General features: G+C 49.3%; 2 protein-coding genes and 1 long non-coding RNA gene across 4 annotated transcripts; 1 reads left to right on the top strand and 2 right to left on the bottom strand.

Annotated features, from left to right (window-relative positions):
* Window positions 1-30,517: 30,517 nt before the first annotated feature.
* On the top strand, window positions 30,518-56,789 carry LOC120997100. The gene is made up of 3 exons (XR_005778085.1): window positions 30,518-30,598; window positions 56,361-56,520; window positions 56,721-56,789. It is a non-coding gene; the product is annotated as an uncharacterized LOC120997100 (long non-coding RNA).
* Window positions 30,693-59,475, bottom strand: LOC120997096 (C-type lectin domain family 2 member B-like). Its single transcript, XM_040427038.1, has 6 exons — window positions 59,400-59,475; window positions 33,197-33,389; window positions 32,877-33,034; window positions 32,242-32,351; window positions 30,962-31,103; window positions 30,693-30,887 (listed from the first exon to the last, which is right to left on the bottom strand). The coding sequence occupies exons 2-6, from the start codon at window positions 33,387-33,389 to the stop codon at window positions 30,864-30,866; spliced, it is 627 nt and encodes a 208-aa protein (XP_040282972.1). The 5' UTR covers window positions 59,400-59,475; the 3' UTR covers window positions 30,693-30,863.
* Window positions 56,626-68,970, bottom strand: LOC120997095 (C-type lectin domain family 2 member B-like). Of its 2 annotated transcripts, none has more exons than XM_040427036.1 (5): window positions 68,925-68,970; window positions 59,201-59,472; window positions 58,661-58,818; window positions 58,025-58,134; window positions 56,626-56,914 (listed from the first exon to the last, which is right to left on the bottom strand). In XM_040427036.1, the coding sequence occupies exons 2-5, from the start codon at window positions 59,397-59,399 to the stop codon at window positions 56,746-56,748; spliced, it is 636 nt and encodes a 211-aa protein (XP_040282970.1). In that variant the 5' UTR covers window positions 59,400-59,472; window positions 68,925-68,970; the 3' UTR covers window positions 56,626-56,745. The 2 variants fall into 2 exon arrangements, with proteins under 2 accessions (XP_040282970.1, XP_040282971.1); XM_040427037.1 differs by having other exon boundaries at window positions 59,201-59,475; window positions 68,928-68,969.
* Between the last annotated feature and the right edge of the window lie 3,119 nt (window positions 68,971-72,089).

The following is a 72,089-nucleotide window of genomic DNA, read 5'->3' as shown; positions in this document are numbered from 1 at the left end:
CACCCAGGATTCAGGCGGCTGGGTCAATTGGTTGGTGTCCCAGAACCTTTCAAAGGCGGGCAGCTGAATAGTAGTGACCTGAGACCCAGTATCCAATAGGGCTTCAAAGGGGACCCCGTTGATCTCTATATTGATTTTAGGATGGGATCCTACATAACGTGGCATCCAATTTGGATCCTCTGGACCTAGTGTTCTACCTCCCGAGGGGTGGTCCTCAGCCTCAGGGGTTGCCCGTTTAACTGCCAGCACGTGGATTCTGTGTGTCCCAGCTTTTTGCAGTATATACACACGGGCCGCTTGCGATCTCTATTACGCCTCCCAGGATCCCTGGGGTGAGTCTCTTGGTAAGGAGGTGGGAACGGCCTAGGAGGTGACAGGAATTCTTCTTCTGTCATTATGGGTTTTTCCCATTCCTCTATTTTTCTGCACACCTTCTCTAGACTTTTAGTGAGGTGATTTACTTGCTCTGTCAGCATGGCAATAGTATCGGTAGCTGACACTTGAACAGCTTGGCCGGCCTCAGCTCGGTTAGTGATAAGCGGTTTTGGCCTGCAGGCTGATGCCTCAGGTGGGGTGCTCAACTCCGGAGATACTGCGGACCCCAGAATTTTTATAGCCAGTTCTTTAAAGTCCAGAAAGGCACTGTTAGGGTGCTGGGCGGACAGCATCTTTAATTGGGTCCTTATTTGTTCACTAGACACCCCGTTGATAAATTGTTCCCTCAAGGTCTGGTCCTGGTTATCAGCCTCTTTGGGATCTATCTGAATTACAGCCCCTAAAGCCTCCTGAAGTGATAGGGCATAGTCACGGAGGGACTCACCGGACTTCTGTTTCTTGCCAAAGAAGTGCATCTTTATCTCTGAGGCAGTCCTAGTTTCAAAAGTGGCCCTGAGGCGGGTGAATATCTGTTTTAGAGTACTCCGCTCAGTAGCAGGCCAGGATAATACCTCCCTGCGGGCAGCTCCCTCCAGCTGCGCTAGCAGGATTTCCATTTGCTGGTCGGCATTTATGGGGTACAGTTTGAATAATGCCAGCAACTTTTCTTTAAAGTCCCTTAGGGTATGGGTCTCTCCTCTGTAGCGGGGGGACCATGGGGCCCCGAAATAGTAAGGCATGGTAAAGGGCATCATGCTGGGGGCTGTAGGATGATTAGGAGCCGCAAGCTCTCCCGGGGCCGGCTGCTCAGGCACTCCCGGTTCTGACATGGTAGTCTATTGAGATATGGCCGCTGGCGACTAAAGGGGCCGGAACAATCCCCTTCCCTCCGGTTACAAGTTCTTACCGGTATCGCCGGGCTTGCGCAGTCCAAGTCTCGAGAGATTCCGGACGTCCTGAGTACGCGGTGACGTAGAAGAAGCAGGGCCGCGGCGGTGCGATGATGACGAGGGGCGGGATTCTCTGTGTCTTTGCAGGGATCCGCCCACGAAGGTCCTCAGCAGCGCGGGAAACTTTACTCCAGGCGGCCGGTGGCCATCTTTAGCAAAACGCTGTCCATTCACTGACAGCAAGCAGGATTGTAAAAAGTCCACAAAACCACACTCCGATGTGGCGATTTCCTTCCTCTTGATAGTGCAACACTGCACAGCGCTTTTTAGAGGTTTTAGGAACACTTTTGGTATGATTTTCAGTCCACAAAGTCCACTTTAAATAAACAGGCAATTTGTCACTTTGGTCACAGGGCAACTGTATAAGGCACAAAGTTCACGCTTCTTGCACTAGAAAGCATGGGTATCCTGTTCGTGACGCCAAAAGAGAGGTGCAGCGTACTCAAGTTGTGTTTAATAGAGTTTCTGGGTGTAGTAGTGCAATAGACACTAACCTGAGACGGCTGACTCTCTGCAAGGGCAGGTGATGGTAGAAAATGTTCGTGACGCCAGTGCCAATTAAACGGTGGCACGCCGTTTGCTGATAGCAGGAATAACTGAGGAACCACGTGATGTTAAAACAAAACTCCAACTTTAGTAGTTTCCATATAGAGACATTAATGGAAGCACAGTTCCTTTGCATACAGTTGATTTTTCAATACGGTCGATGCAGGCAATACAGATTAAGCAAGGTGACTTCAGAGTGTGAAACACAGGACTTGCAGTACAGGAGCTTGCACTCTATTCCTGACTGATCCTGGGACATAGAAAATCTTCTCCAAGGCCCAATACCTTAACTCTGGCGTATATCCTTGGTTCTCTCTTTATAAAGTACCTCCTCTGTTATCTTGAGTACCTCTTGCTTCTCTGCGCTTTGCCTCGGTCTCCCTCTCAGCTTCCTCAGGCTCTAGAAACTTCTGAGCTCTAGACTAGACTGACTTTTGCTTCCCTGACTGGGCCTTATATAAACTAGGGCTCTCTAGCTCCCTCTAGTGACTAGAAGCTGGAATGACACCCCTAGCAGGCCTGTACATGCAAGTGTCATAGTAACAGGGAAATACATAACATTACATTACATGACAATTTATAAAGATGACATATACCAACTTCCCCATAAATAAGGGGGGACGACAGCACACCAAGTGACACTTTTGTAGTGACGGGCATTACAGTCCCCGTACACTACACAGTCTCTCTCTCTCTCTCTCTCTCTCTGTACAGGGGCAGTCTCTCTCTCTCTGTACAGGGGCAGTCTCTTTCTCTCTGTACAGGGGCAGTCTCTCTCTCTCTGTACAGGGGCAGTCTCTCTCTCTCTCTGTACAGGGGCAGTCTTTCTCTCTCTGTACAGGGGCAGTCTCTCTCTCTCTCTCTTTCTGTACAGGGGCAGTCTCTCTGTACAGGGGCATTCTCTCTCTCTCTCTCTCTCTGTACAGGGGCAGTCTCTCTCTCTCTCTGTACAGGGGCAGTCTCTCTCTCTCTCTGTACAGGGGCAGTCTCTCTCTCTCTGTACAGGGGCAGTCTCTCTCTCTCTCTGTACAGGGGCAGTCTCTCTCTCTCTCTCTCTCTCTCTCTCTCTGTACAGGGGCAGTCTTTCTCTCTCTGTACAGGGGCAGTTTTTCTCTCTCTGTACAGGGGCAGTCTCTGTCTCTCTGTACAGGGGCAGTCTCTCTCTCTGTACAGGGGCAGTCTCTCTCTCTCTCTGTACAGGGGCAGTCTCTCTCTCTCTGTACAGGGGCAGTCTCTCTCTCTCTGTACAGGGGCAGTCTCTCTCTCTCTGTACAGGGGCAGTCTCTCTCTCTCTCTGTACAGGGGCAGTCTCTCTCTGTACAGGGGCAGTCTCTCTCTCTGTACAGGGGCAGTCTCTCTCTCTCTCTGTACAGGGGCAGTCTCTCTCTCTCTCTCTCTCTCTCTGTACAGGGGCAGTCTCTCTCTCTGTACAGGGGCAGTCTCTCTCTCTCTGTACAGGGGCAGTCTCTCTCTCTCTCTCTGTGTACAGGGGCAGTCTCTCTCTCTCTCTCTCTCTGTACAGGGGCAGTCTCTCTCTCTCTGTACAGGGGCAGTCTCTCTCTCTGTACAGGGGCAGTCTCTCTCTCTCTCTCTGTACAGGGGCAGTCTCTCTCTCTCTCTCCCTCTGTACAGGGGCAGTCTCTCTCTCTCTCTGTACAGGGGCAGTCTCTCTGTACAGGGGCAGTCTCTCTCTCTCTCTCTGTATAGGGGCAGTCTCTCTCTCTCTCTGTACAGGGGCAGTCTCTCTCTCTCTCTCTCTCTCTCTCTCTCTCTGTACAGGGGCAGTCTCTCTCTCTCTCTGTACAGGGGCAGTCTCTCTCTCTCTCTCTCTCTCTGTACAGGGGCAGTCTCTCTCTCTCTGTACAGGGGCAGTCTCTCTCTCTCTCTCTGTACAGGGGCAGTCTCTCTCTCTCTCTCTCTCTGTACAGGGGCAGTCTCTCTCTCTCTGTGTACAGGGGCAGGCTCTCTCTCTCTCTGTACAGGGGCAGTCTCTCTCTCTCTGTACAGGGGCAGTCTCTCTCTCTCTCTGTGTACAGGGGCAGTCTCTCTCTCTCTCTCTGTACAGGGGCAGTCTCTCTCTCTGTGTACAGGGGCAGTCTCTCTCTCTCTCTCTCTCTGTACAGGGGCAGTCTCTCTCTCTCTCTCTCTCTCTCTCTCTCGTCCTGTGAGGTGAGGGGGCGGAACCATCTGGTGTGACTGTTTGAGCCGCGCTGTCAGAGTCCCGCAAGCAGCACATCTATAAGGCGCGGTCTGCAGAGTCCACAGTCATTCAGCAATAGACAGGCATCCCGCTCACGTCTCCTCCAGCCACTGCCCGAGCTGTCACATACCGGAGCCGGTGAGTACTGCCAGAGACACCGGGGCCCGGACCAGGGGGAGAGAGGAGACTGCAGAATACAGGCTGCTGGGCAGAGATGACACTTACCTCTACTCACATACAGCTTCTAGAACAGGTAAGTGAACCCTTGGGAATGGCCCTGATTCCTGCTCTGGTGCAATGTGCTCTGATCATTATGTGAGGGACAAGTATAGACAAAATAACTGAACTAATAGCAGGATCGGCTCTGCTCTCTCTGCACTTGCAGTGACAGGACCAGGCAGTGGAAATGTCATCACACTGTTAAATATCGTCCAGCATTTCTTAATTTTGTAAGAAATGCTTCAGAAGGAGCCAACAAAATATGGAGAGTTCTTGATGAAAGATAAAAGTTAAAAGGATTTAATTCGCATAAAAAGAAACGGTTACAAAGTTTAGGAAGAGAAAAAGAAAGCACAGCAGATGAATCTCAAAAGGTAACAAGCAAGCAATAAACCAATTTAAAATGAGTGAAAAAGTAATTCCCTTAAAGTAACGTGTATGTGTGAATCTGTGTGTGTAGAGAGCAACAGGTGTCTTGTCAAAGAATGCTCTGCCAATGTCATGAGACAAAGCCTTTTTATAGGTTGACTCTCCATAGAGTTACATTGTATCCTAAATTTACCATTCTAACAGACATATATGGTTAACAAGTAAAACCCCTTACATTATGATTTTCTAAGTATTCCTTATTTGTAAAGCCAATAATAATATGCTGAGAAGGAGGATTCCTAGCCTTTTCAAATACTATTGTCGTCTCAAGAACTATCAAAATTGACACTTTACACAAGTGCTGACCTTTCATGGTCCTTAAAATACCCTATCCTACTAAAAAGTGTTAGTATGTTATTTTACACACACCTGGACCTGTCAGAGAGCAGAGCCTCTAGGTGTAATGGTGACGCCCCCGTTGCTCCTAGAGGCTCATTTGCATATAATTAAACATGATCTTTCTCAGCACTGCGAGCACATATGGACATGGGACCAACACAGACGTCTTCAGCTGCCAAGTGCACATGTAACAGGTCAGCCAGGGTCATAGGGACAGAACTGCTGACAGATGCTCTTTAATACCTGACTGCTGTTAAAAGCTTAGAAGTCAGGACCTCTTCTCTCTTCCGACTTATTTGAGGGACCAGCGATGATACCAAGCACTATTCAGAAGTCTCCAGATTGTCCCCCCTTCTAGGAATGATGTAGAAAACACGCCGCGTGTTAAAGAAAAAGGAGCTAAGAACAAAGGAAACTTCAAGAAAGAAGAAATATCTTGGTCTCGTGTGAACTTGAGAGTGGACATAGTGGGCATCAGTTGCTTCCTTCGTGGTCCTTCCATGGCCACCATCATGTTCAGTGTTCTGCTAACAGTGGACAGAGGGTTTTGCAGAGTCCTCTGTGGCTTCTCTGTTATCTTCAGGTTCTTTCTCAGCTCCTTCTGGATTGTCCACTGTGTTCTTGGACGGATCTGATCAGGACATCCTCTCCTGAGTAGCAGCAGTCCTGGATTGTCTCCATTTGTAGAGAGGGTCAGTATCTCCCAAGAAGGAGAACCATCTCCTCATCACCCCCTATGGGTAGTGTCTCCCTATGAGTCAATATCAGACTTTATAACAAGCCTTGGGATCTCAGAAGAGGATATAGCCGGGCCGGACATCAGACACAGAGATACATGTCTGGAACCGCAGAGATCCCAACATTACAGACTGAAACTGGCAGCACCATGTGCAGAACTCTGCAGAATAAGAGCAGATACAGAGGATTACACCCAGTATACAGGACAGGAGAAGTGGTACTGTGCAGTGTCCTTATATACAGTCGTGGCCAAAAGTTTTGAGAATGACACAAATATTGGAAATTGGAAAAGTTGCTGCTTAAGTTTTTATAATAGCAATTTGCATATACTCCAGAATGTTATGAAGAGTGATCAGCTGAATTGCATAGGCCTTCTTTGCCATGAAAATTAACTTAATCCCAAAAAAAACTTTCCATTGCATTTCATTGCTGTCATTAAAGGACCTGCTGAGATCATTTCAGTAATCGTCTTGTTAACTCAGGTGAGAAGGTTGACGAGCACAAGGCTGGAGATCATTATGTCAGGCTGATTGGGTTAAAATGGCAGACTTGACATGTTAAAAGGAGGGTGATGCTTGAAATCATTGTTCTTCCATTGTTAACCATGGTGACCTGCAAAGAAACGCGTGCAGCCATCATTGCGTTGCATAAAAATGACTTCACAGGCAAGGATATTGTGGCTACTAAGATTGCTCCTCAATCAACAATTTATAGGATCATCAAGAACTTCAAGGAAAGAGGTTCAATTCTTGTTAAGAAGGCTTCAGGGCGTCCAAGAAAGTCCAGCAAGCGCCAGGATCGTCTCCTAAAGAGGATTCAACTGCGGGGTCGGAGTGCCACCAGTGCAGCAGGCAGGTGTGAGCGCATCTGCACGCACAGTGAGGCGAAGACTTTTGGAAGATGGCCTGGTGTCAAGAAGGGCAGCAAAGAAGCCACTTCTCTCAAAAAAAAACATCAGGGACAGATTGATCTTCTGCAGAAAGTTTGGTGAATGGACTGCTGAGGACTGGGGCAAAGTCATAGCCTCTTTCCGATTGTTTGGGGCATCTGGAAAAAGGCTTGTCCGGAGAAGAAAAGGTGAGCGCTACCAACAGTCCTGTGTCATGCCAACAGTAAAGCATCCTGAGACCATTCATGTGTGGGGTTGCTTCTCATCCAAGGGAGTGGGCTCACTCAAAATTTTGCCCAAAAACACAGCCATGAATAAAGAATGGTAGCAAAACACCCTCCAACAGCAACTTCTTCCAACAATCCAACAACAGTTTGGTGAAGAACAATGCATTTTCCAGCACGATGGAGCACTGTGCCATAAGGCAAAAGTGATAACTAAGTGGCTCGGGGACCAAAACGTTGACATTTTGGGTCCATGGCCTGGAAACTCCCCAGATCTTAATCCCATTGAGAACTTGTGGTCAATCCTCAAGAGGCGGGTGGACAAACAAAAACCCACTAATTCTGACAAACTCCAAGAAGTGATTATGAAAGAATGGGTTGCTATCAGTCAGGAATTGGCCCAGAAGTTGATTGAGAGCATGCCCAGTCGAATTACAGAGGTCCTGAAAAAGAAGGGCCAACACTGCAAATACTGACTCTTTGCATAAATGTCATGTAATTGTCGATAAAAGTGTTTGAAACGTATGAAGTGCGTGTAATTATATTTCACTACATCACAGAAACAACTGAAACAAAGATCTAAAAGCAGTTTAGCAGCAAACTTTGTAAAAACTAATATTTGTGTCATTCTCAAAACTTTTGGCCATGACTGTATACAGAATAAGTGCAGATACTGAGGAACTCTTTTAATTTTATACAAAAATACAAAAACTTTGCCATAAAATTTCCAAACAAGATATAAAACAAGGTATAAAGTATATACACTTACCCTACTGGCCCAGCTACATGCATACTATCTCATTCATACCTACTAAATAGAGAAAATGAAAAGAGAAAAAGAAACCTAGCCTAACCTAAACATCCGATCCGGCTGAACCCTGACTATATACAAATTTATACAAATAGTTTATAACCGAAAATGAATGACAACTTATCACAATAAATAATCAACACAAATTAAATAATCATAATAGAAATCATAATAGAAATATCAAATAACAATAATTTTTTTTTTTTTATATTATTATTTTATATATATATATATATATATTTTTATACACACACACATTTATGAGAAAACACAAACCTATACTATCCCTACCAATCTATCTATCCCATCACCTTCACCCAGGGCCGACCTCCGCCTCTTGTCCCTCCATGAGACCAGCCCTTCCACCACCACCCACACTCAGCCCCTCGCCTCATGTCCTCCTATGTCCGCATAAACCAGGGCTGGATGCAGGCCTCCCCACACAAAAATATGAACCCCCCCTACCCAACCTAACTACACCCCACTTACCCCATCATACAATATATACATCTTATAACAACCATATCAATCTATACAAACCAATATTAAAATCCACCCGAAGGCCCAAGTTCAGTCATTTGCAAACCTTTCTTCAAAAACTCATCTTAAATACAAAACAAAAACCTAATGTGAAAGCCTCAGCCCAACACCAGGAAAAGTGCTACTGAGGCTAAGGCACATCAAAGGTGAAGCCTCTCCAGAGGTAATAGACCCCATCCGTACCCACCTTCTCGCACTCAAGAGAGCGAACCTTCGCCAGGTCACCTAGAATGTTCCTACACACCTCTTCCACAGGGAGGACTTTCTGCTGGGTTGAAACTAGACACCGTGCGTTCCATGTGAAGTACCTGATCACTATGCTAACTATAAAAGCTGTGCATGGGTCCCTTCTTCCCAAACCTTTGAATGCTCCATAAGCCCATTCCGCATAGGAGAGGTTGGCTAGCCTAGGCCAGCCAATGGATGCACCCACCCGTTTGTATACCTCTGTATTAAAGGGACACTGAAGCAGGAAGTGCTCCATACTTTCCAGTATGTCGCCACACTCCTCCCGGGGACAACCCCTTTCATCAGAGTTCCTGTACTTCAAGTTGTCCCTTACATACAGCTTCCCGTGAAAGCAGCGCCAAGCCAAGTCCCAAAACTTCAAGGGGATCCTTGCCGAATTTAACAACTGTAACCCCTTGTCTAGATCCCGGCTTGGGCAATCCTTAAGGGCCAGGGGCTTCCAGAAGTGGGTCAACAAGACCCTCTCGTCAAGGGATCTCCTTGACTGGGTCTTGATTTCCCTCACTCCCAAACCCTACTGGCGGATCACCTTCAGAATCGGGGTGACATAAGCCGGAAGATATCCGTGAGGTGTACGCAAATCCTTCACTTGCCCTCCTGTCTCCCACTCCTGGAAGAAAGGCCGAAACCAACCCCTGCAAGAGACTACCCACGGAGGAGCCCTCTCTTTCCAGAGGTTTGCCAGGTTGATCTTAACAAAGGTGTTCACAAGGAACACCACTGGGTTGACCATACCCAACCCCCCTAATCTCCTCGTACGGTATGTCACCTCTCTCTTGACTAGGTTCAGCCTATTCCCCCATAACAGTTGAAAGAACAGACTGTAAACCCGAGTCCAGAGAGGTTCTGGCAAGACACATACACTGGCCAAATAGATAAGCAAAGGGAGAAGGTAAGTCTTGATCAGGTTCACCCTTTCCCTGAGGGTCAAAGACCAACCCTTCCACTGGTCAACCTTCTGAGCGGCGATCGTGAGCCTGCTGTCCCAATTTTGGGTGGGATAATCCCCATGGCCGAATTGAACGCCTAGGACTTTGGCTGACGACTGGGGCTCTGGGAGGGTGTCCGGGAGACCGAAAGATGGATCACCCCCTCCCAGCCAGAGACTCTCACACTTATCCCGGTTAATCATGGACCCGGAGACTTCCGAGTAGCGTTCTACCTCCGACATCACGTATTCCGCCTCCCCTCCCGAGGACACGAAAACAGTGACGTCATCAGCATACGCCACCACCCTCAGAGTGGCTTCTGGCTCCTCCAGACTCATCCTGACTCCCGCTAACGGTCCCCGATGAATCCTCCTAATAAAAGGATCAATCGCAAACACGTATAAGAGCGGGCTCAATGGACAACCCTGGCAAACTCCAGACCCGACCTCAAAAGGGCTGCCAGACCAACCGTTCACCAGCGGGAAACTCTCTGCCCCTGCATACAAGATCTTTAACCAATCGACAAACCCTCCCGGCAGGCCATATTTCAGAAGGACTGCCCAGAGGTACTCGTGGTTAACCCGATCAAAAGTCTTTGCCTGATCTAAAGCCAGCATGTACCCCTTCCAGTTACCCGCCCTACTCTGCTCCACTGCCTCTCGGACACCGAGCACAGCACTAAACGTGCTTCGGCCTGGAACTGAGCAATGTTTGGTCTCCGAAAGGAGCCGGGGCGCAAACTGCACCAACCGTTTAAACAGTATCTTGGCCAGGATCTTTCTGTCCGTATTGAGAAGCGCTATGGGACGCCAATTCTCAATACGGCTCGGATCTTTACCCTTTGATATAAGGATCAGAGCTGACCTCCTCATTGACTTCGGCAGAGTACCTGAGGAAAGGCACTCATTGAATACCTTAGTCAAGAGGGGAACCAAGGAGTCCTTAAAGGTCTTATAAAACTCGGATGTTAAGCCATCCGGGCCTGGCGACTTCTTTAGGGCAAGCCCTTCGATCGCCAGGCTGACTTCCTCTTCTCTGATTTCTTCTATCAAAACGCCAAGAGAGAGGTCTACTCTTGACTCAGGGATGGTTTCAGCCAGGAAAGCCGAAATCCTGTCCCGATTCAGATCCTTCTTCCTCAAGAGGCACGAGTAGAAAGACTTGACGATTTCCAAGATCCCTGATCTGGACCTATCCAGAGATCCCGTACCATCGACCAGTCCCGTCACCAACTTACTTTTCACTGACATCTTACAGTTTCTGTAAGGGTCGGGCGAGCGGTACTTCCCGAAATCCCTCTCAAAAACCAAAGATGTGTGCCTATCGTACTGGCACCTCTTAAGCAAAGATTTCACTCTGGAGATATCCTCTCGGCTACCTCCAGTCGAGACCAGTTGTTCGAGTTTCCTCCTCAGACCCTGATACAAGCGGTACCTGTCCAGGGACCTGAGGCTCGAGAGCTGGTGGAAGAATTTTGCCACCCGATCTTTGAATATCTCCCACCACTCAGACTTAGTGTCGCAAAGATCCAGCAACTCTACCTGACTCTGAAGGAAGTCCTTAAAGGATTGTCTCACCTCTGCTTCCTCCAGGAGGGCCGAATTTAGCTTCCAATAGCCTCTTCCCATTTGGGGGGATTCTGCAACATTCAAAGAGAACATAATTAGACAGTGATCAGAGAATTCCACCTCTACCACCTCTAAAGGTGAAAAAGTAGTCTCCTCCTTTAAATAAAACCTGTCTATTCTAGACCTAATCTGACTACCTCTATAATAAGTGAAACCACCGTGGCCTGGGGTGTGCCTAATGTGGACATCCACCAGGCGAGCCTCGCTAGCTATGCTATTCAGGGATACACTATCATAAGCCAGCCGGTTTCTGGCGCCTCCCCGGTCTTGGGACCTTGTGACTGTATTAAAGTCCCCGCCAAAGACCACCTGCCGACTCGTAAAAAGGAAAGGTTTGATCCTCATAAAGAGACGCTTCCGATCCCACCTGGTTTGGGGACCATAGATGTTTATCAGGCGAAGCTCTTGACCCTTCATGAGGACATCTAAAATCAAACACCTCCCCATTTCTAACTCAATCACTCGTCGGCTTTCTACTGGTGCGGTAAAAAGAACCGCCACTCCGCTATACGGCTCAGCCGCAAGAGACCAATATGATGGACCACACCTCCACTCCTTTTTTGCTTTATACACAGCCGCCAAATCTGGCAGCCTGGTCTCTTGCAAAAAAAAAATGTCAGCTTCAACCCGGCTGAGAAAATCAAAGGCTGCAAACCTAGCCGCATCCGATTTAATACTGGCGACATTAATGGTCGCCAGCGTCAACGGAGTGAGTGCCGCCATACAGAGTGATTAAGTTAGACGGCCGTCTTCCTTCCCTTCCCCTTCTTGTTCTTCTTCTTACCAGTCTTGGGACTACCCCCTAAGGTGACACGATCTCTTTTGAGAGAGACAGTGGTGTCCATCTCATTAGTCACCACCGCCTCCCCCTTCGCACCACCCTTGTCATTCCCATTCCCAGTGTCTGGACCTGCCCCACCTCCCAAGGCCCTTGCATCCTCACCGGAGGGAGGCGCGGGCCCTTCTAGAGGCTCCGTCTCTTGCGCCTCAGGCTCACCACCTTGAACCTCCTCCCCGGAAGAAGAGGAGGCGGAGATCTCATCCAAGGTGAGGTACCGGTTGGAAAGATCCAGGGGAAGAGAGTCAGGATTAGAGAGGTCCAGGGGGGAGCTGGCTTGGCCTTCCACAGGCACTCTAGTCGGGCTAGATCTTTTTTTGGTCAGACGTTTCCTTCTTATTCTTTTAGACTCTGTCTCACTCCCCTCTGTTGCACTCTCGTAGCAAGAGGACAGAGTCACCTCGGAACGGTCTAGTCTCCTGAGTTCCTCATTCCCCTCGATATCCCCCAGGGTCTCAGCTCTAGGAGAGGCATTCTCTTGGGAGGGCCCAGGCATCACCCCAGGACGGGGTTCCACCTGCTTCCTCTCCATTTGACGCCTCTCCCTCCGTCTCTGCTGGGACGGGCCGTCTTTTCTCTTCATCGACCCCACTGCCCTGTCGCCTTCGCCAGCACTTGCCTCGGCGGTGGGGGCCTCCCGGCTCGCCTCCGCGCGTGCACGAGCCACGTTGGCGACAGAGCGAGGGCAACGACTGAACGGGTGCCCTAGCTCACCACACAGGTTGCATCTAATCTGCCTACAAGATGCAGCTAGATGGCCTTCACCCCCGCACAACGCGCACCTCTGCACTTGGCAGCTGGCGCTGAAGTGCGAAGGGCTGCCGCACTTGTAACACAGCTTAGGCTGCCCCCTGTAGAACACCATGATCCTATCCCGACCAAGGAAAGCAGATGATGGTATGTGGGAAACCGACCCCCCTGAATGTTTCAACTTAATCTGAAACGTCCATGCACCCGACCAGATGCCAAACTCATCCAGGTTCTTGCTAGGAAGACCCTGGACGTCCCAGTACCTGCTCAACCAGGTCAAGATGTCAACACAAGAAAGTGACTCGTTACGGGTGAGAACGGTCACCTTCTTGACCTCATTCTGGCGGGTTATCGCTTGCACAAAAAACCCCTGCCAGTCCGGCTGGTCTTTTGCCAGTTCATACCCAGACCAGAAAAGTTCAAGACCCTCTGGCCGGGCAAAACTGACATCAAACTCCCGGGTGCCATACGGATGTATCAGGGCAAAGATGTCACATGCCCTGATGCCCATCCGAAAGAGAAGCTCTGCCACCCTCTTTCTGGTAGGGCACGCTTCATTGCCTCTCCACTTCAGACAGACAACATTCCGCCTGGTTGACCCGGGGCCGGTTGTGGGTGAGGACCAGGTGGTCTCGCCCCCGCCTTGCTCTCGGAAGGCACGCAGGCCATGCCTGTCTATCCAGAAGGATAGATCCACCTGCTGCCCCCCTACTGTAATGGAATTCTCCCCTCTCCTAAGAGCCTCTAGAAGTTGCCGCTGCAAGTTACCGTCACCAGACATTGGTAATGGGGAGGACAATGGGGACCGCCCCTCCCCCCCTGCGCCGGCAACCACACCAGCATAACTTCTGCCAGGCATAACCGACGCAGGAGGGGAAGCCGGACCGGGCCCACCCCCATCCCCCCCAGACCTATCTACAGCAGGTGCCACTCCAGACCCCTCTGAAGGGGCTACATGAGGCGCAACGGCCACTTGTACAGTGGGCGGCCGACCTCCAACATTCACCCCTCCATCAGGGCCCAGGGCAACACCAACACCACTAACAAAAACTGTATTTACACAAGTGACCACTTCTTCAGTGGCCACTACCACACTCTCCCCTCCCCCCACACACACTGCTGGGCCAGAGGGGCCCGAGGTCACATTATTTGTCCAGCATCTCCTTGCTGGACACATTTTTAACAGTCTTTCCTGATTTTTCAGTCTTTCCTGATTTTTCGGGCCGGCAGGCTGTAGAACCACTAGTCCCAGCCACGCCGGCCTTATCCACTTGACGGACAGTGCAGGAGGGAGGGGCGGTGCGCACCACACTCGCATCAGGACCGCCCCCTCCCTCTCTGCCTACACACACACTGCTCTGAGCTCTTTTCTGGACATCCGAAGCCCCACCCCCTCCACCCCTGACCACTCCCACTGCGCCTCCACTCCCCGCCGCCACGACAATACCAGCGGAAGGGACTGAAGCGGAGCAGACCGGGGCAGAGGAGACTGGAACCCCGGCAAGGACTTGGGCATACAAATTGGGAGGGGCGGAGAAAGCCACCTTGCACCCTCCCCTTGCAACTCCGGATCGGGACACCGCTGTACCCGCGGTCCCACCCCCTCCACCCACAGCCGTCCCCACCACCCCCGCCCCCCTGTCCCCCACCGCCATGCCAAAACCGGCAGTGGGGGCTGCAGGGCGCACGGGAGCGGCGAAGCAGACCGGGGCAGAGGAGGCAGACCCCAGGACAGGGATCCCGACAACGACCTCTGCAAGGGGGGCAGTGGCAGCCACACCGCCCCGCCGCACCTCCACCCGGCACTTGTCCAGTGCCCCAGCAGAGGCGGGCGGAGCCATCCGACCACCAACCATGTCCCCCTCGCCGCCCGCCCCGGGAGCCTTCCTGTCTGGCCCCTCCAGCTTTTCCTCACCGCCCCTGTTACCGCAAACAGGGACGGCGTCCTGCGCCATCTTTGCCACATCTGTCTCCCCACTCCTACGCACCGTTCCCACAGCAGAGACCGGGCCAGGGAGGATGGTGGGGTTCGTGCCCTGAGCTGGCTTTTCAGCTGGCCCAGGGCACGCAGGGTGGGTCACATAGACATACCTCACCTCTGGCTTTAATGTCTTTGCCTTTCTCTTCTTTCCCATCGGCTCATCTTCAGGCAATTCGTCACCAAAGCAAATGTCTTCACGAATTTTGGGGGACTCCAGGTGGCGTATTTCGGCCATAAGCTGCCCCCCAACTCCGCTGTTCTCACTGAACTCGCCTTCCTCGTCAGAACTAGTGGGGGGCAGGCATACCTGCTCTGCGGTGATACCTGTGGTGATGCCAGTTTCCGCAGGCTGCCCCCCCATGTCCGACTCTTCCTCCTCACTAGAGGAGTCATCTTCTTGCTGCTTTTGGTTTCCAGCCATTTCATTGAACCTTTCATCGTTCATGAGTTTTTCCTTAAAGGGACCACTGTTATCCAGAATGGCCCCCATTCTTTCCTGCAGCTCTTTAATCACTTCTTTTAAGACTTTTATTTTTCTCGATATTTCTGGCCTGTTTTTTCTGGCTGCTTTGTCCACCTTCCCCCTCTCAAGCTTCAGGTTCTCCCTCACCTTCTTGAGGGTCCTATTCGCTTCCTCGTACTCCCGGAGGTAGGCTGTTATCCGGGAGCTGTAAACGGCGATTAGTTCCCGGGGCTTCATGTTGCCCCAGTCAGCCTCAACCGGAACCGTCCCATCCCCAGGAGCACTCCGCGTACCTCTTGGAGGGCTACTGTCCGCCATCCTGGAACTGCCGGCGATGGACACGACTTCACCTCCGGGGGCTGCAGGGGCCGCTGCACCACGACTCCTGCTGGATCTTCTGACCCCCGAGGCGGAAGATGGAACTGAGGCCGGTAGCTCACCTCCCCTACCTCCCGCCGGCCTACCCCGGGAAGCAGGATCCTGGGTCTTCAGTCGCTTCATGGCCCAGGACCCTACCAGCTCCCTGGGGAGAGAGAGGCAGGGCCTGGGCTGGGAAAGGTGGAAAAATCCCTGGAAGCGGCTGGACAATCAGCAGGAGCTCCTCCAAACACGACCACACCCGTCCACTGGCTCCTGCACACTGAGGATTACACCCAGTATACAGGACAGGAGAAGTGGTACTGTGCAGTGTCCATATATACAGAATAAGAGCAGATACTGAGGATTACACCCAGTATACAGGACAGGAGAAGTGGTACTGTGCAGTGTCCATATATACAGAATAAGAGCAGATACTGAGGATTACACCCAGTATACAGGACAGAGAAGTGGTACTGTGCAGTGTATATACAGTACAGGAGCAGTAGGTGGCGCTTTTCCGTGGATATTTCTAGATACAGATGCAATCATTGTCCTGGAAGAAGAACTCTGCCCTCAGTCCTGATTGGTACAACTCTTTGTGTGTCATTAATTAGACACCTTGCGATTCCCTAATAATTGTGCCTTAGAGAAGAGTCAAACCACATGTTATTAGTAATCATTGCAGAAATCCAGGTAATGTAGAGACTGAAGGGATGGGAGACTCCGGCCGCTGGACGGGGAGGAGATGATGCTCAGTTACAGTAGATTTTCTGAACTCAGAAAAAAGTAGAAATCGGCCATTTTCTTGTCTACAGCTCCTATGTAAGGTTTTGTGTCTCCATGGCAGCAGACTACAAACAAACGGTGTAGTCTGATCCTACCGGCATCCTCCCATCATCCGTCTTCTACATACATAGAATTGATTAGGAAGACGCATAGAATAGATGGCAGAGAGCATTATCTGACTGCACAGGGTTTGTAGTCTGTTACCATGGCGATGCATAGCAGCTGTGTGCACGACATGATGGGTTTTACATCAAGTCTATTTGTGAAGTTGCTTCATTTTTCCCTTTTTCTGTTTATTGGGGAAATGAAAATAGTTTGATAGTTCTGTTTCTTGCATTGTCTTCTGCCCATACTGAATGTGGCCGTCCTCTGTTCTCCCGGCCCGAGCAGTGGGCTCAGCACCTCCTACTCTAGTAGGATGGGTACAGGGGGTACAGAGCGGGCACAGGGACCCTCTGCAGTCCGGTCCGCCACTGCCGTGCAGCCCAGAGGTGACCGCTCCTGGAGCTGGCGGTGCTCTGTACGCGGTCAGCCATTGGTTTTCTCTGTTTCCTTCTAGATGGCAGAACTCGCTGAGACCCGACCAGAACACGTGTTCCTTCCTATGGAGGCTACCAGGCAGCCTAGGAAAGCGGTGAGTAAATCTGGAGCCGGGGGTCATCAGCTGGTAAGGGGCAGTTGGACGGGGAACCAACGGACGCTTTCTTTGCTGAAGGTTTTTACTATAACTCGCACACTTGTTCACAGCCGCTAGAAGACTCGGAGCAGTCTCTTCTGCAGTCCAGCACAATGCGTCTAGGATTTTGGTCTCTCTCCCTCCCCTTGTGCTCAGTATCGGTGTACTCCGGGAGCTCTTCAGTCGGGGGGTCTCTCTGGGTGGTCGCCGTACCCATTGGGTCTGGATGGTTGTGGCAGTAGCTCTGTGACCACCAGGACGTCTCAGCAGTGGTCCTGCTCTCTGGCTTCTCCAGTGAATCCCCTCTGCTGACCCCGTCACCTGCATTCCTCTGACACATGCACTGCTACACTGCGCCGACAACTCCGCTCTGCACGTCCGGTCCAGGCTGAATCTCCTTCCCTGGAAAACCTCTCTCCAGTCCTGGTCAAGGTGTACAGTATACAGGGACACAGATGACTCCTCCTGGGGAGGTAATATCTGGGCTGTATTTTACGGTCTCCATGCACTGACTTACTCCAACAGCAACCTACCTGACCAAACACAGCCGCAGTGTAAATCATGGGGGCTGGACAAAGCAGTTAAACCTTTAAAGGGCCAGAAGGCCAGTTCCAGATTAGCTTAGACTCCAGGATGGGACCTCAACTGTCTCACGTCTGGCCACTGATGTCTGCGAGCCCAGACCTGTCATGTCTGACCCACCCTTTCCACACAAATGATGGTGTCCATAAAATGACCCGTCCAGTGGGGTACAAAATACCGCCCCTCACATAGTAAAGTGTGAACCTGCAGATCCGGAGGCATCACTGCATCCAAGAGGTGTCGGGGGCATCGCCCTCCACACAGCAGGGGGCACAGGGTCGTCTTCAAATTTGGGGTTGATAAGGGTGGTGTTGGCACTGCTGAGTGCTGCCGTCAGTAGATTCAAAGCTGTACCTCGGTCACACCCCTAAACTGGTGACATCATCAGTCTACGCTTGTCTTTCAGATTTACCAAAGAAAACGTATCCCGATGGGAGTAGTAGTTGCTGGAATTCTCTTACTGGTTGTTGCTGGAATTCCCTTCCTGGTATTTGTTTGTAGACGGCTGCTCCATAATCCAGGTAATATATACGTTCCATGTTATGTCAGGGGTCGGGGGCATCTTATGGGGTCAGTACGGGGCGGAGGTTATACCGCCAGATCGGTGCAGCTTCTAGTGGCTATTATCCCTCAATGAGAGTTTATCCACCAGTGCCGGTCCTGGTAGAAGGCCCCGCCCACCATTACTGTATTCAATATGGCCGCACCTGCTGTCTGTATACAATAGGCGTCAAAATACCGCCATAGATGTTATGTGAAGGAAAGCGAGCGGCTCCGGTCGTAGTGATGGAGGTCAGAGGTAATAACCGCTCCTGTGTCTGTTTCTTCATCAGGTACCAGGAATGGACTCAACCAGGTGAGTGTGTCCTGAGTAAAGTCTGGGGTACAACGAGGGTTAATTACATGAACAGCGCCCCCAGTGGCCAGACACGGTGGGGGAGATTTATCGAAACTGGTGTAAAGGAAGTCTGGTTTAGTTGCCCCTAGCAACCAATCAGATTCCACCTTTCATTTTTCAGACCTCCTTTGGATAATGAAAGCTGGAATCTGATTGGTTGCTATGGGCCAGTTCTACTTTACACCAGATTGATAGTTCAGAATATAATAGGGTGCGGGGGTGTCCTATGTTCCTCCGCACCCACACTGACATCTCTCCTGTATAGGTTCAACCGTCCACGGCCTCCTGGAACGACCAGTCATCCACCCCCAGTCAGACCAGTAAGTTCAACTTTACTTATTAGTTTCGTCCAGTTTCTATAACCCGATAAACTGGTTTGCTATGAATGGCGCACTTCATGGAACTGGGCAGAGAACGGCCCCTATGGACACCAGTTTCCTTGGTCGGCCATTGTACCTCATGTCTTTCTGACTGCTGTATATGGCCCCGATCCTTATCCCTTTAAGAGTGACTTCACACATTGTTTTTTTTACAATTTTTTGCTGTGATTTTTAAGTGTATTTTATGCAGTCAGACGTTATTTACAGTCTATAGTGCACTATAAAGCATACAGTGTAACTTAAAGGGGTTATCCAATCTCTATAATGACCCCCAGAATGCCCGGGCCCCTCCTCTAGAGCATACTTACCCGCGTTCCTCTGCATGGCTGCCGCTGCATCTCCCCGTCGCGAGGATCCAAACATCTAGCAACGGGGGGAGCAGCCAATAGCAGGCCGCGGCGGTGACAGCCTCCCTAGCTCCTTATGGAGAGCGCCTTAAGTGGCGTGAAGTCTTATAGACCATACATGCTCCTCTGGGAAGAAGGGATGTAAATAGGCTTTTAGCAAGCTCCTCCTCTGATGCCACCAGATGTAAGGCAGCTATCCTACAAGTCAATGTCCAACCTTTTAAACAGGCCTTGAGACATGACTTGGATAAAAACTAAGCCAGCATCTCATCTGTAGACAACTGTTTCGAGGTGATTTCCCCTCATCAGTGCAGAGCAGAGAGTACTGGTTTAACTGGGTGAGAGGCCTTGGGAGCTGCTGCCAGCGGAGTATGACGACGGCTTGAGAGAGGAGTGCTTTCATTGTGGGGGGGGGGGGTTCAGTTTAAGCCTCAGGAAGCAGAAGGGCTAGGTGCACCCCTGGTGGAGAGGGACAGCTCTCGGCCGGTATGGAAGGTGTGTGAGCAGCTTTAGACGGTAGTTGACATTAGTGTGTGATTGTGATGTGTCACCCTCCACAGCGGCCGAGACTACAGAGACCTCCGAGGACTGAGCAGAGGACGGCTAACTGGCAACTGACCACTTTGTAGGCTGCTGTCAGACGACCCCCTGGACAGTATAATCGCCTCCTACTTCTGTATTGCAGGTAGATGTGTCGTACACGAGAAGATGGCGACGTTCTCTGGCAGCGAGGAGTACTGCAGGAGCCGCAACTCCAGACTCCTTACTGAGCAGGACACGAAGGTGATCACAGCCTGACCTCCTGTAATGTGAGGGGGTCCGTCACTGTGATGGTGCACGGTCGGCTGTACACAGCGCAGTCGCTGTCCTGCTGCACGGTCGGCTGTACACAGCGCAGTCGCTGTCCTGCTGCACGGTCGGCTGTACACAGCGCAGTCGCTGTCCTGCTGCACGGTCGGCTGTACACAGCGCAGTCGCTGTCATGGTGCACGGTCGGCTGTACACAGCGCAGTCGCTGTCCTGCTGCACGGTCGGCTTTCCACAGCACAGTCGCTGTGATGGTGCACGGTCGGCTGTACACAGCGCAGTCGCTGTCATGGTGCACGGTCGGCTGTACACAGCGCAGTCGCTGTCCTGCTGCACGGTCGGCTATACACAGCGCAGTCGCTGTCCTGCTGCACGGTCGGCTGTACACAGCGCAGTTGCTGTCATGGTGCACGGTCGGCTGTACACAGCGCAGTCGCTGTCATGGTGCACGGTGGGCTGTACACAGCGCAGTCGCTGTCATGGTGCACGGTCGGCTGTACACAGCGCAGTCGCTGTGATGGTGCACGGTCGGCTGTACACAGCGCAGTCGCTGTCATGGTGCACAGTCGGCTGTACACAGCGCAGTCGCTGTCATGGTGCACGGTCGGCTGTACACAGCGCAGTCGCTGTCATGGTGCACGGTCGGCTGTACACAGCGCAGTCGCTGTCATGGTGGTGCACGGTCTGCTGTACACAGCGCAGTCGCTGTCATGGTGCACGGTCGGCTGTACACAGCGCAGTCGCTGTCCTGCTGCACGGTCGGCTGTACACAGCGCAGTTGCTGTCATGGTGCACGGTCGGCTGTACACAGCGCAGTCGCTGTCCTGCTGCACGGTCTGCTGTACACAGCGCAGTGGCAGGTGGCAGCGATGATTACTCTCATCATCCACAGTGTATGGCCTCATGCACACGACCGTTGTGTGTTTTGCGGTCCGCAAATCGCGAATCCGCAAAACATGGATGGCGTCCGTGTGCACGGACAGCCTTTAATATAACTGCCTATTCTTGTCTGCAAAGTGCTGACAAGAATAGGACATGTTATATTTTATTGCGGGGCCACGGAACGGAGCAACAGATGTGGACAGCGCACGAAGTGCTGTCCGCATCTTTTACAGCCCCAATGAAGTGAATGGGTCCGCACCCGAGCCGCCAAATCTGCGGCTCTGATGTGAACCAAAACAACGGCCGTGTGCTTGAGGCCTATAACAGAGATGAAGCAGTAGGGGGCATCATATTATCAGACATTACATATCTTCCTGGCAATTCATAGCGGTGTCCTGTGTTTACAGACAGCGGCTGATTGTATCACAAAAGGTGAAGACTTCTGGGCGGCTCCTGTGAGGAGGTAATGTCCCCCTGTCCTTGTACAGTGGTAGAGGCCCGCTCCTCATCACCCCACCTCCTTGTACAGTGGTAGAGGCCCGCTCCTCATCAACCCATGTCCTTGTACAGTGGTACAGTCCTGCTCCTCATCACCCCATGTCCTTGTACAGTGGTAGAGGCCTGCTCCTCATCACCCCATGTCCTTGTACAGTGGTAGAGGCCTGCTCCTTATCACCCCACCTCCCTGTACAGTGGTACAGTCCTGCTCCTCATCACCCCACCTCCCTGTACAGTGGTACAGTCCTGCTCCTCATCACCCCATGTCCTTGTACAGTGGTAGAGGCCTGCTCCTCATCACCCCATGTCCTTGTACAGTGGTACAGTCCTGCTCCTCATCACCCCACCTCCTTGTACAGTGGTACAGTCCTGCTCCTCATCACCCCATGTCCTTGTACAGTGGTAGAGGCCTGCTCCTCATCACCCCATGTCCTTGTACAGTGGTACAGTCCTGCTCCTCATCACCCCATGTCCTTGTACAGTGGTACAGTCCTGCTCCTCATCACCCCACCTCCTTGTACAGTGGTACAGTCCTGCTCCTCATCACCCCATGTCCTTGTACAGTGGTAGAGGCCTGCTCCTCATCACCCCATGTCCTTGTACAGTGGTACAGTCCTGCTCCTCATCACCCCACCTCCTTGTACAGTGGTACAGTCCTGCTCCTCATCACCCCACCTCCTTGTACAGTGGTACAGTCCTGCTCCTCATCACCCCACCTCCCTGTACAGTGGTACAGTCCTGCTCCTCATCACCCCATGTCCTTGTACAGTGGTAGAGGCCTGCTCCTCATCACCCCATGTCCTTGTACAGTGGTACAGTCCTGCTCCTCATCACCCCACCTCCTTGTACAGTGGTACAGTCCTGCTCCTCATCACCCCACCTCCTTGTACAGTGAACACCAATAAGTAAGCATGGCACAACTGATAATGAATATACTTTATTTCAACAATATAATAGATAAAAATATAAATACATACAATGCAGCAGTAGATGAAAAACACACAGGATATATAGAAAATCACAATCTGGATAACATAATAAAATATATAATAAATAGGTCATAAAAGGTACAAAAATCCATAAGTAACAAATGCTCAAATGGGTATAGAGGGAAAGGTTCTGACCTAAGACCCATAGAACGCTAAACGCTACAAATACCGGACATATCTATGTATAAAGTGCAATGTGTAAAATACAGAAGGATGGCAGTGTAGATAGACAAAGCAGTAAATACATAAATACCAGAGTGATGATCAGCAGCCCCAGCCCCATTCATTATCAGTTGTGCCATGCTTACTTATTGGTGTTTGCTAGTTTAGTATGTTGTCATCACACACATATTTACTTGAGCTGGTTACTATAGGTGTGTACTCCTTGTACAGTGGTAGAGACCTGCTCCTCATCACCCTACCTCCCTGTACAGTGGTACAGTCCTGCTCCTCATCACCCCACCTCCCTGTACAGTGGTAGAGGCCCGCTCCTCATCACCCTACCTCCTTGTACAGTGGTACAGTCCTGCTCCTTATCCCCCTATGTCCTTCTACAGTGGTAGAGGCCTGCTCCTCATAACACCCCCCCCCCTCCTTGTACAGTGGTAGAGGCCTGCTCCTTATCACCCCATGGCCTTCTACAGTGGTAGAGGCCTGCTCCTCATCACCCTGCCTCCTTGTACAGTGGTACAGTCCTGCTCCTCATCACCCCACCTCCTTGTACAGTGGTAGAGGCCTGCTCCTCATCACCCCACCTCCTTGTACAGTGGTAGAGGCCTGCTCCTCATCACCCTGCCTCCTTGTACAGTGGTAGAGGCCTGCTCCTCATCACCCTGCCTCCTTGTACAGTGGTACAGTCCTGCTCCTCATCACCCCACCTCCTTCTACAGTGGTAGATGCCTGCTCCTCATCACCCTGCCTCCTTGTACAGTGGTACAGTCCTGCTCCTCATCACCCCACCTCCCTGTACAGTGGTAGAGGCCCGCTCCTCATCACCCCACCTCCCTGTACAGTGGTACAGTCCTGCTCCTTATTAATGACTTCTATATAAAAATCAGTTTCTATTGTCTTCTAGGAACGCTGGTGATTGTTTTATCTATAACACAGACCATGGATTTGTCCGGATGGATTGTCTCACTCGTCGCTGGTTCATATGTTTGGAAACCTAGATTTCTGCCAATGTTGGAGCTCCTTCAGTACGTCTTCTCTCTATTATCTTATTTATTACTCTATAATGCTCCATAGAATCCAACTAAAACCATAGAAGAGGAATTTTCTTGCTCCTCTGGTAACGCTCATGTGGGCATTCTCCAAGCTGTGCACTAATTTGTGTCCGCAGTCCTCCAGGTGATGTCCTCCCATCTATGTGTATATCTGTATACTGTAATAATGTATCTGCATCTCCGCCATCCTCCATAATGTCCACAGTCCTCCAGGTGATGTCCTCCCATCTATGTGTATAGCTGTATACTGTAATAATGTATCTGCATCTCCGCCATCCTCCATAATGTCTGCAGTCCTCCAGGTGATGTACTGCCATCTATGTGTATATCTGTATACTGTAATAATGTATCTGCATCTCCGCCATCCTCCATAATGTCTGCAGTCCTCCAGGTGATGTCCTGCCATCTATGTGTATATCTGTATACTGTAATACTGTATCTACATCTCCGCCATCCTCCATAATGTCTGCAGTCCTCCAGGTGATGTCCTGCCATCTGTGTGTATATCTGTATACTGTAATAATGTATCTGCATCTCCGCCATCCTCCATAATGTCCGCAGTCCTCCAGGTGATGTCCTGCCATCTATGTGTATAGCTGTATACTGTAATAATGTATCTGCATGTCCGCCCTCCTCCATAATGTCCGCAGTCCTCCAGGTGATGTCCTGCCATCTATGTCTATAGCTGTATACTGTAATAATGTATCTGTATGTCCGCCATCCTCCATAATGTCCGCAGTCCTCCAGGTGATGTCCTGCCATCTATGTGTATAGCTGTATACTGTAATAATGTATCTGCATCTCCGCCATCCTCCATAATGTCCTCAGTCCTCCAGGTGATGTCCTGCCATCTATGTGTATAGCTGTATACTGTAATAATGTATCTGCATCTCCGCCATCCTCCATAATGTCCGCAGTCCTCCAGGTGATGTCCTGCCATCTATGTGTATATCTGTATACTGTAATACTGTATCTGTATCTCCGCCATCCTCCATAATGTCCGCAGTCCTCCAGGTGATGTCCTGCCATCTATGTGTATAGCTGTATACTGTAATAATGTATCTGTATCTCCGCCATCCTCCATAATGTCCGCAGTCCTCCAGGTGATGTCCTGCCATCTATGTGTATAGCTGTATACTGTAATAATGTATCTGCATCTCCGCCATCCTCCATAATGTCCTCAGTCCTCCAGGTGATGTCCTGCCATCTATGTGTATATCTGTATACTGTAATAATGTATCTGCATCTCCGCCATCCTCCATAATGTCCGCAGTCCTCCAGGTGATGTCCTGCCATCTATGTGTATATCTGTATACTGTAATAATGTATCTGTATCTCCGCCATCCTCCATAATGTCCGCAGTCCACCTGCCATGATTTGGATTGACCTTGACCTTGGGCTGCAGACTATCTCATCTAATGCTGTCTATCTCTCCAGGAGCCGCCACATCCTCAGGACCCGCTGTGACTGCACTTTGGAGGGATCAGAGACTCCGGAGAGACTTCTCGTGTAGAACGTATTCTATATAAAGCTGCTTTTACCTGTTTATACCTCATTATGAAATGTGCTTTTAGAACAATCTCTCTGCACAGGAGCTGCATACACAGAACGGTCGGGTGATTTTTTGATAATCGAGTCTATAATATAATGAGAACTACAGACGGCCTACAGGAGAAGCGTCAGGATGGAGCAGGGCGGCCCGGTCACTGTACACCGAGGTTTTGGGTGGATTTACTCTCCCGCTCATGTCGGCAAATCGGTTTCTCTTTGTCGTCTTTGTTTTAATTAAATAATTTTTTTTTTTAAGAAACTGGAAAAAAAATTACGGAAAGAAAATTAGAACAGTAAATCCTGAGCCCCTCCTCCCCCGGCCCGGTGCTGGGGTGTGAGGGCGCCCTCTATCTGTCAGGCACAGGTTGTCACGTTGTATATTTGCACTTTATGCGCTTTTCACTCTTTGTAACAAAGGTAAAGATGTTATTTTCGGATAATAACTTTATAAATGCAGCTTCGGCCTTTTCTTACCCGCACCCTGTCTCTGATGTTTTATTATGGGGTTCAGTCCATGGATGAGGAACCTGCCCCTGCGGGAATCAGGGGGATTTTGTATTAGATTACAGTAATAATCCAGCACGTTCTGTTCTGTTTATTTGTGGATTGGTTTGTGGTTTTTTGCTGATTTCCTCGCTGAGGTCAGTGGCTGAAAACGGCAAAACCACAGCATTCACCGTACTGCCACAAAACCAACGCATGGTGTAATCTGGCGCCATCTCCTGGACAATGTGCTAACTGCACCCAGCACCTGCAGACTGTATTTTGTATAATCTGGTTATAGGAGTCTGTATTTTTTGCATTTTGGAAGTTCCATATTTATCCCGGCTGTACCACTCAGACCCCTGCGTTTCTACTGAACCAAACACTAGACTGGTCCAGTGCCCCCCATTGTTCCTGCTGCAGAACCTCCTTGTTTGAGCTTTTGGTCATATGTACTTACCAACTATTGAGAAGGGAGACCAGGCAGGTCCTGAAGACGTCTACAAAATGTACGTACCTCACCCGTGTATATAGGACATGCCCCCAATCAGAAATAGTATATGGGACCCCCTTCATCACACCCAAAAATAAATACAGACCCCCCCACCCTAAGCCTAAAAACTAAGACACCAGACAAAATAAATAAAGACCCATAAAGTAATGCAGACCGATAAATACAGACTCCAGACCAGACCCTGAACAAATACAAAGTGGAGCAAGTGCTTCTCCCCATACAGCTGTAAAGCCTCTGCCTCCCGGCACATAGTATATTATACAGTCCTGATCAAAAGTTTAAGACCACTTGAAAATGGCAAAAAATCATATTTTACATTGTTGGATCTTAACAAGGTTCCAAGTAGAATTTCTTAAATGATCCTGAGGGTTATGGAACAAAAAAGTCAAGTGAAAGACCCAAAAACATTTCACCAGCACTGAGCCGGAGGATCCAATTGGCTGTCCGTCAAGACACTGGACGATCCTCGACCCAAATTAAGGCCCTTACTGGTGCTGACTGCAGCCCCATAACCATCAGACGGCATCTGAGACTGAAGGGCTTCAAGAACAAAAAACGTCTTCAAAGACCTCGTCTCCTTGAACACCACAGAACTGCTCGTTTGGACTTTGCAAGAGAGCACCAAACATGGGACATTCAAAGGTGGAAGAAAGTTTTATTCTCTGATGAGAAAAATGTAACCTTGATGGTCCTGATGGTTTCCAATGTTACTGGCATGACAAGCAGATCCCACCTGAGATGTTTTCTACGCGTCACAGTGGAGGGGGCGCCATAATGGTCTGGGGTGCTTTTTCCTTCAGTGGAACAATGGAGCTTCAGGAAGTCCAGAGGCGTCAAACGGCCGCTGGCTATGTCCAGATGTTGCAGAGAGCATTCCTCATGACTGACGGCCCTCGTCTGTGTGGTAACGACTGGGTTTTTCAACAGGACAACGCTACAGTACACAATGCCCGCAGGACAAGGGACTTCTTCCAGGAGAATAACATCACTCTTTTGGCCCATCCTGCGTGTTCCCCTGATCTAAATCCAATTGAGAACCTTTGGGGATGGATGGCAAGGGAAGTTTACAAAAATGGACAACAGTTCCAGACAGTAGATGGCCTTCGTGCGGCCGTCTTCACCACTTGGAGAAATGTTCCCACTCACCTCATGGAAACGCTTGCATCAAGCATGCCGAAACAATAACGGCGGAGCTACTCATTACTGAGGTCATGTTTGGAGGTTGGATTTCTGTTTTGCGGGGGTTTAGGTTTTTTTGGGAGGTGTGGTCCTCAACTTTTGATCAGCTGAAAAACAGCCTGTTTCAGTTTATTCGTTGTTTTCATTCAATTGAATGCTCAAAAAATGTTTTGTCTCCCTCCCATTTCTTCTTGTTGCACGTTGAAGCTCTACTTGGAACCTTGTTAAGATCCAGCCATGCTAAATATAATTTTTTGCCATTTTTCAAGTGGTCTTAAACTTTTGATCAGGACTGTATAATGCCTTGGAAATTCTTTTGTCCCCTTCTCCTGACTGATACCTTCTAACAATGAGATCCCTCTGATGCTTTGGAAGCTCTCTGTGGACCATGGGTTTTGCTGTGGGATCCGACTAAGAAAATTTCAGGAAAGACCAACTAGAGCAGCTGAACTTTATTTGGGGTTAATCAGAGGCACTTTACATGATGGCCGGTGTATGCTGACTGCTATGTAACAGGATTCTGAATGTGATTGCTTCATTCTGAACACAGCTACATCCCCAGTTATAAGAGGGTGTGCACACTTATACAACCACATTATTATAGTTTTTTTTTTTTTCTTCCCTCTACCTAAAAGATTTCAGTTTGTTTTTCAATTGAGTTGTACAGTTTATAGGTCACATTAAAGCTGTAAAAAGTTCTGAAATGTATCCTTGCTTGTCTTGTTTTTTTTACAGCACAGAAACATGACATTTTAACAGGGGTGTGTAGACTTTTTATATCCACTGTATGTTGAAAAGCCTTGTGTAGTGTGAAAGTGGAAATAAATTAGGGCCTATTTGCCTATTACATCCACTGTATATAAATAAAATCTCTCTCCCAATCGTCAGTGTAAAACAGTATTAAATACAGAACCTCATTTGGCCACTAGAGGTCAGCACCGTGCACACTATGGACTGCTGTCTGCTTCTCCATCCTGGAAGTTCCCACCTCTCCTCCGCTGGTCGGTGAGACTGCAGTGCAACGTTTCCCAGAAGGATAAAACACAGGATTCATGGCTCCTTTATAACTCACTGCTTCCACCCCTTCCATCGCTTCTTATACTGATCTTCATGCTGGTGTCACACCTCAGGTCCATGTCCGGCAGGTGCACAGATATCAGACGCTCAAAGAAACAGGAGACCGACCATAGAAAGGCGCCATGTGCACAGACCTTTTATTAGTATAGACAGAGATATTACAGGCACAGGTAGGTTTCCTCCATTGCATCAGGGGTCCGGTTGGCACAGGAACACCTCCATAAATCAGACCCAGGTAAGTGCCGGAGCAGACCCCCTAATATCGGCCATGACTTAATTGATCCCTTCACAAAGCCCTAGGTGGGCCTGTTTTTTTTTTATTTTCTCAGAACGAATTGCGCTTTCTAATAGCACCATTGTATACGGCATGTGATACAGTGGAAAGCTTAAAAATACATATGGACTGGAATTGGGGGGGGGGGACTATTCCACCACAGTATTATGGGTCTTGTTTTACAGCATCCCCATGAGGTAACTGACATGTTAAAGGGTTTCTGTCACCCCACAAAACTGTTTTTTTTTTTTTTGGGATAGTTAGATTCCTCATAGTGCGATATAGGAGAATATAATGCTCTTACTTACTTTCATGCGGCCGATTCTTTATAAAACGAAGTTTTATAATATGTAAATGAGGGCTCTACCAGCAAGTAGGGCGTCTACTTGCTGGTAGCCGCAGCAGAAATCCGCCCCCTCGCCGTGTTGATTGACAGGGCCAGCCGGGATCTCCTCCTCCGGCCAGCCCTGTCAGTATTTCAAAAATCGCGCGCCTTGCGTCATTCGGCGCAGGCGCTCTGAGATGAGGAGGCTCATCTCCTCAGCACTCCCTCAGTGCGCCTGCGCCGATGACGTCTTCTCTTTCGGTGATGTCATCAGCGCAGGCGCACTGAGGGAGTGCTGAGGAGACGAGCCTCCTCATCTCAGAGCGCCTGCGCCGAATGACCAGAGGCGCGCGATTTTTGAAATACTGACAGGGCCGGCCGGAGGAGGAGATCACTTCTGGCCCTGTCAATCAACACGGCGAGGGGGCGGTTTTCTGCTGCGGCTACCAGCAAGTAGACGCCCTACTTGCTGGTAGAGCCCTTATTTACATATTATAAAAGTTCGTTTTATAAAGAATCGGCCGCATGAAAGTAAGTAAGACCATTATATTCTGCTATATCGCGCTATGAGGAATCTAACTATCCCAAAAAAAAAAATCAGTTTTGTGGGGTGACAGAAACCCTTTAAGTTCTTGCTCCGGGTCAGTACGATTACAGCAATACCACATTCATATCGTTTTTGTATTTAAATACTTTGAAAAATATTTTTAAAAAAATAAAAATTATTTGCATCGTCATCATATAAATCTAAAGTTATGGCGGTTGGAATATCTGCGGAGCTGCATGAAGGCTCATTTTTTATGGCTGATCTTGTAGTTTTTACTCATTTTGGGGATGTTACTTCTTGATCACTTTTTATAAAAAAAATTTATGTTAGGTGAACCGACCAAACAACGGCAAATCGGCCATTCTGATTCCTTCCGGTTACACTGTTCAGGATGAATACTTGGGTATTTAATTAGTTCAGGCATTTTGCGATGTGGAAAGGATAATTCTATTTATTTTTAATATTTAAAACTTTTTTTTCAATACATCTCTTTTTAGAAGACTTTAACAAGCAATCATTTGCACCATAGACTGGTGGTGGGAGGTAGGTAGGAACAGTGCTGTGGCAGGCCTCAGTCTTCAGAAGGCACACAAATGCCGTGATCACGACCTCTGAGGGGTTAAAAATCCATTCAACAATTGTAAAATAGCAGGCACCAGGCGACTGTTGAGCGGGCACCATCTATAAAGACCCCGCATGTAAGCCTGATGTCATGAATGGGTTAAAGTCTAATACAAAAAGACTAAAAATCAAATCCATTTCATCGAATAAAATCTTGACCGCACTCAGCTCGTGGTCGTACAGAACGTCTGCAGTTATTTCTCTGGATCACGGATCCTACGAGGAGCTCAGTGCTGTAACAGGGTCAGGGCTCAGAATGGTGGTGGGGGGCGGACGTGTGCTGTCTCCTCAAAGTCTAAAGAAGACGTCCTGCCTCCTCTCCAAAGCCCGATTCCTTAAGATGTGTCACATGACAGGATAAGCTTTCTAACTCTAAAATCATTGACTGTGCAGTGATCCCGGATGGTCAGCATACAGAGAGGCGACCCTGCGGCCATCCCGGCCGGTCAGCATACAGAGAGGCGACCCCGCGGCCATCCCGGCCGGTCAGCATACAGAGAGGTGACCCTGCGGACATCCCAGCCGGTCAGCATACAGAGAGGCGACCCTGCGGACATCCCAGCCGGTCAGCATACAGAGAGGCGACCCCGCGGACATCCCAGCCGGTCAGCATACAGAGAGGCGACCCCGCGGACATCCCAGCCGGTCAGCATACAGAGAGGCGACCCTGCGGCCATCCCGGCCGGTCAGCATACAGAGAGGCGACCCCGCGGACATCCCAGCCGGTCAGCATACAGAGAGGCGACCCTGCGGCCATCCCGGCCGGTCAGCATACAGAGAGGCGACCCTGCGGCCATCATGGCAAGTCATCGTACAGAGACCATCTGGGATCGCTGCAGATTGGTCACCATATGATGATCACGTCTGATCACGGTCTGTGCTCCCTGCGTTACTGATCCCAGCGACCGCAGACTTCACACAGATCCAGGGCCTATGAGTTGAACAAGCAAAGGCCAAATATTTCCCCGAATCCAACACACAGCAGCTCAACTGGGGGCCATCATACCTACGAGAGACGGAGAAGATGTGGTCAGTAACACAACATGATCCATCACCAATCAGGAGTGGAAACGGTTTTTCAAAAACTACTACTATGGAAGGACAATGCTAGAGCGGAGAGAGAAACGCGCTCCTGGTGAGGCTGTATTACACCGGCAGACCATCCAGGCGAGTGTTCCTGCCTGGCAATCGCCTGCTTGTAGTTACTGTTATCACATGCGGTGATCTCCTCCACAGTATGCCATCTCATACAGGATCATTGCCAGCAGTAGACCACGATTAGCACGATCTGCCACCGGCAAATTATGATTTTTTAAATTCTGCTAAAAGATTATAATTTGCTCCTTCATCGGGTAATCGGCGGCAGTATTACACAGGCAGATCATCGCTAATGAGCGTTCCTGGTCAGCAATGATCTGGCCGACAATCGTCTGGTGTAATACCGTCTTAAGAAACCGCTACAGTCCAGAGCGGGAATTACATTATTGTTCTGGACTGCGGCTCGGTGGAAAGTCATATTAAATGAGGTTGAGAAAGGGTTAACTCTCAGATGCTACATGACCCCCTTCCCATTTGGAAAATTTGCCCTTGATCCAATATGGCAGCTTTCAAGATCCGCAAAATACTGATACAGTCCGCGCGCAGTCCGCATTTTTTTAATGACCAATTGACTTCCATGGTTCGCATTTTGCACACCAGAACAGGACATGTTGTACAATTTGCAGAATGGACACAGGAACACGGACACGTGCACTAGACCTTGGTCTGACTCGCCAGTAGGGCCAAATATTCAGACAGTCAAATCGGACCGTACTCCTAGAGATGGCCGGTGCACGCCCAATGGAGCCGGGTCCACTGACTCCCAATGAAGGATCAAAAAAGGTAAATGAAGGCAGCACATGGTCTTCATCACCAAGTAGAAGGAAAACTTAAATCCACAGCGATGACATCTCGTGAGGCAAGGTTTCACTGAGGCCAAAACGTTGTGCCACTGGATATGATCACCATGGAGTAATGTTTTCCCTCCACTCGGCAATGAAGATCCCGTGCTGCCTGCCTTATCCCCAGCAGGGCCGGTCAGGTGGAGCGATGGGCCAGTTACCCCACGAGACGATGCAGCCGTCTCACTTCTTATGGTCACTCACTCTATGGGTCCCGTCCACACTGAACCATCCATCTGCTTCCACTCTCCTCCTTCCTTTTTCAGGCCGACCCAGTAGTCCCCGGTCAGGTTAGAGAGAGTCTTTATATCTTCCTGTGAAGAAAAACAAGCGTGTCATACAGAGTGGTGTAACGCCCCTCATCCATCCGTGGCCCCCTAACAGAAATGGGACCAAGTGGTTCTGACACTACCCCCAATCCACAGAGGCCTAATGAATCTGACCTTCCCCCTCTCCAAATCACAGGTGAGGCCAAGCAGATCTGATGCCCCCTTCCCCCACAGCAGAAGAGGAACCAAGGGCATCTGACCCTCTTTCTTCACTGATACTGTAGAGACCAGGTAGATCTGACTCAGTCATGAGGATCTAACAACCCACCCCCACCAACAGAAAATGGGCCAAGCAGCTCTGAGGGCAGCCACCATATCCAACCCCCAACAAAGAATTACAGATGGGAGATGTACAGCAGGACTTTACAAATGACCACCAGAAGGTGGCGCCAACTGCACCTTCTGTAGACTGATGTGTACACACAGCAATGCCACTAATACAGCATCGGAAACCGGCTGTCCAGTCCAGCAGTGTCATCACTTCATGCAACCCCCCACGTCTCCTGTTACCTGCGTCTCATCATCTGTGGTCAGCAGTGTTCCTCCTTCTGATCGGCAGAATTCCAGGCTGGATTTCCAGTTGTTTGTTTCCAGTGACATAAAGTAGCATTTCCCTTCAGACCTCATCCACTTATTGGGGCAGGAGGGAGATTCAGGAGGGAAGGGGCCTAGGAGACAAATATCAGGTAAGGGTCCTCCTCAGGCGCCGCTTATCTTGGGATGGCAGAAAAATGCACAAAGTATGGTGGGACTTTACAGTGGTGACCAATTTTTAGGACAAGATGTGCAACAGGTGATATGTAATGTACAGCATTCATAGAAAGCCTCACCGATAACACGAGAGAAGATACCTCCAAGGACTACGACCACGATGAGACTGATCGCCGCTGCGATCACCAGGCGGTTCTGACACAGATTTCTCGCATGTTTCAGCCACTGCCATCGACCCTGTGAAGTGTAATAACAGCGGTCAGCAACTTCATAGTGCGAACACGGCACCAGGCGGTGGAGGGCGCCCCCCATCTATCAAAAGATTCACTTGTGTCAAAATTCCCAATTAAGCAGAGATCTTGGAACGTTTGTTTAGAGACAGAGCTCACGTCACCCAGTTCTGAGGTTTTGTTACAGTTGTCAGAGGCCGCCCCGTCACATCAATATTCCCATGTGATTTTGGACGGGCGTGCACATCCAGACGCGCTGCGCTCATGTCTTACAAGCTCATTTCACCTTTGTGTTGCAAGCACGAAATCTGCCATAAAAACCCCAGAACGCCCCCAGTCGCCGGGACCTGTAAAGGATAGATGACTTACCTGCTTCCCGCTCCTTCTCCTGGCCTTCGATGCTCCACGGGGACATCTTGATGTCAGCATCTGGTTTGACATCTCCGCAGCCGATCCCATTGTGTCATGTGACCATTTGTCATGATGCAAGTGGATCGGGACACCGCTGCAGCCAGTGATCGGCTGCAGAGATGTCAAACCGGATGCTGACATCAAGATATCCCCGCGAAGCATTGCAGGCCTGGAGAAGGAGCGGGAAGCAGGTAAGTCCTCTTCCCTTTACAGGTCTGGATGAATGTGCAGACCCCCGACGATTCTTCCACAACCCCCATGGTTAACGCCACAAAGAAAAAGAAAAAAACAGGTCAGTATTGGGGGGATTTTGGTCATCCCACCTTATAAAAAAGCGGTATAAAAAGGTTAAAGGTCAAAAAGTTAAAGGGAGTCCGCTCATTCACTGCTATGTAACTCTGGACAGGTCATCAGTATCTGAACAGCAGGGTCTGACACCCGGGACCCCCGCCCATCAGCTGTTTAAAGAAGGCACCGGCGCTCCTTCTCCAGATTTTCCTAGGCCATATGATGTCACGGTCATCGTCACATGGCCTAAGACAGAGGTCAGCAACCTCCAGCACTCCAGGTGTGTGGGCACACGGCAGGGAGCAGAAGGGAAGGAGCGCCAGATGGTTTTTGGAGGGCAGATTTTGCTGGAATGACTTTTGGGCCCCATGTAACATTTGAAGACACACTAAGGTACCCCTACAGTAGAATCCCCCAAAGAATGACCCCATTTTGAAACCTACACCCATCAAAGAACTTATTGGGGTGTACTGATCACTTTGACCACCACAGGCCTTTAATAGAATTTAGAAACACTTGGGTGTGAAAATGAAAATTTGAATTTCTTCCAATAAAATGATGCATAAGCCCCCATTTTTTTTAATTTTCACAAGGGGTAAAGGGAGAGAAAGCACCACAAATTTTGTTAAGCATTTTCCTCTGAACACGACAACTCCCCATATGTAGTTTTAAATTGTTGTATGGGCACATGGCGGGTATCAGAAGAGAAGGAGCACCATATGGTTTTTGGAGGGCAGATTTTAGTGCCACAGTTTACAGACACCACGTTGCTATTGATCAGTGCAGCCATTTTCTGACAACCATACATTTTATTGTTCTCTCAGCGGAGCTTTATCATTGGTTCTATTATGGGGAACTTACAACGTTTGATCGCTTTTTATGTAGCTTTTTGGGAAGCAGGATAAAGAACCCTGCCATTGCTTTTTCTGATTTATTATTGCAGTAAACACCGCTTTGGAAAAATTACACCTTTATTCTGACGTTCAGTACCATTTACGCCTCTTTCACACGGGCTTTGCGGGAAAAGGTGCGGATGAGTTGCGGGAACATGTGTGAGTGCAAAACATTGTAATGCGTTTTGCACTCGCGTGAGAAAAATTGCGCATGTTTGGTACCCAAACCCGAACTTCCTCACAGAAGTTCGGGTTTGGGAACATGGTTATAAGGGAAAATAATAGCATTCTAAATACAGAATGCATAGTAAAACATCGCTGGAGGGGTTAAAAAATAAAATAAAAAATTAACTCACCTTAGTCCACTTGATCGCGCAGCCCGGCATCTCCTTCTGTCTTCATCTGATCTCTGTGCAGCAACAGGACCTGTGGTGACGTCATTCCGGTCATCACATGATCCATCACCATGGTAAAAGATCATGTGATGACCGAAGTGACGTCACCACAGGTCCTATTGCTGCACAGAGATCAGATGAAGACAGAAGGAGATGCCGGGCTGCGCGATCAAGTGGACTAAGGTGAGTTAATTTTTTATTTTATTTTTTAACCCCTCCAGCGATGTTTTACTATGCATTCTGTATTCAGAATGCTATTATTTTCCCTTATAACCATGTTATAAGGGAAAATAATAATGATCGGGTCCCCATCCCGATCGTCTCCTAGCAACCGTGCGTGAAAAATCGCACCGCATCCGCACTTGCTTGCGATTTTCACGCAAGCCATTCACTTCTATGGGGCCTGCGTTGCGTGAAAAACGCAGAATATAGAGCATGCTGCGATTTTCACGCAATGCACAAGTGATGCGTGAAAATCACCGCTCATGTGAACAGCCCCATAGAAATGAATGGGTCGGTATTCAGTGCGGGTGCAATGCGTTCAACTCACGCATCGCATCCGCGCGGAATACTCGCCTCTGTGAAAGGGGCCTTACAGGGATACCCATTTTATTTAGTTTTTTTTACGTTTTACCTCTTTTACACAAAGCATTTAAAAAAAATAAAAATCCTGTTTGTGTCACCATTTTCTGACCGCCATACCATTTAGATTTTTCTGCCGTCTTGTGTGGGGGCTCACTGCTTGAGGGATGAGTCGATGTTTTCATTCCTACCATTTGGGGTACATAGTACTTTTTAATGGCTTGCTATTACAAATCTATTACAAGACAAAGTGACTAAAAATGGCTGTTTTAACTTTTTTTTTATAGCATTTACCTGTAGGGGTGGAACATTAGAGATTTTTATAGAGCAGATCATTATGGACGCAGCGATGCCTAATATGTCTTTTTTGTTTACTTTCAAAAGTGTGATTTAAAGAAGTAAATGAGTTCGGGCCAGTGATCTGGCACTGCCACCATACAGAGGGCGACGCCCAGGGCCGTCTTTAAAAAAGGGCAAAAGGGGCAGCTGCCCCGGGCCCAGTTGCTCCTGGGGGGCCCAAGGCAGCTGCCTCTTGAGCCCTGCTAGCCACTGCCCCGGGTGTCAGGCTGTCAGCTACACAGGGGGTGCTGCCAAGCCATGCCTGTCGGCAATCCAGGCAGCGAACTATGAGAGCTGTGATTCTCTTAAGGACCTTAGATGACATCATCACCATGTGACAAGTAACCTAGCAATATTACTGGTCACATGGCTATGAGGTCATCAAAGGTCCTGTCTACCAGGAGTGTTGCTGCAGGAGAAGTTTGCCAGACTTGTGGAGCTTTTTTTGTGAAGATTACATCAGGAAAAGGTGACAGGGGCTGTTATACTAATATACTGTAAGCTACTGTATAGTGGGGGGCTGTATACTGTGGTGTGCTATACTGCTCTACTGTGGGGGGCTATACTGCTCTACTGTATACTGCGGGGGGCTGTATACTGCAAGGGGCTGTATACTGCGGGGGGCTGTATACTGCGGGGGGCTGTATACTGCGGGGGGCTGTATACTGCTCTACTGTACACTGCGGGGGGCTGTATACTGCGGGGGGCTGTATACTGCGGGGGGCTGTATACTGCGGGGGGCTATATACTGCGGGGGGCTATATACTGCTCTACTGTACACTGCGGGGGGCTGTATACTGCTCTACTGTACACTGCTCTACTGTATACTGCGGGGGGCTGTATACTGCTCTACTGTATACTGCGGGGGGCTGTATACTGCTCTACTGTATACTGCGGGGGGCTGTATACTACGGGGGGCTGTATACTGCTCTGCTGTATACTGCGGGGGGCTGTATACTGCTCTGCTGTATACTGCGGGGGGCTGTATACTGCGGGGGGCTGTATACTGCTCTACTGTACACTGCGGGGGCTGTATACTGCTCTACTGTACACTGCGGGGGTCTGTATACTGCTCTACTGTACACTGCGGGGGTCTGTATACTGCTCTACTGTACACTGCGGGGGGCTGTATACAGCTCTACTGTACACTGCGGGGGGCTGTATACAGCTCTACTGTACACTGCGGGGGGCTGTATACTCCTCTACTGTACACTGCGGGGGGCTGTATACTGCTCTACTGTACACTGCGGGGGGCTGTATACTGCTCTACTGTACACTGCGGGGGGCTGTATACTGCTCTACTGTACACTGCGGGGGGCTGTATACTGCTCTACTGTACACTGCGGGGGGCTGTATACTGCTCTACTGTACACTGCGGGGGGCTGTATACTGCTCTACTGTACACTGCGGGGGGCTGTATACTGCTCTACTGTACACTGCGGGGGGCTGTATACAGCTCTACTGTACACTGCGGGGGGCTGTATACAGCTCTACTGTACACTGCGGGGGGCTGTATACTGCTCTACTGTACACTGCGGGGGGCTGTATACTGCTCTACTGTACACTGCGGGGGGCTGTATACTGCTCTACTGTACACTGCGGGGGGCTGTATACTGCTCTACTGTACACTGCGGGGGGCTGTATACTGCTCTACTGTATACTGCGGGGGGCTGTATACTGCTCTACTGTATACTGCGGGGGGCGGTATACTGCTGTACTGTACACTGCAGGGGGCTGTATACTGCGGGGGGCTGTATACTGCTCTACTGTATACTGCGGGGGGCTGTATACTGTGGGGCGCTATACTGCATACTGTGGGGTGCTGTATACTATAGGGTGCTATACTGCATACTGTGGGGTGCTGTATATTATAGGGTGCTATACTGCATACTGTGTGGTGCTGTATACTATAGGGTGCTATACTGCATACTGTGGGGTGCTGTATATTATAGGGTGCTATACTGCATACTGTGTGGTGCTGTATACTATAGGGTGCTATACTGCATATTGTGGGATGCTGTATACTATAGGGTGCTATACTGCATACTGTGGGGTGCTGTATACTATAGGGTGCTATACTGCATACTGTGGGGTGCTGTATATTATAGGGTGCTATACTGCATACTGTGTGGTGCTGTATACTATAGGGTGCTATACTGCATACTGTGGGGTGCTGTATATTATAGGGTGCTATACTGCATACTGTGTGGTGCTGTATACTATAGGGTGCTATACTGCATACTGTGGGGTGCTGTATACTATAGGGTGCTATACTGCATACTGTGTGGTGCTGTATACTATAGGGTGCTATACTGCATACTGTGGGGTGCTGTATACTATAGGGTGCTATACTGCATACTGTGTGGTGCTGTATACTATAGGGTGCTATACTGCATACTGTGTGGTGCTGTATACTATAGGGTGCTATACTGCATACTGTGGGGTACTGTATATTATAGGGTGCTATACTGCATACTGTGGGGTGCTGTATACTATAGGGTGCTATACTGCATACTGTGGGGTGCTGTATACTATAGGGTGCTATACTGCATACTGTGTGGTGCTGTATACTATAGGGTGCTATACTGCATACTGTGGGGTGCTGTATACTATAGGGTGCTATACTGCATACTGTGTGGTGCTGTATATTATAGGGTGCTATACTGCATACTGTGTGGTGCTGTATACTATAGGGTGCTATACTGCATACTGTGGGGTACTGTATAGTGTGGGGTGCTATACTGCATACTGTGTGGTGCTGTATACTATAGGGTGCTATACTGCATACTGTGGGTTGCTGTATACTATAGGGTGCTATACTGCATACTGTGTGGTGCTGTATACTATAGGGTGCTATACTGCATACTGTGTGGTGCTGTATACTATAGGGTGCTATACTGCATACTGTGTGGTGCTGCATACTATAGGGTGCTATACTGCATACTGTGTGGTGCTGTATACTATAGGGTGCTATACTGCATACTGTGTGGTGCTGTATACTATAGGGTGCTATACTGCATACTGTGTGGTGCTGTATACTATAGGGTGCTATACTGCATACTGTGTGGTGCTGTATACTATAGGGTGCTATACTGCATACTGTGGGGTGCTGTATACTATAGGGTGCTATACTGCATACTGTGTGGTGCTGTATACTATAGGGTGCTATACTGCATACTGTGGGGTGCTGTATACTATAGGGTGCTATACTGCATACTGTGTGGTGCTGTATACTATAGGGTGCTATACTGCATACTGTGTGGTGCTGTATACTATAGGGTGCTATACTGCATACTGTGTGGTGCTGTATACTATAGGGTGCTATACTGCATACTGTGGGGTGCTGTATACTATAGGGTGCTATACTGCATACTGTGTGGTGCTGTATATTATAGGGTGCTATACTGCATATTGTGGGATGCTGTATATTATAGGGTGCTATACTGCATACTGTGGGTTGCTGTATACTATAGGGTGCTATACTGCATACTGTGGGGTGCTGTATACTATAGGGTGCTATACTGCATACTGTGTGGTGCTGTATACTATAGGGTGCTATACTGCATACTGTGTGGTGCTGTATACTATAGGGTGCTATACTGCATACTGTGGGTTGCTGTATACTATAGGGTGCTATACTGCATACTGTGGGGTGCTGTATACTATAGGGTGCTATACTGCATACTGTGTGGTGCTGTATACTATAGGGTGCTATACTGCATACTGTGTGGTGCTGTATACTATAGGGTGCTATACTGCATACTGTGGGGTGCTGTATATTATAGGGTGCTATACTGCATACTGTGGGTTGCTGTATACTATTGGGTGCTATACTGCATACTGTGTGGTGCTGTATACTATAGGGTGCTATACTGCATACTGTGTGGTGCTGTATATTATAGGGTGCTATACTGCATACTGTGGGTTGCTGTATACTATAGGGTGCTATACTGCATACTGTGTGGTGCTGTATACTATAGGGTGCTATACTGCATATTGTGGGATGCTGTATATTATAGGGTGCTATACTGCATACTGTGGGTTGCTGTATACTATAGGGTGCTATACTGCATACTGTGGGGTGCTGTATACTATAGGGTGCTATACTGCATACTGTGTGGTGCTGTATACTATAGGGTGCTATACTGCATATTGTGGGATGCTGTATATTATAGGGTGCTATACTGCATACTGTGGGTTGCTGTATACTATAGGGTGCTATACTGCATACTGTGGGGTGCTGTATACTATAGGGTGCTATACTGCATACTGTGGGGTGCTGTATATTATAGGGTGCTATACTGCATACTGTGGGTTGCTGTATACTATTGGGTGCTATACTGCATACTGTGGGGTGCTGTATATTATAGGGTGCTATACTGCATACTGTGTGGTGCTGTATACTATAGGGTGCTATACTGCATATTGTGGGATGCTGTATATTATAGGGTGCTATACTGCATACTGTGTGGTGCTGTATACTATAGGGTGCTATACTGCATACTGTGGGGTGCTGTATACTATAGGGTGCTATACTGCATACTGTGGGTTGCTGTATACTATAGGGTGCTATACTGCATACTGTGGGTTGCTGTATACTATAGGGTGCTATACTGCATACTGTGGGGTGCTGTATACTATAGGGTGCTATACTGCATACTGTGGGGTGCTGTATATTATAGGGTGCTATACTGCATACTGTGGGGTGCTGTATACTATAGGGTGCTATACTGCATACTGTGTGGTGCTGTATACTATAGGGTGCTATACTGCATACTGTGGGGTGCTGTATACTATAGGGTGCTATACTGCATACTGTGGGGTGCTGTATACTATAGGGTGCTATACTGCATACTGTGGGGTGCTGTATACTATAGGGTGCTATACTGCATACTGTGGGGTGCTGTATATTATAGGGTGCTATACTGCATACTGTGGGGTGCTGTATACTATAGGGTGCTATACTGCATACTGTGGGGTGCTGTATATTATAGGGTGCTATACTGCATACTGTGAGGTGCTGTATATTATAGGGTGCTATACTGCATACTGTGGGGTGCACTGTAACACTAGGGTGAGCCGAGCCCCGGTCTCTTTCCTGCAGAGCGGTGCCCACCTCCAGCCTGAGCCCAGCTGCCCCGAGCACTGATCCTGACCCGCTGGAGTCTTCGTTACTGGAAGTATTTACAGTCATTCACTGGACTCTACCAGATGTGTGGATTTGTTGTGTGTGTTGTGGTGGAGGGCGTGATTGCCTGCTAAGGTGTGGGAAGGCGGGATCCAGGGGGCCCAAGTAAATTTTTGCCCAGGGTCCAATCAATATTAAAGACGGCCCTGGCGACGCCCCTGCATCAGATACAGTGGAGTTCAGCCTGGCCTGAACAGGTTTTGGGCATGAAAACTGGCATCACAGCGGGCAGACTTTTCACTGATTTGAATAACTGATGTTTTTAAGGAGTTAAATGAATTCTGGCTGGGATATGTTGGCAGTGCCAGATCACTGGCCCAAAGTCATTTCATTCTTTAACCCTTTCACTACCATTTACGGCGCTGGAGCGAGATCTCAGCATCTAATGTGTTAAACCCGGAAGCTCGCGCTTCCGAGCATCTTACCGACAGCCCTGCAGCCAATGGAGCGGTCAGTAGTTGTTCTGAATACTATCAGCCTCACAGACGAGGATTATGGTATTCATGCTGCAATTCTTATTTTGGCCACCAGATGGCAGGCCAGGATAAGAAATGAGCAATTGACAGTTAAAAATCCCTTTTTTTTTTTTCTTTTTTTTCTTTTTAAGTTTACATTTATTTTTACACTATTTAGACATAAAGAACCTATACATATGGGGTATCGTTGTAATCGTACTGACCCAGAGAATGAAGGGAATGTGGGAACAAAACCAGTAAAACGGTGGAGAAATTGTGTTTTTTTTCCCCAATTCCGCCCAATTTGGATTTTTTTTTACCGCTTCCACTACATTGTATGCCTTAATTAATGGTGGCAATGGAACATACAACTTTTCCCGCAAAAAATAAGCCCCATACAGCTATGTGACCAGAAATCTAAAAAAGTTATGGCTCAAGGAAGATGGGGAAAGAAAAATGAAAAACGTAAAAAAAAAAAAAAAAACTCTGGTAGTGAAAGGGTTAAATCACAGGACGCTGACTGCAACTTTTTCTGTAACTGTGATGTGAATAAGAAGCCTGTACTGCTGATGAGCTATTCTCAGGACCCCCCCATCAGCTGTATGAGGAGACGACCCGCGCTCTTCTATCACTTTGGATAAGGTCTCCTCAAAATTAATAAAAAAACGCAAAAAAAAATACATGTGATGGGAATAATAAGAAAGCAATGTCTAAGGCCTCATGCACGCGAACGGCGGGTCCGTAATACACGGGCACCGGACGCGTGCATTTCGCTTCACGGACCCATTCACTTGAATGAGTCCGCAATCTGGAGATGCGGAACGGAGGCACGGATCGGAAGCACTACGGAGTGCTTCTGTGGGTTTACTGCATGCACTACTTTTTTGCGGTGCGGACAGATCACGGACCCATTCAAGTTGAAAGGGTCTGGATCTGTCTGCGGCCGCTGCACGGTCGTGTGCATGAGGCCTAATCTCAGATATACAGTCACCCCAGGACCAGGATCCCAAACCGACCACTACTACTACCACCATCAGAGCCATCATCCACTCTATGAAAGAACAGACTTCATTAACCCTTCACTCTCCCTTCAGTAGACTTCAGCACAGACAGCAGCTCCAGCACGCGACACCGCGGACACCTACCGAGGAGCACTACAACCCCCAGTGTGCACCGCAGCGTCTCACCTGGGCACGGGGGCTCGCGTTCTCGTCTGGAGAGGAGAGCTGTAAGGGGACGTCCACCGCCGGGGATGAGAGCGGAGGACTGGCCGGAGACGGGGAATCAGTAAGGGGCGCCATAGTGAGAACCTGCATCAACCGCTCCGCGACATCACTGTGACCAGGAGCCACAGGGGAACCTTTATATACTGCCAGCCCCTCCCCTACACGTATACGTATGACCAGGAGCCACAGGGGATCCAGGAGAACCCCTACATACTGCAGTGGCCAGCCCCGCCCCCTACACACGTATACTCCGCCCCTGCCGCGCCTCTTTCTTAAACTCCTCTTTCTCCCTAGCTACTAATGACGCGTCACTTGTTGATTGGCTAAAAGTTCTCACATACGTAAGGTATTCCCGGAATTCCAGCTACTACGTGACAAGTGATTCATAACCACGTGAGTCTGAACGCTTGTCACGTAGTAGCTGCTATTCCTGGAATAACCTACGTAAGTGAAAACTTTTAGCCAATCAACAAGTGACGCGTCATTAGTAGCTAAGGAGATTTTTGCGTTTTTTAATGAATTTTAAGGAGTTCATAAGTCATGAACTCCATACTGTACACGGGTCCTGTAGGTGCGGTATATTCCATACTGTACACGGGTCCTGTAGGTGCGGTATATTCCATACTGTACACGGGTCCTGTGTCCTGTAGGTGCGGTATATTCCATACTGTACACGGGTCCTGTAGGTGCGGTATATTCCATACTGTACACGGGTCCTGTGTCCTATAGGTGCGGTATATTCCATACTGTACACGGGTCCTGTGTCCTATAGGTGCGGTATATTCCATATTGTACACGGGTCCTGTGTCCTGTAGGTGCGGTATATTCCATATTGTACACGGGTCCTGTGTCCTATAGGTGCGGTATATTCCATGCTGTACACGGGTCCTGTGTCCTATAGGTGCGGTATATTCCATACTGTACACGGGTCCTGTGTCCTATAGGTGCGGTATATTCCATATTGTACACGGGTCCTGTGTCCTGTAGGTGCGGTATATTCCATACTGTACACGGTTCCTGTGTCCTATAGGTGCGGTATATTCCATACTGTACACGGGTCCTGTGTCCTGTAGGTGCGGTATATTCCATACTGTACACGGGTCCTGTAGGTGCGGTATATTCCATACTGTACACGGGTCCTGTGTCCTATAGGTGCGGTATATTCCATACTGTACACGGGTCCTGTGTCCTATAGGTGCGGTATATTCCATATTGTACACGGGTCCTGTGTCCTGTAGGTGCGGTATATTCCATACTGTACACGGGTCCTGTGTCCTATAGGTGCGGTATACTCCATACTGTACACGGGTCCTGTGTCCTATAGGTGCGGTATATTCCATATTGTACACGGGTCCTGTGTCCTATAGGTGCGGTATATTCCATACTGTACACGGGTCCTGTGTCCTGTAGGTGCGATATATTCCATACTGCACACGGGTCCTGTGTCCTGTAGGTGCGGTATATTCCATGCTGTACACGGGTCCTGTGTCCTATAGGTGCGGTATATTCCATACTGTACACGGGTCCTGTGTCCTATAGGTGCGGTATATTCCATACTGTACACGGGTCCTGTGTCCTGTAGGTGCGGTATATTCCATGCTGTACACGGGTCCTGTGTCCTATAGGTGCGGTATATTCCATACTGTACACGGGTCCTGTGTCCTATAGGTGCGGTATATTCCATACTGTACACGGGTCCTGTGTCCTATAGGTGCGGTATATTCCATACTGTACACGGGTCCTGTGTCCTATAGGTGCGGTATATTCCATACTGTACACGGGTCCTGTGTCCTGTAGGTGCGGTATATTCCATGCTGTACACGGGTCCTGTGTCCTATAGGTGCGGTATATTCCATACTGTACACGGGTCCTGTGTCCTGTAGGTGCGATATATTCCATACTGCACACGGGTCCTGTGTCCTATAGGTGCGGTATATTCCATACTGCACACGGGTCCTGTGTCCTATAGGTGCGGTATATTCCATGCTGTACACGGGTCCTGTGTCCTATAGGTGCGGTATATTCCATACTGTACACGGGTCCTGTGTCCTATAGGTGCGGTATATTCCATACTGTACACGGGTCCTGTGTCCTATAGGTGTGGTATATTCCATACTGTACACGGGTCCTGTGTCCTATAGGTGCGATATATTCCATACTGTACACGGGTCCTGTGTCCTATAGGTGCGGTATACTCCATACTGTACATGGGTCCTGTGTCCTATAGGTGCGGTATATTCCATACTGTACACGGGTCCTGTGTCCTATAGGTGCGGTATATTCCATACTGTACACGGGTCCTGTGTCCTATAGGTGCGGTATATTCCATATTGTACACGGGTCCTGTGTCCTATAGGTGCGGTATATTCCATACTGTACACGGGTCCTGTGTCCTATAGGTGCGGTATATTCCATACTGTACACGGGTCCTGTGTCCTATAGGTGCGGTATATTCCATATTGTACACGGGTCCTGTGTCCTGTAGGTGCGGTATATTCCATACTGTACACGGGTCCTGTGTCCTGTAGGTGCGGTATATTCCATACTGTACACGGGTCCTGTGTCCTATAGGTGCGGTATACTCCATACTGTACACGGGTCCTGTAGGTGCGGTATACTCCATACTGTACACGGGTCCTGTGTCCTATAGGTGCGGTATATTCCATACTGTACACGGGTCCTGTGTCCTATAGGTGCGGTATATTCCATACTGTACACGGGTCCTGTGTCCTGTAGGTGCGGTATACTCCATACTGTACACGGGTCCTGTGTCCTATAGGTGCGGTATATTCCATACTGTGCACGGGTCCTGTGTCCTATAGGTGCGGTATATTCCATACTGTACACGGGTCCTGTGTCCTATAGGTGCGGTATATTCCATACTGTACACGGGTCCTGTGTCCTATAGGTGCGGTATATTCCATACTGTACACGGGTCCTGTGTCCTATAGGTGCGGTATATTCCATATTGTACACGGGTCCTGTGTCCTATAGGTTCTATAGAATCCATCCTTGCAGATCACGTACACACATACATGCTGATGGTCTCCCCAGGGATTGTTGGGATCCTCCTGTCACACGGCTAGAATTCCCCAGGCTGGAACCCAATTGATCATCTGTGGGACCCCGTCCATGGTCGTGTCCGCTCTATGGACCCCCCACGCCCCCTCCAGCAGCTGTGGGATGCAGTCAGCATGGCTCCACAGACCTGTGACAAACTGCCAGGACCATATGGAGTCACTCCAGCCCGTCTAGATGCTGCTCAGAATAATGGGGCTCAGCTGTGTACATGTCCTGTGTTCTACAAGTGTCGGCACTTAAAATTTTTTTACAAAAAATGAAGTATTTCTCCCATAAAATTATTATCGATGTGCGATAAAACTGACCAGTTACTTTTATTCTACATGTAATTACGAATCCGGCAATACCTTATATGTATAGTTTTTCTTGCGTTTTGATAGAGAAAAAAAATTAAAAAGTGGGAAAAAAATCTGTTTTTTTTGGTCGCCATATATTGACCCCTATAACTTTTTGTAATTATGTGTACGGAGCTGTAATGGGGCTCATTTTTTGTGGGGCAATCTGAACTTTTCATTGATACCATTCTGGGTGCGTATGACTTTTTGATCACTTTTTATTTAATTTATTGTAGAAAATAAAGCGACCAAAAACTGCGAATTGGCCATTTGGATGCTTTTTTCCATTTTGCTGTTAGCCATATGGGGACTATATTTTTATACTATGGGCGTTTTCGCACATTGCGACACCCATGATGTGTATTTTTTTTATTTTTTTGTATTTTTCTAAATTTTTATGTTTTCTAATGTATTTTTTTTTTACACTTTTTTCAATCATCTGATTGCTATTATCATAGACTCCAATGCACTTGCATTGGAGTCTATGATGATTTTACTACTTTCCTATGGAGCCTTATTACAGGCAAGGGCTCCATAGGAAACACTATGCAGCAGCCTCCTGTCATTCAAAAAGACAGGGGCCGCTGCACACACGCTCCGGCTCCTCCGATCGGGGGAGCCGGAGCATAACCGAAAGTGTGCACTTTCTGTTTCAGCGCGCTCAGATACCGTGATCAGGATTGACCACGGAATCTGAGGGGTTAAATGTCTGCGATCTGCATTACTGCCGGTTGCGGACATGGGCCGCGAGTGTCTGCTATAAGAAGCAGGCGGCTGGCCACCCACGGCTATGGCGCCCGCAGCGCACAGGAGCATGCGCCATCTTTAAACACCCGCCCAGCGCTGTACATGTACAGCATAGGGTTGGTCAATATACCGGCGTTAGCGGTATACCACGGTATTAAGAAACAGCGATATGGCGATATTGCTGTTTCCTAATAACCGCGGTATTTTGTGACGTCATCAAAGCGGTCATGTGTGCTGACCGCTTCAAAAACTGCGTCCACGACCGCACACTCTTGCATCATTACATAGCAATTGCTGCCCGCATCGCCGCCCAGGCTCCTCCTCGGTGGCTCCCATGGTGAAGTCTCCGCCCACCGGCGTCTAACGTCGGAATCAGATGATGCCTGCTTATTAATTAAGCAAAATATATAATATGTATGTATTCATTTTATGAGCCTTAGTTAGTCCTTAGCATAAGACAAATCAGTAGGACATATATATATATTATTTTATATTATATTGTTATATGTTGCGAAGACAACATGTATCCAGTATATTATATATATTTCTCATTAGGAGAATATTTGTCTCTAAAAGAGTGTCTGTAAAGATTTGTGTCTTTGGTATGAAAGGAGGTACGGATATCTCTGTGAGAAAACAAGGCCATTCATATCATTATGATCCATAAATCAACAGTGTGAGAAACATTCAGAGAGACGCCTAGAGGTCTGTCTCTAATTGCTACAAGTGTCAGAATTAATCCCTATAGCTTTGAACTAAAGCTTCTAAGGTCAAATGTATCAAATACATTTTATTCAGACTTACATAAGTTAACCCTTTATACTATGATGCAAATAGCTTATACAGCAGTGCCACCTAGGTATCAGTAGGTGACATTACAACAGTAGCAAAAGTGCATTCTGGGTAGGGTTATGATGTCACATTTTTTATCAATGGTCACGCCCATCCGACAATGATTGGAAAGTTCCAAACTAGGAAGGTGTGTCTAACTGATAAGTTTGGGATCATAAGCCATACACAGAGGGAGGAGAAAAAAAACAAAACAAGTGGAGATCTCTAGAGAGGTCTATCAAGATGAAAGCCATGGTGAGATGCGCTATGATGGACCACCCAGCTTTCCTAGGAGCAGAAGTGAGATTCCTACTAGGACTTGGTAAGAGACACAGAAAATGATATTTCATTTTATTAAGACTAATTTGATAGTGTGGGTGAAATTATACCATCTAGATTGGCGAATAAATAAATGATTAATTGATCATCTCCATATTGAGATGTAGTATTAGGATATTGTGAGACTTCATTCTACCTGCAGAAGAATCTAGACTCATAATCTAGTAAAGCATTCAATAATTGCTTATATATATACACACACAGTGGATATAAAAAGTCTACACACCCCTGTTAAAATGTCAGGTTTCTGTGATGTAAAAAAAATGAGACAAAGATAAATAATGTCTGAACTTTTTTTGTGACCTATAAACTGTACAACTCAATTGAGAAACAAACTGAAATCTTTTAGGTGGAGGGAAGAAAAAATATAAAAATAAAATAAGTGTGCACACCCTTAAACTAATACTTTGTTGAAGCACCTTTTGATTTTATTACAGCACTCAGTATTTTTGGGTAGGAGTCTATCAGCATAGCACATTTTGACTTGGCAAGATTTTCCCACTCTTCTTGGCAAAAACCCTCCAAATCTGTCAGATTGCGAGGGCATCTCCTGGGCACTGCCCTCTTCAGATCACCCCACAGATTTTCAATCAGATTCAGGTCTGGGCTCTGGCTGGGCCATTCCAAAACTTTAATCTTCTTCTGGTGAAGCCATTCCTTTGATGATTTGGATGTATGCTTTGGGTCGTTGTCATGCTGAAAGATGAAGTTTCTCTTTATGTTCAGCTTTCTAGCAGAAGCCTGAAGGTTTTGTGCCAATATTGGCTGGTTGTAACGCTCCAACGGGTGTGGACCCGCTGTGCCACTTACCGGTTTGGCTTTGGGCCAAACTTGGGAGCGGAATCTAAGTGTTCCCCTGGTCTTCACCCTTTATCCCGCTCCAAGATGCGGAAGCTGGTCATAGCTGCAGGGGAGACACCAGGGCGCTACAGGAAGAGTGGTCCTGGTTAAGTGGCAGCTGGCCGAGCAGGCCACAACGCCCCGGGGCAAGCAGTGGGGATACAGGCAGGTGGAGCGAGCTGTCACTGGATGGAAGAAGTGCAGCAGCAGAGTTAGATGAAGCAGAGCCGAGTTAGTGATTAAGCAGAGCTGGAGCTGTTAGAACAGCAGAGCTGAATAGCTCAGGTGCAGCAGGTGTAACAAGCTGAACAGCAGACAGAGGCGAGGTCGACAATGGGAATCATACACTTGAGAGCAGCGAGGTACAGGAGGATCAGGCAGAGACGAGGTCAGGATACAGGCTAAGGTCGGAAGCAGGATAACAACATGAACTACGAGCTGGAACCGTCGCTGTAGAAAACTACAATATTGCTCAGGCATCACAGGAAGGGGGAAGCGCCCTTATAAAGGTGGTGCCTGGCCAGAATTGGAGAGAAGGTGGAATCAGGGACGTGGACGAACCCAAGAAACAGGACGCATGTGGCTCCTACAAGGTGCAACTGAAGCTGCTGCCGCCTGCGACAGTGCAGGAAAGCGGGTCCGGAGCCTGCAGCGGAGAGGAGGAGCCTTGTGTGCAGTTCTACTGAGGTACATAGCAGGAAGCGCTGCACGCTGGCGGCTGCCATTTGGAACTGTTCATAATTCCCTCTAGCTTAAAGGGGTTATCTCATCTTAGACAATGGGGGCATATCGCTAGGATATCGCTGCACCTACAAGGAGAATGGAGCCAAGGAGAGTTGTGGCTGGAGGCTGGTTTCACAGGGTCCGTCCACCACCAGGCGCAGCTCCCCGCCCTCTCCCGGGCGCATGCGCGGCCACCGTTCCCATTCATTTCTATGGGGCCAACGGAAATAGCCGATCCAGCGCTCGGCTATTTTCGGTGGCTCCATAGAAATGAATGGAGGGCAGCTTCACATGCGCAGTGCGCCCTCCTCCACTTTCTCCGCTCCGTTCTCCTTGTAGGTATGGGTCCTACCTCTGGGACCCGCACCTATCAGACAATGGGGGCATATCCAAGCGAATTGCCTAAGATGGGATAACCCCTTTAACTAAGGCCCCAGTTCCAGCTGAAGAAAAACAGCCCCTTGGCATGATGCTGCCACCACCATGCTTCACTGTGGGTATGGTGTTCTTTTGGTGATGTGCAGTGTTGTTTTTGGGCCAAACATATCTTTTAGAATTATGGCCAAAAAGTTCAACCTTGGTTTCATCAGACCATAACACCTTTTCCCACATGCTTTTGGGAGACTTCAGATGTGTTTTTGCAAAATGTAGCCGGGCTTGGATGGTTTTCTTCAAAGGAAAAGGCTTTCGTCTTGCCACTCTACCCCATAGCCCAGACATATGAAGAATACGGGAGATTGTTGTCACATGTATCACTCAGCCAGTACTTGCCAGATATTCCTGCAGCTCCTTTAATGTTGCTGTCGGCCTCTTAGTCCTTCCCAGACCAGTTTTCTTCTCGTCTTTTCATCAGTTTTGAAGGGACGTCCAGTTCTTGGTAATGTCACTGTTGTGCCATATTTTCTCCACTTGATGATGACTGTCTTCACTGTGTTCCATGGTATATCTAATGCCTTGGAAATTATTTTGTCCCCTTCTCCTGACTGATACCTTCTAATAATGAGATCCCTCTGATGCTTTGGAAGCTCTCTGTGGACCATGGCTTCTGCTGTGGGATCCGACTAAGAAAATTTCAGGAAAGACCAACTAGAGCAGCTGAACTTTATTTAGGGTTAATCAGAGGCACTTTACATGATGGCCGATGTATGCTGACTCCTATGTAACAGGATTGTGAATGTGATTGCTTCATTCTGAACACAGCTACATCCCCAGTTATAAGAGGGTGTGCGCACTTATGCAACCACATTATTATATATTTTTTTTTTTTTCTTCCCTCCCCCTAAAAGATTTCAGTTTGTTTTTCAATTGAGTTGTACAGTTTATAGGTCACATTAAAGGTGGAAAAAGTTCTGAAATGATTTATCGTGGTCTCTTTTTTTTACAGCACAGAAACCTGACATTTTATCAGGAGTGTGTAGACTTTATATATCCACTGTATGTTGAAAAGCCTTGTGTAGTGTGAAAGTGGAAATAAATTAGGGCCTATTATATCCACTGTATATAAATAAAATCTCTCTCTCACAATCGTCAGTGTAAAACAGTATTAAATACAGAACCTCATTTGGCCACTAGAGGTCAGCACCGTCCACACTATGGACTGCTGTCTGCTTCTCCATCCTGGAAGTTCCCACCTCTCCTCCGCTGGTAGGTGAGACTGCAGTGCAACGTTTCCCAGAAGGATAAAACACAAGATTCATGGCTCCTTTATAACTCACTGCTCCCACCCCTTCCACCCCTTCTTATACGGATCTTCATGCTGGTGTCACACCTCAGGTCCATGTCCGGCAGGTGCACAGATATCAGATGCTCAAAGAAACAGGAGACCGACCATAGAAAGGCGCCATGTGCACAGACCTTTTATTAGTATACACAGATATTACAGGCACAGGTAGGTTTCCTCCATTGCATCAGGGGTCCGGTTGGCACAGGAACACCTCCATAAATCAGACCCAGGTAAGTGCCGGAGCAGACCCCCTGATATCGGCCATAACTTAATTGATCCGTTCAGAAAGCCCTAGGTGGGCCTGTTTTTTTTATTTTTGCAGAACGAATTGCTCTTTCTAATAGCACCATTGTATACGGCATGTGATACAGTGGAAAGCTTAAAAATACATATGGACTGGAATTGGGGGGGTGGGGGGGGGGGGGGGAACTATTCCACCACAGTATTATGGTGTAACGGACCGTTTCAGCAGACAAGGGGTTAAAATCCGTTCAGGCGATAAGCCCCTTTCTGAGAGACAGGCACAGCTACTGCAGAACACCAACCTCCCGAACTGGATACAAAGTAGCACTCCAAACTGGAACCTCACGAATAGCTGCTAGCAGACGAACAGGAAAAGCATACAATCCTGGCAATCGGTCCTCTAACAGCATACAGTGAATCCCCCCAATAACGAGACAAGGCTCCGTGTTGAGGGTCAAACAGTGTTCTGACTGTACTTGAAGTACAGCCTCTTTTATTCACAAAAAACAAACATAGTACTGCCCACAGGGGTTTGAAATACAACCAATTAGTATATTACAACACATACAATGTAACTACAGCAACCAATCGTTCACGCCCCCAGAGGACCAGAATGAAGATTGTGACATAGGACAACATATCCCCACAATGCATCATGGTTTCCTCCTCTCTGTCCAGACAACCTGAAGAGCAATCCAATTATCTCTGAGGACAAAGGGAGATCGCCAATACACATGTGAGGACAACAGAACAGACATCACCATTTTAAACACACAATGGGACAATAGAAACACACCCAGCATATTCCCTCCCCTTATCCTGAGAGGAGACTCAATTATACATACAGTTAAACATACTTTCTACCCAACTTTCATAACTCTAAAACCATACATCACATTCACATAAAAATTACATATTCACAATCAATCCATTCAGGGGAACAACATATAAAAAAATGGCATGAATCAGACCAGGGGTTCAAAAGTTAGCATGTGGCCCATAATCCTGGGGCAAGAGGCCAGCAGCCAGTCCTCTCCAAAACCCAGTGGCGAGGTCGGTTTCGCCACACATCTCCCCCCCCCCCAGGGAAGACTAACCAGATACCTGACCTCACGCCGGTCGGTACCTGAGTTAGTCTGGCAGCCCACCCACAACCAAATACTGGACCTGTTGACTTTAGTAGCCTGTCTCTGTCCAGTGAGTCCACCAAGGTTATGTTGGAAGCTGGTACTCCCAGTCTCTGTGTTGCTCCCTGGCTTGGAGTGGAGGTTGCTTTGTGGGCAGGGATCAGCGGTACTCTGCCCTGGTGCCAGCGCTACCACGGAAGAAGCCTGGTTGGAGCCTGGTTGTTGGAGGGGGAGACCGACTGTCTCTACCCCCTGTGCTGTAAGTGCAGAGACCACGGTCCCATCTGCACTGTTGTGGGGCTTACTGTCTCCCCCTGGTGCGTTAAGCTGCCGCTGGGGAGAGGGGGTAATGAGCTCCTCTCCCATACATACTTCCAGCCGCTGGGGAGGGCGACTGACCGTCTCCGCTCCCAATACAGTGTCTTGTTGCTGGGGAAAGGAGACTGGGCTCTCTATTCCCTGCTGGACACTCTGCCGCTGGGGGACAGGACCGACTGTCTCTGCCCCCGGTAACTCCGCCTGCCGCTGGGGAGGGAGGACGCTGCTCTCCTCTCCCTGCACTTCACACTGCCGCTGGGGAATGGAGACTGGGCTCCCAATTCCCTGCAGGACCGGCGGAGAGAACTCGGTCCCATCTCTACCGGCCACCTGGGGTCCTTCCCAGTAACATTCTACAATATCTGCCCAGCTGAATGAGTCTGGATCTGGGTCTGTCACCTTACCGTCCTGCTGAGCCTTCTCAATGGAGTGGAAGAGATCTCGGTAGTCCTGCTCCAGTTCCCACTCCAGGGTTGCTAGGTGAGCCAGGTCTTGCTCTACTTCATGGGGGTCATCCCACTCATACCTAGCCTCCCTCTCATAAAAAATGTCCTGAAGTCTGGACTGTGCAGGGCTCCCGAAGTCAGGCTCTGCAAAGGACTCCCATAACAAGCCAGGACCATAAAACTCCTCTCCCTCTGGCTTGTCATGTTCGGCTGTCCAGGGTATATACTGTGCCATATACCACCAAAGCGCCTGGTAGGCATCCTCCAGCCATAGCTCCTGCCATACCCGGTGCTCTAGTTCCTTCACCCATTCCTCCAGGGGCTGCTCTCCCAGGAAGGGAGGGCCACTTGCTTCTGCAACCGCTGCTCTTCACTGGGGAGACTCTCACCCCGCTGGTATTGTAGATTATCCAGGGCCTGGTACCAGATGCCTTTCCTTAATGCATCCCGGCCATCCAGGTCCTCCTCCTCGTATAACACTGCTGGTTCCATCCTGGTGCTTTTAGGGTCGCTGTACTGAGACATGCGTTGTCCTTAAATTGTAGAATCCACAGAAATGGTGTCTCCTGTAGCTGTCCTGGCTGTAGGAACGATCCCACTGCTGCCACCAATGTAACGGACCAGACAAGGGGTTAAAATCCGTTTAGGCGATAAGCCCCTTTCTGAGAGACAGGCACAGCTACTGCAGGACACCAACCTCCCGAACTGGATACAAAGTAACACTCCAAACTGGAACCTCACGAATAGCTGCTAGCAGACGAACAGGAAAAGCATACAATCCTGGCAATCGGTCCTCTAACAGCATACAGTGAATCCCCCCAATAACGAGACAAGGCTCCGTGTTGAGGGTCAAACAGTGTTCTGGCTGTACTTGAAGTACAGCCTCTTTTATTCACAAAAAACAAACATAGTACTGCCCACAGGGGTTTGAAATACAACCAATCAGTATATTACAACACATACAATGTAACTACAGCAACCAATCGTTCACGCCCCCAGAGGACCAGAATGAAGATTGTGACATAGGACAACATATCCCTACAATGCATCATGGTTTCCTCCTCTCTGTCCAGACAACCTGAAGAGCAATCCAATTATCTCTGAGGACAAAGGGAGATCGCCAATACACATGTGAGGACAACAGAACAGACATCACCATTTTAAACACACAATGGGACAATAGAAACACACCCAGCATATTCCCTCCCCTTATCCTGAGAGGAGACTCAATTATACATACAGTTAAACATACTTTCTACCCAACTTTCATAACTCTAAAACCATACATCACATTCACATAAAAATTACATATTCACAATCAATCCATTCAGGGGAACAACATATTAAAAAATGGCATGAATCAGACCAGGGGTTCAAAAGTTAGCATATGGCCCATAATCCTGGGGCAAGAGGCCAGCAGCCAGTCCTCTCCAAAACCCAGTGGCGAGGTCGGTTTCGCCACATATGGGTATTGTTTTTACAGCATCCCCATGAGGTAACTGACATGTTAAGTTCTCGCTCCGGGTCAGTACGATTACAGCAATACCACAGTCGTATCGTTTTTGTATTTGAATACTTAAAAAAAAAATTTTTTTTTTTTATTTGCATCGTCATCATATAAATCTAAAGTTATGGCGGTTGGAATATCTGCGGAGCTGCATGAAGGCTCGTTTTTTATGGCTAATCTTGTAGTTTTTACTCATTTTGGGGGGGGGACTTCTTGATCACTTTTTATTAAAAAAATGTATGCTAGGTGGACCGACCAAACAACGGCAAATCGGCCATTCTGATTGCTTTCGGGTACACTGTTCAGGATGAATACTTGGGTATTTAATTAGTTCAGGCATTTTGCGATGTGGAAAGGATAATTCTATTTATTTTTTATAATTTTAATATTTTATTTTTTTCCAATACATCTCTTTTAAGTCCTCCTAGAAGACTTTAACAAGCAATCATTTGCACCATAGACTGCAATGACTTACTACTGCAGTCTATGGGAGAATCAGTGTACGCCACGAGCAGGGCCAGGTAGGAACAGTGCTGTGGCAGGCCTCAGTCTTCAGAAGGCACACAAATAGCGTAATCACAATTGAACACGGCCTCTGAGGGGTTAAAAATCCATTCAACAATTGTAAAATAGCAGGCACCAGGCGACTGTTGAGCGGGCAACATCTATAAAGACCCAGCATGTAAGACTGATGTCATCAATCGGTTAAAGTATAATATAAAAAGAATAAAAATCTAATCAATTTCATCAAATAAAATCTTGACCGCACTCAGCTCGTGGTCGTACAGAACGTGTGCAGTTATTTCTCTGGATCACGGATCCTACGAGGAGCTCAGTGCTGTAACAGGGTCAGGGCTCAGAATGGTGGTGGGGGGCGGACGTGTGCTGTCTCCTCAAAGTCTAAAGAAGACGTCCTGCCTCCTCTCCAAAGCCTGATGTGTCACATGAAAGGATACGTTTTCTAACTCTAAAATCATTGACTGTGCAGTGATCCCGGCCGATCAGCATACAGAGAGGCGACCCTGCGGCCATCCCGGCCGGTCAGCATACAGAGAGGCGACCCTGCGGCCATCCCAGCTGGTCAGCATACAGAGAGGCGACCCCGCGGACATCCCGGCCAGTCAGCATACAGAGAGGCGACCCCGCGGCCATCCCGGCCGGTCAGCATACAGAGAGGTGACCCTGCGGCCATTCCGGCCGGTCAGCATACAGAGAGGCGACCCCGCGGCCATCCCGGCCGGTCAGCATACAGAGAGGCCACCCCGCGGCCATCCCGGCCGGTAAGCATACAGAGAGGTGACCCTGCGGCCATCCCGGCCGGTCAGCATACAGAGAGGCGACCCTGCGGCCATCCCGGCCGGTAAGCATACAGAGAGGCGACCCTGCGGCCATCATGGCAAGTCATTGCAGTGATCCCAGCCGGTCTCTGTACAGATTGGTCACGGTCTGTGCTCCCTGCGTTACTGATCCCACCGACTTCACACAGATCCAGTATCTAGAAGCTGTACAGTCTATGGCCAAATAATTCCCAGAATTCAACAAGCAGCAGCTTCTCCGGGGATCATCATACCTACGAGAGACGGAGAAGATGTGGTCAGTAACACAACATGATCCATCACCAATCAGGAGTGGAAACGGTTTTTCAAAAACTACTACTATGGAAGGACAATGCTAGAGCGGAGAGAGAAACGCGTTCCTGGTGAGGCTGTATTACACCGGAAGACCGTCCAGGCGATTGTAAGAAAGGAAGTGCTCCTGCCTGGCAATCGCCTGCTTGTAGTTACTGTTATTACATGCGGTGATCTCCTCCACAGTATGCCATCTCATACAGGATCATTGCCAGCAGTAGACCACGATTAGCCACCAGCAATTTTTTTTTTTTATCCTGTTGAAAGATTGCAATTGCTCCTCCATCGGGTAATCGGCAGCAGTATTACACAGGCAGATTATCGCTAATGAGCGTTCCTGGTCAGCAATGATCTGGCCGACAATCGTCTGGTGTAATACCGTCTTAAGAGACCGCTACAGTCCAGAGCGGGAATTACAATATTGTTCTGGACTGCGGCTTGGTGGAAAGTCATATTAAATGAGGGTGAGAAAGGGTTAACTCTCAGATGCTACATGACCCCCTTCTCATTTGTAAAATTTGCCCGTGGTCCAATATGGCAGCTTTCAAGATCTGCAAAATACAGATACAGTCCATGCGCAGTCCGCATTTTTTTAACAACCAATTGACTTCCATGGTTCGCATTTTGCACACCAGAACAGGACATGTTGTACAATTTGCAGAATGGACACAGGAACACGGACACGTGCACAAGGCCTTGGTCTGACTCACCAGTAAGGCCAAATATTAAGACAATCAAATCAGACAGCACTCCCAATGTCCACTGACTCCCAATGAACGATCAAAAAAGGTAAATGAAGGCAGCACATGGTCTTCATCACCAAGTAGAAGGAAAACTTTAATCCACAGCGATGACATCTCGTGAGGCAAGGTTTCACTGAGGCCAAAACGTTGTGCCACTGGATATGATCACCATGGAGTAAGGTTTTCCCTCCACTCGGCAATGAAGATCCCGTGCTGCCTTCCTTATCCCCAGCAGGGCCGGTCAGGTTGAGCGATGGGCCAGTTACCCCACGAGACGATGCAGCCGTCTCACTTCTTATGGTCACTTACTCTATGGGTCCCGTCCACACTGAACCATCCATCTGCTTCCACTCTCCTCCTTCCTTTTTCAGGCCGACCCAGTAGTCCCCGGTCAGGTCATAGAGAGTCTTTATATCTTTCTGTGAAGAAAAACAAGCGTGTCATACAGAGTGGTGTAACGCCCCTCATCCATCCGTGGCCCCCTAACAGAAATGGGACCAAGTGGTTCTGACACTCCCCCCAACCCACAGAGGCCTAATGAATCTGACCTCCCCCTCTCCACATCACAGGTGAGGCCAAGCAGATCTGATGCCCCCTTCCCCCCCACAGCAGAAGAGGAACCAAGGGCATCTGACCCTCTTCCTTCATAGATACTGTAGAGACCAGGTAGATCTGACTCAGTCATGAGGATCTAACAACCCACCCCCACCAACAGAAAATGGGCCAAGCAGCTCTGAGGGCAGCCACCATATCCAACCCCCAACAAAGAATTACAGATGGGAGATGTACAGCAGGACTTTACAAATGACCACCAGAAGATGGCGCCAACTGCACCTTCTGTAGACTGATGTGTACACACAGCAATGCCACTAATACAGCATCGGAAACCGGCTGTCGAGTCCAGCAGTGTCATCACTTCATGCAACCCCCCACGTCTCCTGTTACCTGGGTCTCATCATCTGTGGTCAGCAGCGTTCCTCCTTCTGATCGGCAGAATTCCAGGCTGGAGTTCCAGTCGTTGGTTTCCCGGGATATAAAGTAGCATTTCCCTTCAGACCTCATCCACTTATTGGGGCAGGAGGGAGATTCAGGAGGGCAGGGGCCTAGGAGACAAATATCATGTAAAGGTCCTCCTCAGGCGCCACTTATCTTGGGATGGCAGAAAAATGCAGAAAGTATGGTGGGACTTTAAACTGGTAAGCAATTCTTAGGACAAAATGTGCAACGGGGTCTGCCACAATTGACAAGCACTTTTCCCTTGATGTCCTGCTCGTGGAAGTCAAGTTCAGTTGGTTGAGTGGCCATGGCCCCTTTGTTCTGCTGCCTGGTGGGGGTACCAGGGGTCGTTGGCAATAGAAACCTGTCTATGGACCATGTCTCACTCCTACCCCATCATAACTCCTGCCTGGGCCCCCTCTGTTAGTCAGGCTCATTTCCATAGGTGTCAGGTGATATGTAATGTACAACATTCATAGAAAGTCTCACCGATAACACAAGAGAAGATAACTCCAAGGACCACGCCAACGATGAGACTGATCGCCGTTGCGATCACCAGGCATTTGTGAGTGTGACACAGATCTCTCGCACGTTTCAGCCACCGCCATCGACCCTGTGAAGTGTAATAACAGCGGTCAGCAAGTTCATAGTGCGAACACGGCACCAGGCGGTGGAGGGCGCCCCCCATCTATCAAAAGATTCACTTGTGTCAAAATTCCTAATTATCCCTTTAAGGACCCTGAGATTTTCCATTTTCATTTTTTACTCCCCACCTTCCCATAGTTCAAAGTTTTTTATTTTCCCATTCACATAGCCTTATGAGGGCTTATAAAATTCCAAATGGGGTAGAATTGGGAAAAAGGTTTTTATTTGTAAATTTTTTTACACTGTACACTATGCGGTAAAATTGACCTGTTATCTTCATTCTCCAGGTCAGTACGGTTACAACGATACCGCACTTGTATAATTTTTCTTGCGCTTTAATACCCCCAAAAAAATTGAAACCTTTGAGGAAAAAAATAAATAAAAATTTCTTCCAACCATATTCTGACCCCTATAACTTTTTTTGTAGTTATGTGTACGGGGCTGGGTGAGGGCTCATTTTTTGCGCGACGATCTGTTCTTTTCAGTGATCCTAATTTGAAGTGTCTGCGACTTTTTGATCACTTTATAAAAAAAAATTGGGTAGTTGAAGTGGCAAAAAATGGCAAATTGGCTATTTTCATTTTCTTTCCCGTTACGCCATTTGCTGTATGCCATTCATTTTGCGACATTTTAATTGTATGGGCATTGTCACACGCGGCGATGCCCATGATGTTTATTTTTTTTGTTGTTGAAGTATTTTTAATTTTAAGGAAATCACCCCCGATTTCAACTTTTTTTTTTTTTTTATATTTGTAAAAACTTCTCTTTTACTTTTCTTAAGTCACCTTGGGTGACAATAACTGGTAATCATTAGATTGCCCATTGTCTTCATTGATGGCTATATAGACACCATTGAAGACTTCATTTGCACTATACCAATACAATGCTGCCACCTAGTGGCCTGTATTGGTAGAGTCATCTAATAGGCTCGGAAGCTTGCTTCATGGTTCAGACTATTAGAGTGTAACAGGTTCCCCGGTCTCAGCCGGGAAATGCTGTTACCGGAGCGGAAGAGCGCGACTTCCTCTTCCTGACTGCTGATCGCATACATGCGCCGTGGGTCTCTGCTATTTAAAAAGTTAGGCTTTCCATGTTTGGGGACCGGACCTCCGCCGTAAATGTACCCACCTCAGGACCCGGCCATTTTTTGCAAGTCTTACATGTGTCACTTTATGTGGTGATGACCTTTAAACGCTTTTACTTATCCAGGCCGTTCTGAGATTGTTTACCAAAAGTGTTGAAAAATTAGCAAATTTCAATTTCTCTACTTTTTATAATAGATAGTGATACCTCCAAAAATAGTTATTACTTTACATTCCCCATATGTCTACTTCATGTTTAGATCATTTTGTAAAAGCCATTTTATTTTTTGGGGACGTTAGAAGGTTTAGAAGCAAATCTTGAAATTTTTCAGAAAATTTCAAAACCCCACTTTTTCAGGACCAGTTCCGGTCTGAAGTCACTTTGTGAGGCTTACAGAATAGAAACACCCATGAATGGCCCTATTTTAGAAACTACACCCCTCAAGGTATTCAAAACAGATTTGACTAACTTTGTTAACCCTTTAGGTGTTCCACAAGAATTAATGGAAAATAGATGAAATTTCAGAATTTCACTTTTTTTTTAGCAAAATTTTCATTTTAATCATTTTTTTTCCAGTAACAAAGCAAGGGTTAACAGCCAAACAAAACTCAATATTTATTACCCTGATTCTGTAGTTTACAGAAACACCCCATATGTGGTCATAAACCGCTGTACGTGCACACGGCAGGGCGCAGAAGGAAAGGAACGCCATACGGTTTTTGGAAGGCAGATTTTGCTGGACTGTTTTTTTTTACACCATGTCCCATTTGAAGCCCCCCTGATGCACCCCTAGAGTAGAAACTCCAAAAAAGTGACCCCATTTTGGAAACTACGGGATAAGGTGGCAGTTTTGTTGGTACTATTTTAGGGTACATATGATTTTTGGTTGCTCTATATAAGTGATGCCCAACCTACGGCCCGCTAAGCCGTGTGATGCGGCCCGCGCAGCCTGGGCGGCTGCAATGGCGCAGTACCATTCTGAACCTCGAGGCAAATCAGGGAAGGAATGTAAGTGTAATAAGCTCTGACTGTACAGTGTTGTGTGCGTGTCTCTCACCGCTGTCGTTCCCGTGGGTAGTTGTTTGTAAGGGCAGTGCTGGGCTCCTACTGTGCTGTGGAGGGCTCACAATTCTCTATGGTGGGGAAGTGCTGTGTCTGTATTCGTGCGCTGTGCTGGTCCTTGTGACCGGACTGTATGGAGGAAGGAAGGGCTGACTCTTAGGCCTCTTTCACACGGGCGTCATGTTTTTGGCCTGGATAAGATGTGGGTGCGTCTCGGGAAAATGTGCGATTTTTCAGCCCGAGTTCAAAACATTTTAATGCGTTTTGCATGCGCGTGAGAAAAAATCGGCATGTTTGGTACCCAGACCCGAACCCAGACTTCTTCACAGAAGTTCCGGTTTGGGATCGGTGTTCTGTAGATTGTATTATTTTCCCTTATAACATGGTTATAAGGGAAAATAATAGCATTCTGAATACAGAATGCATAGTACAATAGGGCTGGAGGGGTTAAAAAAATATATAATTTAACTCGCCTTAATCCACTTGTTCGCGCAGCCGGCTTCTCTTCTGTCTTCATCTGTGAGGAAAAGGACCTTTGGTGACGTCACTGCGCTCAACACATGTCCACAGGTCCTTTTCCTCACAGATGAAGACAGAAGAGATGCCGGTTGCACGAACAAGTGGATTAAGGTGAGTTAAATAAATTTAAAAAAAAATTTAACCCCTCCAGCGCTATTTTACTATGCATTCTGTATTCAGAATGCTATTATTTCCCCTTATAACCATGTTATAAGAGAAAATAATAATGATCGTGTCTCCATCCCGATCGTCTCCTAGCAACCGTGCGTGAAAATCGCACCGCATCCGCACTTGCTTGCGATTTTCACGCAGCACCATTCACTTCTATGGGGCCTGCGTTCCGTGAAAAACGCACAAAATAGAGCTTGCTGCGATTTACACGCAACGCACAAGTGATGCGTGAAAATCACCGCTCGTGTGCACAGTCCCATAGAAATGAATGGGTCCGGATTCAGTGCAGGTGCAATGCGTTCACCTCACGCATTGCACCCACGTGGAAAACTCGCCCATGTGAAAGGGGCCTTAATGGTGGGCACAGGCGGCAGTGGTCTGTGTGTGAGCAGTGTGGTTTCAGGAGGGCTACCCCTGTTAGTGTGGCTGGCGCTGGTACCTTAGTAAGGAGAGTTGGGATATCCTGAAGGGCCAGTGGTATCCATGTGGCAGGGGGTCCAGCAGTACATGGCTTTGAGGGGTAAGAAGGGAACCCCTCCTTGTTGTTTGGGAAGGCCAGGACATGAGTGGTGTTCACTGGTCTTGGTTGGAATTGTGACACTGGTAGCGGTGGTCTAAGCCGTGACTGGCAGTAGAGAGAGTGCCCCCTTCACAGTAGTAATGCTCACACGTGCCCCCCTCACAGTGTTTGCATTTCTTTTAGGCAAAGCTACCTGGTTCTGGCCCACAAAATGTATACGATGTCTAGTGCGGCCCTCAGACGGAAAATGGTTGGGCACCACTGCTCTATATTACACTTTTTGTGAGGCAAGGTAACAAAAAAATAGCTGTTTTGGCACCATTTTTATTTTTTGTTATTTACAACATTCATCTGACAGGTAAGCTCATGCAGTATTTTTATAGAGCAGGTTGTTACGGACGCGACAATACCAAACATGACAACTTTTTTTGGTTGTTTGTTTCAGTTTTATATAACAAACCATTTTTGAAAGCCTGAAAGCCGTAGTTTTTTTTATTTTTTAGGCGACTGTTGTGTAGGGGCTTTTCTTTGGGATGAGATGACGGTTTGATTGGCACTATTTTGGGGTGCATATGACTTTTTGACCGCTTTCTATTGCACTTTTTGTGATGTAAGGTGACAAAAAATTGCTTTTTTTTACACCAATTTTTTTGTAATTTTTTTTTTTTTACAGTGGTCACCTGAGGGGTTAGGTCATGTGGTATTTTTAAAGAGCAGGTTGTTACGGACGCGGCAATACCTAATATTTATACTTTTTTTTATTTACTTAAGTTTTACACAATAACAGCATTTATTTAAACCGAAAAAACTATGTTTTATTGTCTCTGTATTCTGAGCCATAGTTTATTTTATTTTTTGGGCGATTGTTTTAGGTAGGGGCTCATTTTTTCCAGGATGAGGTGACGATTAGATTGGTACTATTTTGGGCTGTTTACGCCTTTTTGATCGCTTGGTGTTGCACTTTTAGTGATGTAAGGTGACAAAAAAAATGGTTTATTTAACACAGTTTTTATTTTATTTTATTGACGGTGTTGTCCTGAGGGGTTAGTTCATGTGATATTTTTATAGAGCCGGTCGATATGGACACGGCGATACCTAATATGTCAACTTTTTTTTTTTTTTCCTATTTTTTTTCCCTTTATTTTGGCAAAAGGATATTTTCTTTTTCACTTTATTTTTTGTCCCATTCTGGGACTTCAGCTTTTGGGGGTCTGATCCCCTTTAGGGTCCATTCACACGTCCATGGTGTGTTGCAGACCCGCAGACTGCGGATCCGCAACACACCCGGCCGGCACCCCCTATAGAAATGCCTATTCTTGTCCTTAAGTCATGGCCAGAGATGACTTACATGTACGTCATGGGTCCTTGAGGGGTTAAGCAGATATCTTGGAACGTTTGTTTAGAGACAGAGCTCACGTCACCCAGTTCTGAGGTTTTGTTACAGTTGTCAGAGGCCGCCCCGTCAGATCTATATTCCCATGTGATTTTGGACGGGCGTGCACATCCAGACGCGCTGCGCTCATGTCTTACAAGCTCATTTCACCTTTGTGTTGCAAGCACGAAATCTGACATAAAAACCGCGGAACGCCCCCAGTCGCCCGGACTTGTGTAAAGGATAGATGACTTACCTGCTTCCCGCTCCTTCTCCAGGCCTGCGATGCGGTCTGCGGGGATATCTCAATGTCAGCATTCGGTTTGACATCTCGCAGTCGATCACTGGCCGCAGCGGAGAGCAGATCCCATTGTGTCATGTGACCATTTCTCATGATGCAAGGGGATCGAGATTCGTGACACCGCTGCAACCAGTGATCGGCTGCAGAGATGTCAAACCGGATGCTGACATCAAGGTATCCCCGCAGAGCATCGCAGGCCTGGAGAAGGAGCGGGAAGCAGGTAAGTCCTCTTCCCTTTACAGGTCTGGATGAATGGGCAGACCACCGACGATTCTTCCACAACCCTTTAACCAACCAATTAAAAGGACCACCCCACTTATTCCCTATGGTGAACGCCACAAAGAAAAATATATATATTTTTTAAACAGGTCAGTATTGGGGTGATTTTTGTCACCCTAACTTCTAAAAAAGTGGTATAAAAAGGTTACAGGTCAAAAAGTTAAAGGGAGTCAGCTCATTCACCGCTATGTAACTCTGGACAGGTCATCAGTATCTGATCAGGAGGGGTCTGACACCCGGGACCCCCACCCATCAGCTGTTTAATAAGGCACCGGCGCTCCTTCTCCAGCTTTTCCTAGGCCATATGATGTCACGGTCATCGTCACATGGCCTAAGACAGGGGTCAGCAACCTCCAGCACTCCAGGTGTTGTGTGGGCACACGGCAGGGCGCAGAAGGGAAGGAGCACCAGATGGTTTTTTGGAGGGCAGATTTTGCTGGAATTACTTTTGGGCGCCATGTAACATTAGAAGGCACACTAAAGGTACCCCTACAGTAGAATCCCCCAAAAAGTGACCCCATTTTAAAAACTACACCCCTCAAAGAATGTATTAAGGGGTGTACTGATCACTTTGACCCCACAGGCTTTTAATAGAATTTAGAAACACTTGGGTGTGAAAATGAACGTTTTCATTTTTTCCAATAAAATGATGCATAAGCCCCCATTTTTCATTTTCACAAGGGGTAAAGGGAGAGAAAGCACCACAAATGTTATTAAGCATTTTCCTCTGAACACGACAACTCCCCATATGTAGTCTTAAATTGTTGTATGGGCACATGGCGGGTATCAGAAGAGAAGGAGCGCCATATGGTTTTTGGAGGGCAGATTTTAGTGCCATAGTTTACGGACACCACGTTGCTATTGATCAGTGCAGCTATTTTCTGACAACCATACATTGTATTTTTCAAACAGCAGAGACCTGCGGCTAATTATTGTGACCAGCAATAATGACAACCGCGGTAATTAAAGGCTTTAGATGCCGTTGATCAAGTGAGATCACGGCATCTAATGTGTTAAAAACCCGAAAGCAACCAACGGGGTTGTCAGTAGTTGTTCTGAATACCAGGAGTGTTGCTAGGGAATGAAAAAATCTGGGCCACGCCCCCCATCACGGTGCGCAATCCCATCCAGCTGCACGAGACCCGTGACCTACAGCGGCGGGTCTCGCGGGATCACGTCCTGCAGGACGGGATTGCACACCGAAGTGACTAAACTCATGCCCGCAAGTAGCGGAATAAGTACAAAGGAGGTGGGGGCCAGCGTAACATCCGGGGCACTGGACAAAACATCCGGGGCACAAGCCCTGCTGAAGCCTCACAGACGAGGATGACGGTATTCACGCTGCGATTCTTATTTTGGCCACCAGATGGCAGGCCAACAAAAGAAATGAACAATTGATTGCACAATATGAAGAACTAAAAAAAAAACCTGAATTTATAGGCATGTATACGAGCTTAGAAATTATAAAAAATAAAAAAATTGTTAAAAACACAAAAGTTTAACTCACGCCCCTTTCCCTATAATAAAAAATACCCAAATAACAATCAATATAAACATCATGGGCATCACCTTGACCAAAAACGCCCGTACTATTTAGAGATTTAAAAAAAAAATGTAAATACGGAGAATGGCCTTTTTAATAAAATTTGATCAAAAAGTCACACACAGTCCACAATGGTATCAATAAAAACTATGGATTGTCCTGCAAAAAATGAGCCCCCATACAGCTCAATAGACATACTGTACGTATGAAAAAGTTATGGGGGTCAGAATTTGGTGAAATCCATATTTTTCTTTCAAAGTTTCATTTTTTTTTTACACTATTTAGACATAAAAAACCTATACATATGGGGTGTTGTTGTAATCGTACTGACCCAGAGGACGAAGGGCATGGGTTAGTTGTGGCGCAGATAAAAAGCCGTGGTAACAAAACCCGCAAGACGGTGGAGGAATTGCGTTTTATTCCCCAAAAATTGCCACATTTGAATTTTTTTTTACCCTACCCACTACCTTGTATGCCATAATTAATGGGGGCAATGGAACGTACAACTTGTTCCGCAAAAAAAAAGCCCTTATACAGCAATGTGACCTAAAATATAAAAAAGTTATGGCTCAAGGAAGATGAGGAAGAAAAACTAAAACGCAAAAATTAAAAAACCTCCGGTAGTGATAGGGTTAAATCAGTTTTGTGCCCATCTTATGTATTTTAATGCTGCTTTCAACTGATTTACGTTTAGGACGCTGACGGCAACTAAAATTCTAAAAAAATAAAATAAAAAAGTGATGTGAATAAGAAGCCTTTACTCAATGGCGGATTATAATAGGGGCGTTTTGGTCGGTAGCCTGGGGCCCGACGTCAGTGAGGGGCCCATTGCCGCCCAGATGCCATTACATATTCATATTTTCGCTTATCAGCACAGCGATAATACAACAAGCCGGTGTTCTATCAAAAAACCCTACCCCGTGAAAATACCATACCCCACGTGACTTTCGGTGAAGCGAACAGCTGGAGAAAGGGGTGTGCGCCTCAGCACAAGCGCACTATCACGGGTGCGCAGGCACACTATCGGCCAGGGATCGCTCGCAGAGCGAACCACCATCCGAACTCCCTATCCCTCAGTGCGCATGCGTGGACTCATGGACACTGCGCGTGCGCCCTCAGGGGTAAGGAGATCTGATGGTTGTTTATCTTCTGAAATCTCCTTACACTGTGTCCACACATGCGCGGATCATCCATAACAGTGTCATCCACAGATCCCCCATCACAGTGCGTCATCCACAGATACCCCATCACAGTGCGTCATCCACAGATACCCCATCACAGTGCGTCATCCACAGATATCCCATCACAGTGCGTCATCCACAGATATCCCATCACAGTGCGTCATCCACAGATACCCCATCACAGTGCGTCATCCACAGATACCCCATCACAGTGCGTCATCCACAGATCCCCATCACAGTGCGTCATCCACAGATACCCCATCACAGTGCGTCATCCACAGATCCCCCATCACAGTGCGTCATCCACAGATCCCCCATCACAGTGCGTCATCCACAGATCCCCCATCACAGTGCGTCATCCACAGATCCCCCATCACAGTGCGTCATCCACAGATCCCCCATCACAGTGCGTCATCCACAGATCCCCCATCACAGTGCGTCATCCACAGATCCCCCATCACAGTGCGTCATCCACAGATCCCCCATCACAGTGCGTCATCCACAGATCCCCATCACAGTGCGTCATCCACAGATCCCCATCACAGTGCGTCATCCACAGATACCCCATCACAGTGCGTCATCCACAGATCCCCATCACAGTGCGTCATCCACAGATCCCCATCACAGTGCGTCATCCACAGATATCCCATCACAGTGCGTCATCCACAGATACCCCATCACAGTGCGTCATCCACAGATCCCCCATCACAGTGCGTCATCCACAGATCCCCCATCACAGTGCGTCATCCACAGATCCCCCATCACAGTGCGTCATCCACAGATCCCCCATCACAGTGCGTCATCCACAGATCCCCCATCACAGTGCGTCATCCACAGATCCCCCATCACAGTGCGTCATCCACAGATCCCCCATCACAGTGCGTCATCCACAGATCCCCATCACAGTGCGTCATCCACAGATCCCCCATCACAGTGCGTCATCCACAGATCCGCGCGACACACTCGCCGCGGAGTGTCGCACTGCACACTCCAGCACGCGAGTGTGTCGTCGTCACGCGACAAGTGTGTCGTTGTCGCGAGACACACCGTAGCGGCGAGTGTGTAGTCGTGGTCGCGCGGAGGCGACACACTCGCTGCTGGGTGTCGCGCGGCAACACACTCCAGCACGCGACAGCGCGACACCTACCGCATGGGGCGAGGAGCACTACAACCCCCAGCGTGCACCGCGGCGTCTCACCTGGGCACGACGGCTTGTGTTCTCCTCCAGCGTATCCTGGGTGTCGGGCTCCTCGGCTGGGGTGTCGGGCGACCCCCTCTGATAGGAGAGCTGTAAGGGGACGTCCACCATCCGGGATGAGAGCGGAGGACTGGCCGGAGACTGGGAGTCAGTAAGGGGCGCCATAGTGAGAACCTGCATCAACCGCTCCACGTCCTTTCTGGGAGACATCACTGTGACCAGGAGCCATATGGGATCCAGGGGAACCTTTATATACTGCCAGCCCCTCCCCCTACACACCCATCCTCCGCGCCCTACACACGTATACTCCGCCACACCTCTTTTACACCCCCATTCCTCTTTCTCCATAGCTACTAATGAGAAATTGGCTAAAACATATCTCCCAATAGGCACACTCCTCGTGTCGCGTTTGGTTGTCGCGCGACCACGACACGCTCCTCGCCGCGTGGGTGTCGCGCGACCACGACACGCTCCGGCACGCGTCACCGCAGACACCTACCACATGGGACGAGAAGCACAACAACCCCCAGCGTGCACCGCAGCGTCTCACCTGGGCACGGCGGCTTGTGTTCTCCTCCAGCGTATCCTGGGTGTCGGGCTCCTCGGCTGGGGTGTCGGGCGCCCCCCTCTGATAGGAGAGCTGTAATGGGACGTCCACCACACGGGATGAGAGCGGAGGACTGGCCGGAGACGGGGAGTCAGTAAGGTGCGCCATAGTGAGAACTTGCATCAACCGCTCCGCGTCCTTTCTGGGAGACATCACTGTGACCAGGAGCCACAGGGGAACCTTTATATACTGCTAGCCCCGCCCCCTACACACCCATCCTCTGCGCCCTACACACGTATGCTCCGCCCCCACCATGGCTCTTTTACAACCCCCATTCCTCTTTCTCCATAGCTACTAATGAGAAATTGGCTAAAACATATCTCCCAATAGTCACACTCCTCGTGTCGTTTTTGGCACGCACCTGCGTGCCGCGTTTGGCACGCTCCTGCATGCTGCGCAGCCACGACACGCTCCTTCGCCGCGTGGGTGTCGCGCGGCCACGACACGCTCCGTCGCCGCGTGGGTGTCGCGCGGCCACGACACGCTCCGTCGCCGCGTGGGTGTCGCGCGGCCACGACACGCTCCTTCGCCGCGTGGGTGTCGCGCGGCCACGACACGCTCCTTCGCCGCGTGGGTGTCGCGCGGCCACGACACGCTCCTTCGCCGCGTGGGTGTCGCGCGGCCACGACACGCTCCTTCGCCGCGTGGGTGTCGCGCGGCCACGACACGCTCCTTCGCCGCGTGGGTGTCGCGCGGCCGCGACACGCTCCTTCGCCGCGTGGGTGTCGCACGTCCGCGGCACGCTCCTTCGCCGCGTGGGTGTCGCGTGGCTGCGACGCTCTCCTTCGCCGCGTGGGTGTGGCGCGGCCACGACGCGCTCCTTCATCGCGTGGCCACGACGCGCTCCTTCGCCGCGTGGGTGTCGCGCGGCCACGACGCGCTCCTTCGCCTCGTGGGTGTCGCGCGGCCGCGACGCGCTCCTTCGCCGCGTGGGTGTCGCGTGGCTGCGACGCTCTCCTTCGCCGCGTGGGTGTCGCGTGGCCACGACGCGCTCCTTCGCCGCGTGGGTGTCGCGCGGCCACGACGCGCTCCTTCGCCGCGTGGGTGTCGCGCGGCCACGACACGCTCCGTCGCCGCGTGGGTGTCGCGCGGCCACGACACGCTCCGTCGCCGCGTGGGTGTCGCGCGGCCACGACACGCTCCTTCGCCGCGTGGGTGTCGCGCGGCCACGACACGCTCCTTCGCCGCGTGGGTGTCGCGCGGCCACGACGCGCTCCTTCGCCGCGTGGGTGTCGCGCGGCCACGACACGCTCCTTCGCCGCGTGGGTGTCGCGCGGCCGCGACACGCTCCTTCGCCGCGTGGGTGTCGCACGTCCGCGGCACGCTCCTTCGCCGCGTGGCTGCGACGCTCTCCTTCGCCGCGTGGGTGTCGCGTGGCTGCGACGCTCTCCTTCGCCGCGTGGGTGTGGCGCGGCCACGACGCGCTCCTTCATCGCGTGGCCACGACGCGCTCCTTCGCCGCGTGGGTGTCGCGCGGCCACGACGCGCTCCTTCGCCTCGTGGGTGTCGCGCGGCCACGACGCGCTCCTTCGCCGCGTGGGTGTCGCGCGGCCACGACGCGCTCCTTCGCCGCGTGGGTGTCGCGCGGCCGCGACGCTCTCCTTCGCCGCGTGGGTGTGGCGCGGCCACGACGCGCTCCTTCATCGCGTGGCCACGACGCGCTCCTTCGCCGCGTGGGTGTCGCGCGGCCACGACGCGCTCCTTCGCCTCGTGGGTGTCGCGCGGCCACGACGCGCTCCTTCGCCGCGTGGGTGTCGCGCGGCCACGACGCGCTCCTTCGCCGCGTGGGTGTCGCGCGGCCACGACGCTCTCCTTCGCCGCGTGGGTGTGGCGCGGCCACGACGCGCTCCTTCATCGCGTGGCCACGACGCGCTCCTTCGCCGCGTGGGTGTCGCGCGGCCACGACGCGCTCCTTCGCCTCGTGGGTGTCGCGCGGCCACGACGCGCTCCTTCGCCGCGTGGGTGTCGCGCGGCCACGACGCGCTCCTTCGCCGCGTGGGTGTCGCGCGGCCACGACGCGCTCCTTCGCCGCGTGGGTGTCGCGCGGCCACGACGCGCTCCTTCGCCGCGTGGGTGTCGCGCGGCCACGACGCGCTCCTTCGCCGCGTGGGTGTCGCGCGGCCACGACGCGCTCCTTCGCCGCGTGGGTGTCGCGCGGCCACGACGCGCTCCCTCGCCGCGTGGGTGTCGCGCGGCCACGACGCGCTCCCTCGCCGCGTGGGTGTCGCGCGGCCACGACGCGCTCCCTCGCCGCGTGGGTGTCGCGCGGCCACGACACGCTCCCTCGCCGCGTGGGTGTCGCGCGGCCACGACACGCTCCTTTGCCGCGTGGGTGTCGAGCGGCCACGACACGCTCCTTTGCCGCGTGGGTGTCGAGCGGCCACAACACGCTCCTGAACGCGTCACCGCAGACACCTACCACATGGGACGAGAAGCACAACAACCCCCAGCGTCTCACCTGGGCACGGCGGCTTGTGGCACGCTCCTGCTCCTTCGCCGCGTGGGTGTCGGCACGCTCCTTCGCCGCGTGGGTGCGTTCGGCACGCTCCTGCGTGTCGCGTTCGGCACGCTCCTGCGTGTCGCGTTCGGCACGCTCCTTCGCCGCGTGGGTGCGTTCGGCACGCTCCTGCGTGTCACGTTCGGCACGCATCACCGCAGACACCTACCACATGGAACGAGAAGCACAACAACCCCCAGCATGCACGGCGGCCGCGACGCGCTCCTTCGTGTCGCGTTCGGCACGCTCCTGCGTGTCGCGTTCGGCACGCTCCTTCGCCGCGTGGGTGCGTTCGGCACGCTCCTGCGTGTCGCGTTCAGCACGCTCCTGCGTGTCACGTTCGGCACGCTCCTGCGTGTCGCGTTCGGCACGCTCCTTCGCCGCGTGGGTGTCGACACGC

This window comes from Bufo bufo, chromosome 4, assembly GCF_905171765.1.
Source record: "Bufo bufo chromosome 4, aBufBuf1.1, whole genome shotgun sequence".
In the NCBI taxonomy this organism is placed as follows: Eukaryota; Metazoa; Chordata; class Amphibia; order Anura; family Bufonidae; genus Bufo; species Bufo bufo.
The sequence above is the reverse complement of the archived record's forward strand: the minus strand, read 5'-3'. Positions and strand labels throughout refer to the sequence as shown.

Coding starts and splice junctions, on each gene's coding strand:
- LOC120997096 (XM_040427038.1), bottom strand. CDS start 33,389: ATGGGGGGCGCCCTCCACCGCCTGGTGCCGTGTTCGCACTATGAAGTT. Junction 33,035..33,196: donor TATCTTCTCTCGTGTTATCG/GTGAGGCTTTCT, acceptor TTTGTCTCCTAG/GCCCCTTCCCTCCTGAATCT. Junction 32,352..32,876: donor CCACAGATGATGAGACGCAG/GTAACAGGAGAC, acceptor TTTTCTTCACAG/GAAGATATAAAGACTCTCTC.
- LOC120997095 (XM_040427036.1), bottom strand. CDS start 59,399: ATGGGGGGCGCCCTCCACCGCCTGGTGCCGTGTTCGCACTATGAACTT. Junction 58,819..59,200: donor TATCTTCTCTTGTGTTATCG/GTGAGACTTTCT, acceptor TTTGTCTCCTAG/GCCCCTGCCCTCCTGAATCT. Junction 56,915..58,024: donor GTGTGGACGGGACCCATAGA/GTAAGTGACCAT, acceptor CGTCTCTCGTAG/GTATGATGATCCCCGGAGAA.